Source organism: Gastrolobium bilobum, unplaced genomic scaffold, assembly GCF_033153095.1.
Source record: "Gastrolobium bilobum isolate Gb01-03AN ecotype WA unplaced genomic scaffold, APGP_CSIRO_Gbil_v1 utg16078, whole genome shotgun sequence".
Taxonomy (NCBI): Eukaryota; Viridiplantae; Streptophyta; class Magnoliopsida; order Fabales; family Fabaceae; genus Gastrolobium; species Gastrolobium bilobum.
The window spans coordinates 116,695-188,783 of record NW_026896197.1 but is presented as its reverse complement, the minus strand read 5'-3'; the positions used below and the strand labels follow the sequence as shown (position 1 = coordinate 188,783).

At 36.1% G+C, this 72,089-nt stretch overlaps 1 protein-coding gene across 1 annotated transcript; it reads right to left on the bottom strand.

Annotated features, from left to right (window-relative positions):
• Positions 1-28,185: 28,185 nt before the first annotated feature.
• Positions 28,186-66,196, bottom strand: LOC133298197 (GDSL esterase/lipase EXL3-like; the record flags this gene model as incomplete). The annotated part of the gene is made up of 9 exons (XM_061497455.1): positions 28,186-28,716; positions 28,834-29,141; positions 54,681-54,764; positions 60,833-61,015; positions 61,932-62,187; positions 63,040-63,273; positions 63,390-63,520; positions 64,140-64,393; positions 66,171-66,196. Coding segments are annotated over 9 exons (2,007 nt in total), but the record flags the coding sequence as incomplete, so codon positions are not given.
• Positions 66,197-72,089: the final 5,893 nt, after the last annotated feature.

The following is a 72,089-nucleotide window of genomic DNA, read 5'->3' as shown; positions in this document are numbered from 1 at the left end:
TGCTGTTTGTATTGAGACTTGATGAGTATGTTGTTTATTTGGTGAGCATGGGGATTGTCCATGCCACGTTGATTTGATGATATTAAGTTTATTCGAGTTGTATAATTGTATCAGGATTATGTCCGGACTACGTGTTGTAGATCCGTGACTTAGATACTCACTTATCTATTTATGAGGTATTTCAGTTAGCTGCCTTTTGCAATTTACATACAGGCGATGTTTTTATGAAAATGATTAAGTAATCAACTTGGATAAGTATAATGACGTCATAATTGAAAAGAAAAAGATATTCTGCATTTTTAATTAAGCGTTGCTTAATACGATGACATGTTAACAAACCGGGTATACACGGGGTGTTATATTTTATGGTATCAGAGCACTTTCTAGGAAAAGCCTGTATGTATTGCAATAACTTAGGATGTTTTGTTGTGAGTCTTATTTGTGTGTTCTCTCTATTGGGTTTTGCTATGATGATGCATATGTGACCACATTGCGTGGGCCTGATCAACTCATTCTTTGTGTAACTTGTGCAGAGTCATGGTGCAACCTTGGAGGAACCGAGACATTAGCGAGGATCAACCTGTACCTATCCTGACTGCATTGGCTGATATGCAGGCGGCTCGACTAGCTGACCAGGAGGCTATGAGAATGGCAAACCAAGCTATGCTGGACGTCGTCAGAGAGGCGAACTAGAAAGCCACTGGGGATGTATTGGAGGCAAACTGCCTGACGAACATGACTATGATGAGGGTCATGTTGGAGGAGATGAGGGATGATCTTGCTGTTGGTCAGTTCCCTTCGCCACCACCTCCACCGCCTCCGCCTCCACCTCCACCTAGTCTGCAGGACGAGAGCCGAAGCCATGTTGAGGGCACTGGTCATACTACTGGGGTGATGGAACCCTATGTGGAGCCTGCTGAGGATCGCGATGTGTTAGACTGCTGGCTTAATGCTTTCCACAAGCATAGGCCACCTTCCTTGATGGGTCGTATGATCCTATTGCTGCGGCAAAATGGCTACAGGCGTTGGACAAGATCTTCCGGGTTATGCAGTGTATTGATCCACAGAAGCTAATGTTTGCGACGTATATGCTAGAGGGCGGTGCCCATGAGTGGTGGATGAACACCTCTCATGCTTTTGAGATGCAGGGTCGTGTGATGACATGGCCATTCTTCGAGGATTGCTTTTTGGGCAGATACTTCCTGTAAGAACCCGCACCGTTAATTAAGGAAAATAATTAATTAAATGCGTGAAATTAGGAAATAATTCCATAATTGACCTTAATAATTATGAGAAGGCTTAAATAAATATAGAAAGTGATTAAGAATGCTGAAAGTCGCTTTTCGGACGAAAAGTGCAGATACTGGTTCTGCTACTCGGTATAAATGCGTACCGATGAAGTATCCCAGAAATTTATAATAAGTGCATGAATATTCATAGAATAATATGTAGGACTTTTAAAATGAGTTTCAAGTTAAAATAATGAGAACTAGTGCCAGAATCTGATACTGGCTATGGAAAGCGCGTACCGGAAAGGTGCTGCGAAAAATAAAATAAAAATATGATAAATCTTAGAAAAATGAGTAGGTTCAGAATCCTAAGTTTGGGATTAAAATTCTAAGCGTAGCAATTAGCGCTAATATTGTGCGATTAAAACTAATTAGACTATATATAGGTGTGCACAAGTTTCTAGGTCAGAAACTTAACATTCTTTACGTGAGAATTTGCTGAGTGTGAGCTGCCACCTTCTTCCTTTGGCCTTCTTGCATGAAAAGTCTCCCAACTCACCTTAATTACCATGGATTCTTCTCTTTAAACCTTGTAAACACTTAGAGGTGTGTGTTTGGAGGGTGAAAGCCTTCACCTTTCTGAGTTTGAGGTCTGTCTTGGTGAGACTTAGGGGCTGTGTTGCTGAGTTGTGAGGGTGGAGCCTTTGTGAAGGCATTTTGAGCTTCAAGGAGTGATCTTTGAAGGAAAGGAACCATTGTTGTGTGCCATTTTCGTGCATCTTCAAAGTCAGAACCTTGGAGGTTGTTGGTGAGCTCCAAGAGCACTCATTTCTCTGTTTTAAAGCTTGGGTAAGTGTTAACAACCATTGGTCATGAGTTTTAATTGATAAAAGAGGTGTCTTGACATGCTTAATGGGTTAACCAAGTATCCAACCTGAACATGAACATAAAAGCCTTTAAAAATGCATGCTTTAACGTTGGAATGAGTTAAAAACCCAACCTTTGGAGTGATATCTCACGAAATGCAGAAACTGCATTTTGTCGCGAAATATCCGGATATAGATATCCAAATATGATATCCGGATATTGATATCCGGATATGGGGTCTTGTGATATCCGGATATAATATCCGGATATGATATCCGGATATGGCCCCGACATATATCCTGATATTCTGGGTTTTCGAAGAATAGTAGCTGCACTGTTCATTCAGAATGATGTTTGGGATTTGTGGACCCTAGATTGGCTAAGTTGAACCTCTGTAATAATTAAACTAAGTCAGAATCTAAGTGATTAAGGGCTTGTGGCTTTGTGAGAAGCCTAAAGATATGAAACGTAAAGAAAATGCGTTGTCTTTATGTCATGTGCGTGTAGAGTATGTATATTGATGTGATTATTGGTCCAAACAGATTGTGATCTTGCTGTTTGTGGACTTTGAGCTTGTGTGGACTCCCGGTTTGGATAGCTAGCTTGCAAGGTAAGCTTTCGTGTCCTCGGATTGATCTGTTGTTTGTTCCACCGACCTCCAAGGGAGGGTGGTTTATATGCATGGTATGCTTTTATGAAAATGTTATATGCATTGATATATGCCTGAGATATGTGAATATGTCTGTTGATTACTTACACAATCAGACTGCGACTCTGGTGTGTAAGGCATGTACTGTATGAAAGTGATGTTGTTTACTTACACAATCAGACAGCGACTCTGGTGTGTAAGGCATAAGACTGCGACTCTTATGTTTAGATGGGTCGCAGACGTGCATAATCCCTATCATGTTTCATGGCCAGTCGAACCGCATCTATATACATCACATGATTAATAAGTTATAGTATTTAGCTTGTTGAGCAAGAGATTATACTGTCATGATATATATGCCTTAACATGAACATGCATTGAAATTATTGCTTTTGAACTTATATTATACTTGTAAGTGAGCTTGGGGCGGAAGAGTCCTTGAGGACCCCTTGTCTTACTGAGATTTCTTGTTTAGAGATCTCACCCCACGTTTGGGGGCGCTTATTTCAGGTTCAGGTAATTTGGGGGTGATGCCTCTGGCGGCAGGAGGCCGGAGCTTAGTTGATGATTATTGTTATATTTATGCTGACATGACTAGATTGGATGTTGTTTATGTTTTCTGTCTTATTATTATGTTGTTGATGTTGAGACTTATGTTGGGTTTGATGCCTTATTTGGGTGAGCATGGGGTTTGTCAATACCACTTTGATTTCTGTTATGTTTAAGTTTAACTGGGTTGTATAAACTATCAGGGTTATCCAGTCTACGTGTTGTAGTTCCGTGACTAGAGACATATTTATGTTATTTATGTTATGAGATATTCCAGTTAGCTGTCTTTTGCAATTTACATACAGGCAATGTTTTGAAAATGAATTAAGTATTCAACGTGGCTAAGTATAATGACGTCATAATTGAAAAGAAAAAGATATTCCACAATTTTAATTAAGCGCAGCTTAATACGATGATATGATAACATTACCGAATGTATACGGGGTGTTACACTTCCCGTATGATGCACAGGAGAGGAAGCAGGGGGAGTTCGATAGATTGGTGCAGGGCTCGTTGTCTGTTGAAAAGTACCTGGCAAAGTTTAACGAGCTGGTGAAGTTTGCACACTTTCGGATGGCTATGCCTACTCCGACCTTTTTGGCTGCTAAGTTCCGTAGGGGACTTAGCGAGGAGATAGTTGTTCCCCTTGCTGGAGCGGCTTCGAGAGATTTTGGGACACTGGTGCAGCAGTGTCGGGACATCGAGGATGTCTGTATTACGAGTAAGGTCAAGAGGGCCAAGATTGTTGAGTCGAAGTGAACGGTTAGTTCCACTTCCTGGAAAGACAGGAAGTTTTCTGGGAAGGGCAAAGGGAAGTAGTTTGCGGCGAGGCAAGTGCCTGGCCAGTTCAAGAGGACTTATTCGCAATAGGAAGGTTTTACTAGGCCTCCTTCCACTCCTAGGTGTTCGGGGTGCGAAAAGAAGCATGCAGAACGTTGTGCTACGGGACAACTGATCTGTTTTTACTGTGGCAAGGAGGGCCACTACTCTAGAGATTTTCCATCGTCGACGGCGAGAGCTGTAGCAGTTCAGGCAGTTCCATTACAGATGGTTCCCCTTCCACCTACTTCGGCACCTGCAGTGCCATCTACTACTGGGTGTGTGTATACTTTGGATCGCCAGCAGTCGGACCACGGGGCTTAATCAACTTGGATAAGTATAATGACGTCATAATTGAAAAGAAAAAGATATTCCGCATTTTTAATTAAGTGTGGTTTAATACGATGACATGTTAACAAACCGGGTATACACGGGGTGTTACACCACCGCTACTATCACTTCCATTAGCTATCGACACCTGAGTTGCCACCACTGCACCAACCACGTCCGCCACCTTTGCTATCGTCGCCATTGGCCACTACCGTCACTGCCACCTCACCACAACAACCAACCACCATTGTTGCCACAAAACCCGATAACCTCCTCCACCACAACTTCAATCGCCACCCATCACACCAGCCACCGCCACCACCAACCACTATCATTAGCAATCAATCACTAATATTGAGAATTAATTTTAAAAAATGTATAAACTTTAGTTGGTGAGTATATAATTAATTTATTTTAAAGCATTTTATAAATTTTTTATGTATTTTAATATATTTTATTTAAAATTTTGAGTTTCAAATTTTTAGATAATTTAAAATATGAATTATTGCCTAAATAAATTAAAAAGTGGTTTAAAAATTATTTTTAAAAAATCATATGAAACTATATTTAAAAAATGTATTTTTATCTATTTATATCACGGAATAGGATAACATTATCCTATCAAAATACTTATATAGACTTTTCCCTCTTGAATTAAATCTTGATCATTTCTCTTGATTTCAATCTTCTCCGGATGCTTTCTGATATAAGACTTAAAACTATCACGTGCTTCCCGCGCTACTAGCGCCAGGGTGGCGCTGATAGCGTGGGAGTGTTGTCTGGAGTCAGTAGCTTCGCTCTTCTAGTGGGAATCTCGCGCTGATAGCACGGTTGGCAGAAATTGTTGGCGCTGATGGCGCCAGTGCCACGCTAGTAGCGTGGTGGCACTGTGTTGAAAAGTGATGCTGGCGCTGATAGCGTCAGCTCCGCGCTAGTAGCACGGTGGCTTCAGACTTGTGTCTTTCTGTGGCTATTAATTGGGCTTCTTTCTCGTCCTTTTTCTTACAAAAATATAAGAAAATCAGTGACGAGATATCTGATTAGGATTTATCAGTTTAATGGTAATTATAGCTCTTTTTATTCATGATTGATCAAGATTTTTGCTCTTTTTGACTTAAAATCATATATATGCTGGAGGCATATCAATAGTACACATCAAATATATGATAGGATATGAGTTTAACATGCCCATATCGTTTTCTACTTTTACCTAACCCTCCTATCTTATCGATTCTTATCATATTCTATCCACCAAACGAACCTTAAAGTTAAAGATGTTCAAATACTATAAAATTTGAATTTGACTTTGAAGTATTTGTAATTTATTTTTTTTGCAAAACAAGTGTTAACTTTATTAAAATTTATTGTAAGCGATGCATGTGAAAATGACCCTTCTTTTTTTCATATAACAGGCACTACAAAAAAAAGGAGGATTACTGGAGGTTTTTTAATGGAGGTTAAAAACACCTCCACTAAATAATCTAATTTTTGGCGGGTTTTAACTTTTAAACGTCCATAATTTAGTTTCCATTCTGATTTGCTAAATTAGAAGGGCTTAAATCGAATAAAGAAAAACCAAACGTGCCCAATCTCAATCCCCAATGTCAAGTGTGGGTGAAAACAGAAGGCTACAACGATAACTTTTTGTCTCTCGCGCCCATTTTCTGCTCTTCATCTTCTTTCCTCAGCGTTAGGTTTTTCTCTCTCCCTTCTTAATTTCTCTCTCTGCAATGGTTCCTAATTTTTCAATTTTTATTTGATTCTTCTCCTAGAAATGCTCACAAAACCTAATTGAAAGTTTTCTCTTCTCTAATTTTCAAATTTGTGGTCATCGTTCCCTCTTCCTTCCATTATCGATATAGATTAGATTCATAGTGACCTTCACTTCCGCTCGTGAGGTTCAGGGTTTTTGCTTTGATATATAATCCGGGAATCCAACGGGGGTTTTAAGCTTTGCTGCTTAATTTGATGCTTCTAACTATATTCATGTGTCTTTGTTTGTTCTCTCTCAGATTTGGAGTATAACATTCTCTTGCTGATCTAGATTTCTTAACCCTGGCAACGTTTTAGTGGAGCCTGTTGTAGTTTCTCTTCAGGATTTCATCATCAACAATTGGTGATTGTTGAGATGGGCTTGGTTTGGACTTTTTTTTATGTGATTCTTAACAATCAGCAAAGGCGTTCGGGGTGTTCATGAGGTAGGTATACCACATGTATTCTTTCTTTATCTATTCGGTATGAGTGAAAAATCATTTTATCTAGTTTTTCGAGAAAATTTTCTATGAATTTCATTTTCTCATTGTTTCTACAATTCTGAAATACTATCCTGGAGGTGTTGATATAGATTGATTCAACTCCTTAATATAATTTTTAATAGATGACATAATTGTTTTGGAAATAGAAACATTTTGCAATTTAGAGTTGTATTGAAAGATCTATATGTCATATTACCAAATAATTAGTGGTAAATAAATGTTTGGGTACTCATTTTCGATATTAGGATTCATTTAAAAAAACAAGACATTATCTGACTAATCTTTAAGATTTAAATTAAATTTAATCCTTCTTTAAGTACGGTTTGTTTATTATCATAAACACTTGTGTGTACTTTTTAGCAATGAGCTGTCCTTCCATTAAAGTTTAATATCTTGGAGTGACATGATAGGCTCCATCTCCATAAACATCTAATGTATTGGATATTTAGTCTTTCTGCAGTCAGAACCAGCAGAGTTGATTTCTCAAATTATGTCTCTACAGCAGGCACTGGGCAAGCTGCTTACTGGTAACAATGCTGGTCATGGTGGATTATGCTCATCTGAGGAGGAACTTAATGATATAGTAAGTTCATTTTAATGCAGACTTCATCACTTTGTCTATATTGTAGGTAATCCCGTCTATCCTTGATTCACCTACTACTCCCATATATGCTTTGATGGATGCAGATATACAGTTTGCATTACCGCATACAGGAGAGCATTCCATTGTCTGAGGAAAGATAAATCCTTCGAGAAATCAAACAGTTTGAGGATATCCAGTCTTTAAAGGAAGAACTGGTAGCAGCTACTCAGAAGAGGGATAAAGCTTTTGAGAGCATTCTGCAGCTAAGAAAATAACGTGATGAGGTGGATATATATATATATATATATATATATATATATATATATATATATATACATTATTAATCTTTTTGTTTCTGTGTTTTCTAAGATCCAACCATTTAGTGCACTTCCTGTCATGCCAGTTCAGGCCATGACTCAACTGGTAAAAAAGGCTTCAGTTGGATGAGGGTTACCTTTCCCCTATAACGTTACTTATTCCTAACTTTGGCCTTTCTTTGAGGTACCAAATATTCAGGCTATATATGGTGGTACTTGCTTTTAATGAGCTTCATCCTATATATTATTATTTTAATGCTAACGTTTAATATGAAATAATTATTAAATTATAGAACAAAAAGGAATGTGCATAAACCCCAATTTAATTATAATATTCACATGTGACTTACACAGTGAGTAAATTCCATTCTTTTGTAATCATCCCAAGTCAATTCAACCTCCCCTGCTTGCTTCTTCAATCTGACTATTTCTCTATGTTCTTCCTATTATTTTCCACCAAAAAAATGAAAAAAAAATTATTAGGAGTAAATTTTCTCTATTAAAGTTTCCTACTATTTTCCACGTAGCATCGTGGTACTTGCTTGCCCTTAATTATTGTATAGCTCGAGGACAACTAGGTAAGAAGTAAATAGCTAGAGCTATCGCTACAGATGAAGTTTCATGGCCAGCAAAAAGCAAACTCAGAATAAAGTCAAGAATTTGCTCGGCTGAAAGATTTGATGCATCAAAACCCAGTTTAGAAGATCATCTCCCTCCAAACTTTCCATTCCCTCTTGGTTTCTCTTGACTCTTTCTTCCATTTTCCTCTCTATGAAATTCAGTGTAGTGGACCTAGACTGTAAACATAGTAATAGAATTGTTACAACACTATAATATTGAAATTCAGTATCACTAATTAGAAAAAAAATGGGGTTCTCTTCATCACTAATTATTAATTGATTATAATTACCTTTAATGCTTTCCAGTATGCAGTTCCGGGAAAATTCAAAGGAGCAGAAACCACACCCTTCATGAAAGAGATATACTCTTTCTTTAATTGTTCTGTCTCTAGCTTCCCTGGATCCAAGCTCATGATATCGGGTAATGTGACAAATAGAGGTGTACAAAAGAATAAAAAAATTGAATTTACATAGACATGTCCTGGCATCACTCCCTTCTGAACGAGCAATTTTTATTAACATATGTTGTTATTAGTTCACTCTCCATCAGCTTGAACGATTTGGGCTTAAAGTTCATACTGAAGTAAAGTATGTAATAACAAGTTTGACTCTCATGTAAGACTAATGATATAATTTTATGTTAACAAAGTTTAATTTTGTATCCACTAATAGTAACTTCTTCCCTTGTGCTTGTTATTATTTGATATCATGCTTACCCATAGGTTCTGGCAGATAAACTACCAAAAGTTTTAGACTTCTCCAAGGATCTTGCTAACCTCGAGCTAGCTGCAAAGGTTCTGTACTCCTCCAAGGCTCTTCACTTCATTATGGTGATGGAAATAGTATATTTGTTAGAACTGACATCTATGATTACGATCCAGGTCCAGTTGAAGTTTGTGGCAGAGGAGATGCAAGGTATAAATAAAGGATTAGAGAAAGTTGACCATGAACTATCAAACTATAAAAATGATGGTCCTATATCATAAACTTCCTACAAGGTATAAGCCCAAGAGGGAAAATATAGTGGCCTGATTATAGTTTATTTTTATTATTATGTTATGGTTCAATTGACGTATTTGAATAATTTGAAACATGTTGCAGTCTTGATCCCTTTACTCAAGTACCAGCAAAAGCATCCTCATAATTATATCTTGCTTGGACTCTTCACCATCTCAATTAGCTTCACTGTTGGAGTGACATGTGCTAACACTGATGGTTCGTATCATTCATTCATTTTGTGATTGATTATATATAGGATTCAAAATTAGGGGATTCTGTTTGTGGTTGATCTGATTATATGTCCATTGGAATGAATGAATGCTTGCAGGAAAATTTTTTCTTGAGGCATTGATTTTGACCTCGACAGTTGTTTCTTCTCTCACTGGCTATGCCTTTTGGGCTTCCAAGAAGGGCAAGGATTTTATCTACCTTGGTCCAATATTGTTCACCTACCTCGTTACCCTCTTCCTCACTGGCATGATGCAGGTTAGGTTTCACTCTCTTATTTCATCATCATTATGATTATGATATCTCTAGTTGAGTGCACTGCACCATATATGTTGTATATATGTGTATATATTGATGCTTGCAAGTTGCAACTTTTCTCTTGCTTAAGACTTGTTGTCCTTTGGTGCAGATGTTCTTCCTTCTTGGACCAACAGCCCATGCTATATATGGTGGAATCGGTGCTATGATTTTCAGTGGTTATATTGTCTATGACATGTTTATGATATGAATAGTTTATGATATAGGACCTTATATCATTGTAGGATATGAGGCTACTTGTAAAACAGGATAACTTTCAAATTTTGGCCTGCATGAATAGTTATCAATTTTTAATAACTTTTAGTTTTTAATTTCATTTATACATCTTTTTGATTTTTTTATCTTTGAAAACCAAATTCTATTTAGATATGTATTCAAATATTTGGAATGATTTTTTTTTTTTTATCCTTTTGAATCTACCTGATTTTTTAAAAGAAAAGTAAAATTTTAAATGATTTTTTCTTTAAAATTTTCAACAAATTTGTGGGGGTTTTAAACCTCCAGAAACTGAAACATTTGTGGGAGTCTGAAACCTCCGGAAAATATTTCAACAAATTGTGACGTTGCACATAAAGACCCCACAAAATATGTTGTGACGTAGGTAAAACTGGGGGTCAATGAAGATGCCACAAATGTATTTTGTGTAGGTCAAAAACCCCCACAATATGAAAATATGACCCCCACAAAATGCTTGAAATTTTGTAGTGAGGTTGTCCATCGGCATACCTTGAAAGAAAGACGTTAATTTTATGACAATCTTCTACACAAGTGCACATGTATTTTTTCAGTGCCAGGTAGGGGTGTCAATATGGGTTTTGACACGCGGGTCAACCCGCGACACGACACGAAAATTCGTGTTCGGGTTGACCCGTAAAAAAATTCGTGTCGTGTTCGTGTTGGAAAAAATGACACGCAAAAAATTCGTGTCGTGTTCGTGTTTATGAATTCGTGTTCGTGTCGACCCGTATTATTTTTAATTATTATTTTTTTATTATTATTTTTTTATTTTTTATTTATTTTCGATCTATTTTTTTAAATTTTTTTGTCAATTACCGTTTTGTCCCCTATTTTGCGTGTTATTCGTGTCGTGTCGTGTCAACCCGCAAAAAATTCGTGTCGTGTCAGTGTTGAAGATTTTGACACGAATGAAAATTCGTGTCGTGTTCGTGTTGATGTATTCGTGTCGTGTCGAATTCGTGTCGTGTCAACCCATATTGACACCTCTAGTGCCAGGTCACATACAATAAAGCTAATTGTAAACCAACGTATTGAATCACAGCTAATAACGCAACCAGACAAGTGGACAACGCACCCAATTCATACGAATAATCAATTATTTTTAATTAAATAACAAACGAGGCAATTAAAACCTACTTGCTTCATCAAGATGTTAATATGTATCTTTGTTAACCCTAAAAATCTCATTTATGCTTGTTCATTCCAATTTTTGTCATAATGTTAAAAGGAGAAGAGTTTTTAAAGCCAACATTTACTTTCTTGATTCTAGTGGTAGCTTTAGAAAAATTATCTTTGGGAACTTAATTTTGCATATAATTATGTTTGCCTATATATACTCCTTGCATGAAAGGTGATTTGTCTTGTGATTTGCTTCTCTACTATGATATCAATTATTAAATTGTCATTATGTAAAAGGAAAATTTTATTAGGTGATACACTTTGTCTAATTTTGATTGAAAAAAAATGAGTTCATGCCATCTACCTTATTATATTTAAGTTTTTGAAAATGTGTTGCAGATCAAGATTGTCATGAAGAGTCAATATATAAATAATAGAATTCTTGTAAAGGGGAGATTAGATAAGTGTTTGACAGTGCCTTGATTAATTTGATTCACTTAGAAAGTAAGATAAATATAAGAATATCAGACAATTTAAAAATAAACATCGAGGGGTGACACAATTAGTAAGCGGTTTGTGGCTAAGGAGCGGATTATTGGAGCTAAAAGGTCTCCAATTTGATAATTAGTCGAAGCAACTTGGGGCAGGTGACAAAAACCTCCACCTAGGGCCGGCAAAATGGGCTGAGCCCGCCGGGCTGGCCCGCCCCGCCTGCTAAATGGGGTGGGCTGGGTTGAGTCTTTCAACCCACCAGCCCGCCCAACCCGCCCCGCCAAACCCGCCAGCCCATATGGGTCAGCCCGCCACGGGGCGGGCTAGCCCGCCAAGTCATTTTTTTTTTTTTTTAGGTTACCCAATTGTTATGTAGCTCCGTATCTTAGATTTCTCTGCTTGCAAGTGGCTTTTTTGAATTGTTTTGGACTGCTCATACAACACTTTGTTACTTGTTTTGTTATTCTATTTTATCCTGATATGATTTTATTTTTTTATTATTATTTTTGGATTGAAAGATGCATATTTATATGCAGATTATTAAACACTGATCTTCTTGGTTTCATAAGCACATTAGGATTTTATACAGATTTTTGTATGCTTTTATGCAGATTTTTTTATGTGATTTTATGCAGAATTTAATTTTTTGTATTTTATTTTTATATTTTTTTTATTTTAGGCGGGCTGGCCCGTAGCCCGCCAGCCCACTCATAAAACGGGCTGGGTTACTCAATTCAACCCATTTTGTCAAAACGGGCCGGGGCGGGCCAGCCCATTTTGGGCGGGCTAGTGGCGGGCCGGGGCGGGCCGGGGCGGGCTGGCCCATATTGCCAGCCCTACCTCCACCCTCTATTTCATAAAAAGGATTAGACGCATCCAAATCGGTGAGGATATCTCAAGAAAACCAAAAAATAAAAATAAAAACAAAAAGAATTTTTTTTTTAAAAAATAATATGTTTTAGAAGATGCAATTTATTTTTGAATCAAAGGAAATCTTATTTCCACTTCACAAATCCTTGTTTTGGCTTAGTACTGATTTTTATTTTTATTTTGTAATATTAGAATCGTTTATTTTTTTATTAATATTTTTTGTACAACTTGAAAGTATCCTCATTCAACATTTTCCGATTACCTTATCTTAAGAGTACGGCTCCGAAAGCTACCCTTTCATTGGAACACTAGGTGCATTGGGCTTCACTAGAGATGTAAATAGGCCAGACTGGCCTGGCCTAGCCTACAACCCAACCTACGTTAAGCCTGGCCTAGCCCGGCCTACGCTGAAAAGTGGAGTAGGCTTAGGCTTATAAGGAAGCCTTTTTAACAAGTAGGCCGTAGGCCAATTTTGTCAAGCCTGGCCTAAACCCTTGTAGGCTGGCCTATTTAATTTTTAAAAATTAAATTAAATATTTATTTTAGGTGGCAATTAGTACCAACCCTTGTCTTGATGGTGGTTTAAAGATATTTCAAAAAATGATATTCTCTTGTAAACTTTATTTCAGCTTTGGTTGACCTAGTAATTGTATTTTTTATTTTCCCAATTTCTTTGACTCTATTCCTCTCTGATATACATTATAGAGCTAGGGTATTATGTTGACTCTTTCTTGTATATCATTTTTTATTTCTTATGAGAAGTACTAGTGTATGCATGAATGAAACTTTGCTCAGTATATTTTTTTAGTTATTTTTTTTACTATTGTAAAATTTTTAATGCTCACTAGTGAAATTTATATCTCGTGTAAAAAAATCTAGCAATTTATGAACACGTTAATGACTTGTAATGTCAAGCGAATATTTTAAAAATTGTTAAAAATTTTTTTTTAAAAATATATCACGATGGAGGCCTAGAAAGCTTGTAGGCCATATCAGGCTCTCTAATTTTTAAAAATAGGCCAGACTTGGCCTATAAATAAAGCCTTTAGTAGGCCAGATAGGCGGAATATTTTTTTACGTAGGCTTAGTCCAGGAAGGCCAAAGCCCAGCCCATTTACACCCCTAGACTTCACCACCGGAGGACCGATGAAACCAATCCTCCATCGATGAGAGAGACATCCTCTGTCCCCCAGACTTTTTCCAAAAATTTGCTTGATGCAGGGTTTGAACCCAAGACCCCAAACAAACCCTTGAGCTCAATTTTCAACTAAGCTACTCTTCGGGTTAGAATCCTTTATTTTAAAACATGCATAGAACTCTGCTTATTCTCAAAAAGCATATCAGGTAACTTTTTATGTTTTGATTGAGGTTTAGAGTTAAGCTAAAATAGAGTGTTTTGCCTTTGTATGAGTCGAAAATAGGTGTGCAATTTACTATGTGTTAGGTTCTTGATGAACTTAAGGACAAGAACAGGGAACCAAAAGAGGAACAGAGAAGAATGAAGTAGTTTTTTATTGATGATCCTTTCAATGCTATTACAATGTATACTTATAGTATTCTCACTTCTATACATCAAATACCTCTGGTTACACGTGTAACCTAACAAACTAACTAACTGCTATTAACATGCAATACTAACACATGTTATTCAACTAACTTGCCACATCATAATCCACTACAAGACTTGCTTAACACCGATAGACTTCAGGATATGAAATCAGTGAGTCTAGAAGAGTACTTCCTGTCCCTAGTTGATCTCCTTAGTGTAACATTCCCCACTCCTTCAAGCACGACCTTGTCCTCAAGGTCAAGAGTTGGATAACAGCTACACAATTCGTCTTCCTTTTCCCAAGATGCATCTTCAAGGACTGAGTTAGACCATTGAACAAGAAATTCACGCAAGTGTGAAGCAGAAGAAGAAGAGGGACGCATACCCAATATAGCCACAGGCTCTTGTACTGGTCTGTTGTCTACAACAATAAAGGGAAGTGGATTGGAAACAATGGGTGCCGAACCAAGACACAGCTTGAGTTGAGAGACATGGAACACTGGGTGAATCTGACTTCCAATAGGTAATTGCAATTCATAATCAGTAGCTCCCAATTTGCGCAATACTTCAAAGGGGCCAAAAAAACGCTTAGCTAGCTTGTGATTAGCTCTCCTCTCCACAGTAACCTGTCTATAAGGCTGTAAACGAGCCCAAACTTTTTCCCCCACTTGAAAGGAACGTTCCTTGTGATGTTTATCAAATTGGATCTTCATACGGTTCTGAGCGCGTTGTAAATGAAGTTTAAGTTGAGCAAGGACTTCATTACGCTGTTGAAGCAGTGTGTCAATTGCTTCTACCTTGACTAAACCCCGTGGATAAAATGGTATCATAATTGGAGGCCTCCCAAACACAGCCTGGTATGGGGACATGGCAATAGCAGAATGAATGGCAGAATTATAATGGTATTGAGCCCAGCACAAAAATTTGCTCCACTGATTCGGTTGTTCATAACAGAAGGAATGCAAGTATTGCTCCAAGTATCGGTTAGTGACCTCGGTTTGGCCCATCAGATTATAGGTGATAAGAAGAAGTTGTACGTAATGTAGTACCACTCAATTTGAACAAATGAGTCCAGAATTTGCTTAAAAAAATGTGGTCTCTGTCCGTTAAAATTGAACAAGGAAACCCATGAATTTTAACAATCAATTCACAAAATAATGAGGCCACTGTGAATGTTGTATAAGAAGTAGGTAATGATCCAAAATAAGCAAATTTGGATAGTCTATCAACTACCACCAAGATGGTTGTGAATCCCTTGGATAATGGTAACCCAGTTATGAAGTCTATGGACAACTCCTCAAAAATTCCTTCAGGAATTGGAAGAGGTTGTAACAACCCAACAGTCTTGGAGGTTTCATATTTAATCTGTTGACAGATTTGACAATTCTACACAAACTATTTGACATCATTTCTCGTGGATGACCAATGAAAGGTAGCTGATAATCTCAAAAAAGTTCGCAAGACTCCAGCATGTCCACCAATTAATGAAGAGTGAGACTCTTGTAAGAGTAAGGGAATTAAGGTGGAGGAAGAACTAAGAAGGTATTTACCTTTGTACATAAGCACTCCATCCCGAATTGACAGGTAGGGATCACCATTGGGTTGAACTTGGAGCTTCTGATGAAGTTGTAACAGCTGAGGGTCATTCCCATTGTGATTTTTAATCCCACTAAGCAAATCAAACTTGGGTTCAGAAAAATAGACTCTCAAAGCACCCTCTTCATCAAAGACACGTGACAAAGCATCAGCTACTTGATTAGAATGACCTGGTTTGTATTCAATAGTAAAGGAATACCCCATTAGCTTGCATAAGTATTTTTGCTGCTCTGTTGTATGAATGGTCTGAGTGAGTAATTCTTTGATGCTTCTATGATCAGTTCGAATAATGAACTTGGATCCTAACAGACATTGGCGCCAACGTTTAACCGCTGAAGTTATGACATATAACTCTCTGATATAAGTGGAGGAATTAGCTAATCGTGGACCCAATTTCTTGCTGAAGTAAGCAAGGGGATGATCACTTTGAAGTAAGACAGCACCCACTCCATGGTTTGATGCATCCGTTTCCACCACAAACAGCTCCTCGAATTTAGGTAACCTTAAGACAGGTGTATGAGACATGACAGCCTTAAGTTGAATGAAGGCATTCTCAGCATCTGGTGACCAACTGAATAAAGGATGTAAGCCCTTACTTCGGTTAGATCTTTCACGTATTAAGGATTACACTACAAGGAAAAACGTTAATTAGTTATGGCAATTTAGCTACGCCTATTTATATTGGAAAAATCTCAAATTTGCTTTCAAATTAGGGCACGTGTTAAACCTTCTTCTCCTCATGTATTTATCCTCCCTGAACCCACATAGCTGCAAGCAATGCCAAACTCATTTCCGAATTTTTTATTTTCTTTTATTTTTTCTTTCTCCCGCCTAATTCATCTTATATTTTTCAATTTTCCCTCTTTTTCTTTACTTTCTCTTTTTAAACTTTCTCGTCCATTTTCTCTCTCACTTCCTTGGAACTGGCTTGGAACGAAAGACATAGAAACATCATCATTGAAAGTGACTCTTCTAGTGTGATCACTGTGCTTTCCAAGGAAGGGAAAGCAGTCCGTGAGTGTCATTTGTTAACTCGTATACGGACATGGATTAATAAAGAGTGGAATGTGATTTTCAAGCATATTCACAGGGAAGGAGATGTATGCGCAGACTGGATGGCTAATTCTATTTTGGAGACAGATGTTAATATTTTGTATCAAATTTGGAGGGATCCTCCTCCTGGTATTCAGCTTTTACTTCTTGGTGACATATCTGCTGTCAGTAGGACTAGGACAGTGGTGTGTAGGGTTTAGTTTGTTTTCACTGATTGTTTGGACTTAGGCCTTTTGTTTATAAAAAAAAAAAACAGATGGAATGAACGACGCATACATGCCTAAATTGTTTGCTAACAATTATTATTATTATTAGTTTAGGATAAAATAATAGAATATTATTTCTTTTAAGAAACGTTACTTAATCTTCCACAAACAAGAAAGTATAAAGATATCGAAGAAAAAAATTCCTTGCACTAAATCATTGATCTCCAAAGTTAAAAATAAATAAATAAACGAGAACTGAGTGAGGTTGTGACTCGTGAAGAAATCTATAGAAGTGTAATTGATACCGTAAAGTGGGTGGCCCGTGGGCTACCTCGTTGATACGCCAATCAAGGAAAGTGCTTCTTATACTTCATTTCATCCTTTGTTTAGATTGCAAAATCAGTAAAATAAATATATAGAAAATTAGATTAAAATGATTATAATTAAATAAAATTAGCTGCAATAAGAAAAAGAATTTTTCATTCAAAATAAAATAAAATAAAATTATTTCCAAAAATCTCAAAGCGAAATTATTTTAAGTTTTGGGAGATAATTTTATATTGAATGCAATTTTCCTTGTTTTTATATTTTTTATAAGAGAAAGGTTATACTTACAACTTTTTTTTTACAACCTCTCACAACCATATCTTAACACCGTTGATTTTCGTCAATCAACGGTTATGATTTTCGCAAATTAAACTTATTAATTAATTATTAATTCAGAATAAATGATAATCGTTGATTGATAGAAATCAACGGTGTTAAGATATGGTTGTAAGAGGTTGTAAAAAACAGGTTGTAAGTATAACCTTCCTTTTTTTATAAATATATTAAAGTGTAAGGAGATAAAATTATCTCACGTGACTCAAAAATAATATCGTTTTAGAATTTAAAAAAGCGTACAGAACATTTTGGAATATCCCATAATTCAAGAGAGAAATAAATTTTCTAAAACGTCTTGTATTTTTTTTTTAAATCTAAAAACAATACTATTTTGAAATTACAAAAGATAATTATATCTCTTTTTAACAAGAAAAATATTCTTTTTACTTTTATGTTATAAATATTAAATAAATATATTAGATTTTAATATTATTTCTTTCAAAGAAAATAAAGTAATTGAGAAAAAAATACATAATATTTAAAAGCTTTCATATTACAAGAGATAAATAATTTTTTTAAAATATTCGATATTTATTTTTCAAACCCAGAACTATGTTTTTTGGGTTTAGAAAATAACTTTATCCAAATGTTTTTCGCATAAATTGAAGTACTACTATTGCCAATTAAATATATGAAACTTAGGGCATGTTTGAATACTATTTTTTAAAATAATTTTTTATTTTCAGAAAAAAAAAACTTTTTAAATTAGAGTTATTTTTTAAAAATAATTTTAAAAATTATAACTGTGTTTTTATTTTTAGAATCAAATTTAGAAAATATGGATATATTTGAAATTTTGAATACTGTTTTTAAATAGTTTTTTATTTTCGAAAAAAAAAATCTATTTGATAAGGCTTGTTTTATAAATGTAATTCTAAAATTATAACTATTTTTTTACTTTTAGAATCAAATTTACATAACATGTATGAATATCAGTATAAAAAAAAAAGAACATGTCTGAATTATTTTTGTTTTAATTTTTAATTTTTAACTTTTAAAATAAAAAAAATACATATATCATTAACTATTTTACAAAACAGTTTGAAGAACAAAAAACACAAAACAATCAATCAGACTATAGGTCTAAGTTGTTTTTGTTTAGTATTTTTTAATTTTAACTTTCAAAATAAAAAAATACAGAAAACACTTATTTCATTAAATTTTCTATCAAATAATTAAAAAAGAAAAAAAAGAACACCATCAAACGTACCCTTAATAATTGGTAATTCAAATCGAACCGCAAATAGTGCAGATCATGTGGCCACTGCCCACTGTGGCGCTTCCTGAGTTAGTTCGAACAACTACCACATTTAAAAGAAAAGGGTTAGGTGTGTCATTTAAAAGGATATAAATTGTATTCTTTTAGTTACTTACATAAAGTATGTCTGGTTATATTGTGTGTAAATTTGAAAAAGTTACTTTTTTTTTCACTTTACACGTTAGCGATATGAATGGAAAAAGAGAAAAAAAGTAACTTTTTATATTTATACAAAATATGATCGGTCATATCTTGTGTAAACCACCTAAAAAGATATAAACTTATGTCATTTAGAAGGATACTTCTTTTTCCCTTATATGACGTTTCGTAGAGGAGAAATTTTTTTTATCTGAAAATCACGATTTCCAGGAATATGATGGAAAGATCAGTTTCCTCGGAATATTGGATTAATTTTTTGATGCTATCTTTAGTTGTATTAAATTTTTTCTTGTCATAGAAATCCTAGAATACCACCCCTAGATAGTATTCCTGAATGGTATTTTCAAAAAAAAAAAATTACAAACAAAATAAAATTTCGAAAAAATCAGATTCCCGAGAAAATTTAAAATTTCTTGTATGAATAAATACAATTACCACTTTCACTTTCTGAGAAATCCTAAAAAAACACCTTATATCAAACGCCTCCTAAATGTCATAATTAGATTGTAAATGCTAAACACCTTAAAGAAATGCAGAAAAATATCACATAGCGTATATTAGCTCGTAAATGCTAAAACATGAAACGTAACTGACTGACTGATTTTTTCCGTAGAGTAAACTTTTTGGTGTAACATCCTTCTATCTTGAAAGTTCAATGTCATAATTAGATTGAACTTTTAAAAAAAAAAACAATTTCTCTCCATTTAAAAATATCAATCTTTTCATTTATAAAATATATTTTGTCTCAATAATTTGTAATTTTGAAAAATACAAATTATTAATTATTTTTAAATTTATGCTCATATTTAAGTATCTTTACGCACTAAAATGAAAAAATGTTAATGATGTTATGATATTTTAACTATTTTAATGAAAGATAACTTAATTAAATTCGGGTATATTTTTGAAATTATAATTAATACATAACTTAATAAAAATTTTATAATTACTTTATAGGAAAAATATTAATAAGCACAAATACTACCAAGCAAGAAACTTTATATGTAGAAATAGATGCTTTAGATGATATGATAAATTTGCTAAAAAATCTCACACTACATTTTTCATAAGACCGAGTTACATTATCATTTAATTTTGCAAACAGCAACTAACAGCTGCTGCAATAAGGAAAGCAGCCATGTTAGTTTTCACACTTTTCTCTAGCACAGTTTAAAGCGAGGTCCACGGTGACTGGAAAAAATGTAGGAGAACCAAGCATTGTTTGAACAGCTTCCATACATTTATTTATCGATTATGTATCAAATGAAAATCGAGAACTCTGTAACTCTGAAGATTATAAATTGAATTAAGTATGTTGTGGGTTACAAATGCAGATGAACAGATATGAGATATCCATCTGCTATGGTATAGTCATCATGTCAGCAGTTAACGTAGTAAATGCAGCCCAAGTCGCATAATAATGAATTCGTCCGTACTTGTCAGTGGATGATGCAAACAACACAACTTAAATTTTGATGAAATTAAATATAAATCCGAAACTCTGGGGCAACGGCAATGCGATGAGTCTGGCAGGAAGTTCAATTCTAAGGGCTTGATCAAATTTGAGACCACTCTAAGTTGGTGCATGAAATTCTTTTACCTCGTAAGCAAGAAGATGTAATATTTGAATCAATTGCAAATCTCATGACAACAACTACAAACTTAAACGCAAATCCCTAAATGGTGTCTAATTTATTGGTCTGCATGCACAATAATTTCCCACATAAGAAAATTAGAAAAATGGAAAGGAAAATCAAATATTATCTTTTACGTCAAGGGAAATCGTCGAACTCATAATTCCATGTTTGTGACTAAATCTTGATACATTTGTAGGAACAATGCCTTCAAACTCACATTGATGGAGTCAGTGGTGGACCCAGAAAATATTGTTTATGTCCGCATATTTAGTGACGTTGGTTTGGGGGCAGTGCTCCCGAAAAAAAATTTAAAGAAAATTTCAAATGCATTAAGGGATAGGATATTGTAATAACCAAGTAGTGTTACTACCAATCAATTTCACCGTTAGATCGGTTATGCTGATCCAACTGTAATATTTATTTCCATCTTTGTATGGTTATGATTCTCCATATTTAATACTTTATATTTATTTCCATCTTTGTATGATTATAATTTCCTATATTTAATGCTTTCACTTTAAATATGGGGGATCATAACCATACAAAGATGAAAATAAATATAACCGTTGGATCCACATAATCGATCTAACGGTAAAATTGATTGGTATTAATATTGATAGTAACGATACTTGATTGTTACAATATCATTTTCCATACAGAGATTAAAAAACAAAAAATTATAAATAAGAAAAAAAAAACTTCACCTTAACATAAAATATTATTCCGAACACTTTTTTTTAACCAAGATGATTTGTTGTATGGCATCTTAAAATATACAATAAAACATACGACATCTCATCCCATCCTATCTTATTCCATTCATTTTCATTTCATCCCTCGTTGTATAACAAAACTTAATCTAACCAACATCATACTATACTACTATACTTAAAAAAAAAAAAAAATTTAGAACTTCCTGTCCGCAAGTGCGGACAGAAGTGACCATCTAGGTCTGCCATTGGATGGAGTCAATGGCCTCCAAAAACAAGAAGCTTGTAAAGGGATAGATTTTTTGCTATGCCACTTATTCTGGTCCTTAATGACTGTTTTTTCTGAGTGACAGAAGTGTCTAGCTGTAACACCACGTGTATACCCGATTTGTTATCATAGCATCGTATTAAGCAGAGCTTAATAAAAATGCGGAATAACTTTTTCTTTTCAATTATGACGTCATTATTAATTACCAAGTTGATTACTTAGTCATTTTCAAAATATTGCCTGTATGTAAATTGCAAATAAACAACTATCTACACTGAATAACCTCATATATAATACGTGAGTATCTAAATCACGGAACTACAACACGTAGTCCAGACCATAATCCTGATACATTATACAACGTTTATCTAAATCAACAAAGTCAATTCAATGTGGCATGGATAATCTTCATGCTCACCAAATAAAAAGCCCAACAGAGTCTCAACAACTACAACATGATAATAAATATAAAGCAGGTCAACATCCAAGCATATCATCATAAAAGCATAAATCCCAGCTCACTCTGGCTTCCTGCTGCCCGAGGTCTCAACCCCCCGAGTTACCTGAACCTGAAAATGTGTGTAACACCCCGTGTATACCCGGTTTGTTAACATGTCATCGTATTAAGCCACGCTTAATTAAAATGCAGAATAACTTTTTTTTTTCAATTATGACGTCATTATCAATTACCAAGTTGATTACTTAATTCCTTTCAAAATGATGCCTATATGAAATTGCGAATAGACAGCTATCTACACTGAATAACCTCAAGATATAAATATGTGAGTATCTAAGTCATGGATCTACAACACGTAGTCCGGACAATATTCATGATACATTAATACATCTCAAATCTAAAATAAGACATAGTCAAATCAATGTGGCATAGACAACCTCCATGCTCACCAAATAAGGCAACAAACCCAACAGAGTCTCAACAATAGAAACATAATCATAAAGATAGCAGAAAACATGCCAGCATCCAATCATAACAGTAAAAGCAGCAATGTCTAACTCAGCTCCGGCCTCCTGCCACCCGAGTTACTTGAACCTGAAATATGTGCCCCAAACGTGGGGTGAGATCTCTAAACAGAAATCTCAGCAAGGCAAAGGGTCCTCAAGGATTTCTCCACCCCAAGCTCACTTACATGTGCAATATAAGTTCAAAAGCAGTAATATAATATAAGTTCCAAAATCAGTGCAATGCAGCATATAATCATGTCATGTGTGTTAACTATTCTACTGGCCAGAGGAATGCAGGATGTACGTACGTCTACAACCCACAACAGTACACGCCCATGACGTACCTGCCCACAGGATCATCATCCCATCTAGGCGAAACATCATATACATATCATAGGACATTTGCACTTAACAACTCAAAAGCATTTCAATAAATCAATACATGAAAACACATCATGCATATAAACCATTCCACCATGGGGTATGGTGGAACCAACAATGGCTAAACCAAGGACACAAAAGATTACCTCGCAAGCTAACTATCCAAATAAGAGTCCAACCAAGCTCAAGGTCCACAAACAGCACTCTCACAGTCTGTTTATACCAACATTCATATCAACACTCTTAATCTATAAGCATAAAACATAAAGAAAATGCTTTCCATTTACGTTTTATGTCTTTAGGCTTCTCACAAAGCCCTAAGCCCTTAATCACTTAGATTTTGACTTAGATTAATTATTACAGTAGTCCACATTAACCAATCATGGGTCCACAAACCTAAAATATCATTCTGTATGAACAGTATCATTACTGTCTCAAAATTCCCATAATATGCATATTCGGATATCACAAGACCCAATATCCGGATATCCATATCCGGATACCATATCCGGATATTTCGCGACAGAATGCAGTTCTGCATTTCACGAGATATCCTTCCCAAAAGTTGCTCTTTTAACAATTCTAGAAGCTTAAACATGCATTTCTAGGTGTGTTTAACCTTACCTAACCTTAAGTTATGAACTTTGGCTTATTACGTGTATCAAGGCTTCATTTTTAACTAAGGAAACTCATGATCAAGGTTGGTGAAGCTTACCCAAGGTCCAAAACAGAAACAAGGTGGCTCTTGGAGCTCTCACTTCAGCCTCTAAGGTCTGCTACAAAAGGGAGCACGAAAATGACAAGCAAGCAAGATCCTTTCTCACCAAAGATAGCTTCTTGAACCTTCTTCACAACAGATAATGGCTCATACTCCACCAACAAGGAAGTCATCCCTCTCAACACCACAACTCAGAAGCTCACACAATATTATGGAGCACCCAACACCCTCACAAGACCAACTCTCACTCAACAAAGGTGCTTTGGTGAAGGTTTCATGGAGAAATGTGGCTCCTTGGTTCAAAATAAAGAAGAGAAGGAAATGGAACAGTGGAGGCTAATCAGCTGCAAGGGTTCTCACGTAGAAGGCACAATGAAAGACCTAGGATCATGTGCCAAGGCCTTATATAGGCCACTTAAGTTTTAATCGCACTGTATTAGAGCTAATAGGTACGCTTAACATTTTAATCTCAAATTTTAGAATTTGAACCTACTCATTTTTCTAAGATTTTTCATATTTTTATTTTATTTTTCGCAGCACCTTTCCAGTATGCGCTTTTACTTAGCCAGTATCAGTTCTGACACGAGTTCTCATTATTTTGACCTGAAACTTGTTATGCCAGTCCTATATATTTTTCTAGTGACATATACATATTTTTCATAATTTTCTGAGATTCTTCATCGGTACGCATTTATACCGTGAGGCAGATCCGGTATCTGCACTTTTCGTCAGAAAAACGACTTTCAGCATTCTTAATCACTTATCATAATTATTTAAGCTTTCTCATAATTATTAGGGTCAATTATGGAATTATCTCATTAATCTCATAATTAATTAATTAAATTTCTAAATTAACGGTGCGGGTTCTTACAATGTGCCCCAAACGTGGGGTGGGATCTCTAAACAGAAATCTTAGTAAGACAAGGGGTCCTCAAGGATTTCTCTGTTTGGCAAGTGGCTTCTTACACAGGATGCTTACGGAACACCCAGAGGGGGGTGCATAGGTGTTCTAAACTTTTCCAAAAACTTTTTAAATTCAGTAAACATTTACGCAACTTTTCTTCAGTCCCTATATGCCCAAAATAATTTTTCACAATGCTAAGAACAATGTAGTAACAGAACGCGTACCTTAGCAATTTATAGAGTATAAACGCAGCAATTTAATTTTCTTAAACAAAACAGAAAAATATTAATTTCCAAATACCAGGAAAAAAACACTTCAAGTGCTACAACAATTATATCATAACCTATAAGGTGCTACAGCACTTTCAAATCAGAATCAGTGTAACTGACAGTCACTAAACAAAATATTCAGAAATTAAATCAGAGAGACAAGGGAAGCACGATATATCCTGGTTCACACCCACTAAGCCTAAGTAGGGTGCTTCTAGACTGAAGTCGCTGCAGATATTTTATTTATCACAAGTGTACCTGTTTTACAAACACGCGTCACACATGCAATCAAACAAGATATAAAAAATCTTCCTAGTGCCTACACTGCTCCAAGCTCTGAGAATACTCTCAAGCCGAACCTACTGAGTTCACCAACTCCTCTCACACATGACCTTCACTTTCCCTAGTGATTCTTGAGGCTCCAGGCCTTGAGACACACTCTCAAGCCAAGGACAAGGTCGCCAACCCACACGGTTGCACCCACACACCTAGGACAGATTTACAGCACACAACTATTCCATTTTAACAGCCAATACAGAATTTTGCAGAACTGTAACAAGTGAAATAATCCAAAGATACAGTGTCCTATCATACCAAATATTTCATAGTAATATCAAACTAAGCTCCATATATTTCTGCCATATGCAGAAAATTAAACCAATGACATATGTATCAAAATCTCAAAAATTAATGCACTAAGGAGCTTGGATATTACACAATTAATTTTCTAAACAATAGACACCAAGAAATCTGATTTAAAAGAAAATATCACAATTTGAATAGAAAAATCAGATTCCAATTTTAAAAAAAAAATCTCTAAATCAATGAACAACTCAAAAGATTTAATATTCAGATTATACCACTCAAAATCCTTAAAGCATATGAATAATAGATCTGGAAATTTCAGATTAAATGCTTCAAATCAAAAATTCATAAAAGATTTGAGTTTCTTGAGTATACCGTAAAAAGCCCCATATATTTCAGTTCAAGAACCTGGAAATTTTCACTGAGAAGAGATGTACCAAAAGCCCCAAAATTTGATTCAGTTGGCTCCCGCAAGAAAGGACTGAAAAGGAACACTAAGAAAGAAAATTTGATCCAGTACGTTCTCGAATAACCAAGAAGGAGGCCTGATTTTCAGAATCAGCGTTTCAACCGATTACCATTTGCAAAGACATGAGTGTTTCAACCGATTTCAATTTGAGAAGATACAGTGTGCGCTTCAAGATTTCAGAGAGAGATAGTACGAGAACTTTTTCTTTTTGATTTGTAAAAATTAAATCTAACTTATTTGTTTTTGGTTTTCTTTTTATATTGCATTTTGATTTGAAAGCCACGTGAATACATATGATATCAATTTTCTTTACCTGATAGCTTTCCTTTTCTTTTTTTTAATATTTATTATTATTATATTATTATTTTTAAAGCAACTTTTACATCCACGTGAATGCAAATTGCTTTACCTGATTACTGATTTGCTTTCCTTATTAGTTTTTGAAAAGGTAACGTACTTTTTTTATTTTAGTTATATTGAATATCTAATTGATTTATTTTTTAATTCTAACCAAACCTATAATACTTATTTAATTGTTTTAAATTTTAAATCTTAACCATAACAAACGAAACTAATCAATATTATTTAATATGAAATTAAATGCATGAAATGTAATGTTATAAATTGGAGCTTAGGAAGATACTATATGATATAATATTGTGTGTAACAAAATATCTAAAAATACCTAACGACTTGTATCTTCAAACTCCCTCTTCAATTTGAGACTTTTTGTAAACCCTTTGTCATCATCAAAATATATACTCCATAATGCTTAGGAGGTCTTCAATCTCCCCCTTTTTGATAATGGCAATTTAAACTCAAATTCAAACAAGTAAGGGTTAGTAGCATAAGATATTAAAATCATGTAATCACATACTCCCCCTAAACATATGCATACTAAGAATTATTATGGTAATTAAAAGTAAGGCATACATATGTTCTCAAAACTTCTCAAAAACTCCCACTTACAATATGCATAAGCTCATAAGCTCAATTTGATGATATTTATATTTTCTCCCCCTTTGACATCATCAAAATCAATTATAGCATATAATAAGGATCAATATTGGATAAAGCATATAACAAGCATTTCATATATTAAAAGATTACCCATGTCTTGTACCAAGTTTTGATTCTTTGTAACTCTTTGGCTTAGTCTAAGAGGTTCTTCAATTTGCCAATATCTTCAATTGAATCTTCATCTTTTCATTCATTTCCATTTTCTTTCAAATACCTACAACATAATCTTCCACACTTGCCTTTCTAGGCACATTAGCAAGATCAAGCATTTATCATATAAAACATGTAATCTAATTTACACAACAATTTTATATTTCACCAAAATTGCTAATTGACATTGTATAAAGGAGGATGTTGCAAAAGAACTTGTTGTCATATTTGGATTATTCAACTTTATAGGCATGTAGTGCATGAAGTGAACTTTCTATCCACATATAGAACATTTATAACATAAGATGTGTTAAAAACAGTCTATGCATGTCATATTAAACACCAAACAACAACTAGACATTATGTGCAAAATGATTTATCAAATACAACAGTCCATGGCACATGATGCATACATGCTCACTAAGTTTTCTAAGGAACATATATCATGTTCTTAACCTTAGGGCTAAAGAACATGCTAGATGTGTTAGGTTGAGGTCCATAAGATGTTGAAGCAATGTTGCTCACATTTATAATCCTCTTAGGAACCCACTTAAGATTAGTTCCTTTTAGGACATATTTCTTAATATTGCATTGATATACAAGATGACCACTCATGCAACAATATGTACATTTCTTAAATGGTATTTTAGACATGAACCTAGGAGGATATTGGTTTGTCTTTCTTGGTTGAGCAAAGGGAGGTTTTTGAAAACCAAGTCCATGTTTAGTAGTCTCAACCCTTTGTCTACCAAGGAGGACATTCAAGTTATCTCTCCCACTAGTCATTCTATCAACCATTATTTTCAACCTATCCACTTCATTAGATAATTCAACACATTTAGTACATGAAATAGTGGAAGGGGGTTTCACATCATCATATGATCCAATAAGAAAATTCATGAAAAGATTTTCATTTTTAAGATCTTCATTGTCTTTCATTAAATCATTTACAATGGTTGTCAAACTATCAACTTTGTCTTGCAAGCAATTTTTCTCATTTTTAATTTTCTTAACCTTAGAGGTTAATTTTTCATTTTCAACTTGCAAACATTTATAAGCATACAACAAATCATCATATGATGGACCAACCATATAAGAGGTATCACAAGAGGAGATAGAACTACATATTGAATTAGAATCACATACCTAATCGGAATCCCACACAGAACTAGAAGAGTGGCTAGAATGTACCTCAATTTGATCTTTTTCAATTTGTGTCATGAAGCAAATGTTAGCTTGTTCACTTGATGAAGAGCTTGTAGTACTTGAAGTGTCATCTGAAAATGCCATGTAAGCTCTCTTCTTTTTGCTCTTACCTTTCTTGAACTTTCCATTGTCATATTTATTCTTTTTGTTCGGGCAATCCTTTTGGAAGTGACCTTCCTTTCCACACTCAAAACAAGCATTTTTTGAGTTGCTTTCTTTTCTACTTGGGTTGTCGGTCCTTCTTCTCCTTTTGTTGAACTTCTTGTTGAAGAACTTGGTGAACGACATGTTAAACTTTTTCACGAACATTGTCATTTCATCGTCTTCACCGGTGCTTGATTCACTTGAAGAAGTATCGGTAATTTTCTTACTTTGCTTGGATTTGGAAGAAGAAACTTTTAGAGTTATACTCTTTGAAATTTTCTTGTTAAACTCACGGTTAACCCTTCTGTTTAACTCCAACTCGTAATCCTAAAGCTCTCCAAATAAAGTAGCAATGGACAATGTGGAGAGATCTTTAGCTTCGTAGATTGCTGAAGCTTTTGCATCCCGTTCCTTAGTAAGACATCTCAAAAAAAAATTAACTACCAGTTCATCATCATGAAAAATATTTAAAGCATTCAGTGATGTAACTATATGCATGAAACACTTTTGCATGTCAAATATAGACTCGCGCTCATACATCTCAAAGATCTCAAACTCTCTAGATAACACATTTTGTCTAGAACGTTTTACTTCAGTAGTACCTTCATGGGTTGTTTCTAAGATAAGCCACATCTCACGTGCGGTCTTACATGAAGATACTCGGTAGTATTCATCCTTACCAAGTGCATTAACTATTAAGTTCTTTGCTTTTGAGTTGTATTGGGAACTCTCTAATTCTGCTCTAGTAAACTCTGTATATTTTTTAAGCACACTTTTACCATTGTCATCTAATCTAGTTGGAGGCTGATATCCTTCCTCTACACTACCAAATTTTAAGATCTACCGACTCAAGGAAAATCTGCATCCTTGTTTTCCAGTATGGATAATCAATCCCAATGAAAAACGGAGGGCGATAGGTGGAACCACCCTCAAGAGGAATATCCTGATGGAAAGAAGCCATAGGATCTTTAACTCTTTCGCAGTGACCAATCACTCAGATCACGAAGCTCTGATACCACTTATTGGGCAAGTGGCTTCTTACATAGGACGCTTACGGAACACCTAGAGGGGGTGCATAGGTGTTCTAAACTTTTCCAAAAACTTTTTAAATTCAGTAAACATTTACACAATTTTTCTTCAGTCCCTATATGCCCAAAATAATTTTTCACAATGCTAAGAACAATGTAGTAAGAGAATGCGTACCTTAGCAATTTATAGAGTATAAACGCAGCAATGTAATTTTCTTAAACAAAATAGAAAAATATTAATTTCCAAATACCAGGAAAAAAAAATTGTTCAAGTGCTACAACAATTATATCGTAACCTATAAGGTGCTACAACGCTTTCAAATCAGAATCAGTGTAACTGTCAGTCTCTAAACAAAATATTCAGAAATTAAATCAGAGAGACAAGGAACACACGATATATCCTGGTTCACACCCACTAAGTTTAAGTAGGGTGCTACGTCCAGACTGAAGTCGCTGCAGATATTTTATTTATCACAAGTGTACCTGTTTTACAAACACGCGTCACACATGCAATCAAACAAGATATCAAAAATCTTCCTAGTGCGTACACTGCTCCAAGCTCTGAGAATACTCTTAAGCCGAACCTACTGAGTTCACCAACTCCTCTCACACATGACCTTCACTTTCCCTAGTGATTCTTGAGGCTCCAGGCCTTGAGACACACTCTCAAGCCAAGGACAAGGTCGCCAACCCACACGGTTGCACCCACACACCTAGGACAGATTTACAGCACACAACTATTCCATTTTAACAACCAATACAGAATTTTTCAGAACTGTAACAAGTGAAATAATCCAAAAATACAGTGTCCTATCATACCAAATATTTCATAGTAATATCAAACTAAGCTCCATATATTTATGCCATATGCAGAAAATTAAACCAATGACATATGTATCAAAATCTCTAAAAGTAATGCACCAAGGAGCTTGGATATTACACAATTAATTTTCTAAACAATGGGCACCAAGAAATCTGATTTAAAAGAAAATATAACAATTTGAATAGAAAAATCAGATTCCAATTTTAACAAAAAATCTCTAAATCAATGAACAACTCAAGAGATTTAATATTCAGATTATACCACTCAAAATCCTTAAAGCATATGAATAATAGATCTGGAAATTTCAGATTAAATGCTTCAAATCAAAGATTCATAAAAATTTTGAGTTTCTTGAGTATACCGTAAAAAGCCCCATATATTTCAGTTAAAGAACCTGGAAATTTTCACTGAGAAGAGATGTACCAAAAGCCCCAAAATTTGATTCAGTTGGCTCCCGCAAGAAAGAACTGAAAAGGAACACTAAGAAAGAACATTTGATCCAGTACGTTCTCGAATAACCAAGAAGGAGGCGTGATTTTCAGAATCAGCGTTTCAACCGATTACCATTTGCAAAGACATGAGTGTTTCAACCGATTTCAATTTGAGAAGATACAGTGTGCGCTTCAAGATTTCAGAGAGAGATAGTACGAGAACTTTTACTTTATCATTCACTTTTTCTTTTTGATTTGTAAAAAGTAAAACTTACTTATTTGTTTTTGGTGTTCTTTTTATATTGCATTTTGATTTGAAAGCTGTAACACCCCGTGTATACCGGTAATGTTATCATACTATCGTATTAAGCTGCGCTTAATTAAATATGGGGAAAATCTTTTTCTTATCACTTATGACGTCATTATACTTAGCCAAGTTGATTACTTAATCAATTTCATAAAATATCGCCTGTATGTAAATTGCAATAAGACATCTACTGAAATACCTCAATATATAAATATAAAGTGAGTATCTAAGTCACGGCATTATATCATGTAATCCGGACAATAATCCTGATACATTATTACAACTCCAAGTAAAACAAGACATAACAAGTCTACGTGGCATGGACAATCCCCATGCTCACCAAATCAACAGCATAAACGACATAGTCTCAACAAGATAATCCAAAATCATAAAATGAAGCTAAAAGCATAAAAACAGCAAGCATATCCAGCATCCAACATATCAGCATATAATATCATCAATATCTAACTCAGCTCTGGCCTCTTGCCGCCTGGGGCCTCAACCCCCACATTACCTGATCCTGAAATAAGCATTCCCCAAACGTGGGGTGAGATCTCTAAACTATAAATCTCAGTAAGACAAGGGGTCCTCAAGGATCTTCAACCCCATGCTCACTTACATGTGCAATATAAGTTCTAAAAGCATTTATATCAATATAAGTTCCAAAACTATGCAGTGCAACAGATATTCATGCCATGTGTGTTTAAACTATTCTACTGGCCAGAGAAATGCAGGAATACGTCTATTACCTACATGTAGTACAAGGGACACCGCTTGCACCTCACCCACAGCCTCACCATATTGTATGTACTACATACTCAGGCTTACCGTATAGGTGGAACACCACATGCATATCATAAAGGCACTAGCTTATAACAGCTCAATAGCATTTCCAAAACATCAAAAGCATGTAACACAACATGCATATAACCATACCCCCATGGGACATGGTGGAACCACAACATGGCTAAACTGAGGACACGAAAGCTTACCTTGCAAGCTCACTATCCAATGCCAAGAGTCCACACAGCTCAAGTCCAACATACAGCAGATCACAATCTGATTAGGACCAGCAAGCATATCAACAAAAGTATAAACTTAAAGACTACGTTTTCCTCTTACGATTTATGTCTTAAGGCTTCACACAAAGCCATAAGCCCCTAACCACTTGATTCTGACTTAGTTCAGTTAAAACAGAAGTTCAACTTCATCAATCTAGGGTCCACAAACCCCCAATAGCCTACTGTACACGCAACACAGCTACTATTCTTCGAAATCCCAGAATATCCGAATATTCGTCGGGGGCATATCCGGATATCAATATCCGGATATCTCTCTTCCAATATCCAGATATCCATATCCGGATATTAAGATCCTCATATCCGGATATCAATATCCTGATATTATTCACAACAAAATATCTGTATATTTCGCGACAGAACCCAGATTCTGCATTTCGCGAATATACAAACCAAAGGTCCAACTTTTACCGATTACAGAAGCTTAAACATGCATTTCTAAGTGTGTTAAGCATTACCCAATGTTAGGTTATCATCTTTAGTCCATTACATGCATCAAGGTTCCATTTTTAACCAATTAGACTCATGATCAAAGGTGATGAAGCTTACCCAAGCTTAAACTCAGAAAAAGGAAGGGAAATAGAGCTTCCTACACCACTCCACTGAGTAGCAACCAAGAGTCACGAAAATGTACAACAAGATCACTCTTTTCTTCATCAAGGTGACACTTTGAAGCTCCAAATGTCAAGACCAAGGCTTTCACCACTCAACCTCCAAACTCGGCCCTCAAAACTGACTCATACAGTGGTAAGGACTCAGATAATGCACCCTCACACCCTCACAAGGATAACTCTCAAGTGTATACAAGCTCAAAGATGAAGAACCCAAGCAAAGGTGACAACTTGAGCTCAAAAATGGTGAAATGAGGCAATGGAACAGTGTTATAGGAACTGGTCAGAAACCCTTCACGTAAGAAAATGCTGAGTGTCTAGGGTTTTATGCCAAGTGTGCCTATTTATATCGGTTTAACACTAAAACACACAGTATTAACTTTAGATGCTACGCTTAGCATTTTAAACCCAAACTTTGAATTCTTAACCTACTCAATTTTACAAGAATTATTGTATTTTTATTATATTTTTCGGAGCACCTTTCCAGTACGCGTTTTTCATAGCCAATATCAGTTTCTGGCACCAGTTCTCATTATTTTAACTTGAAACTTGTTTTACAAGTCCTATATATTATTCTATGAATTATCATGCACTTATTATAATTTTCCGGGATACTTTTCGGTACGCATTTATACAGACTAGCAGAACCGGTATCTGCACTTTTCTTCCGAAAAGCGACTTTCAGCATTCTTAATCACTTATCATACTTAATTAAGCCTCATAATAATTATTAGGGTCAATTATGGAATTATTTCCTAATTTTGCATAATTAATCAGTTAAATTCCTTATTTAACGGTGCAGGTTCTTACATTCACCCCACCTTTTTAGGATTTTGTCCTCAAAATCAGAAAACATACTTGTCTCGAAACTCGGGGTACTGCTGGAGAAGCTCGTCCTCACGCTCCCAAGTACACTCCTCAAGAGTTCTTCCGGTCCATTACACTTTGACCATCGAAATGATCTTGCTCCTCAGCTGCTTCTCGCCACGATCGAGAATCTTGAGTGGTCCGACGGCAGTCTTTTCGTTCTCCCGAACCTCCACATCATCAGGTTGCACCACGTGCAATGGATCTGCTATGTACTTCCGAAGCTGAGACACGTGAAACACGTCGTGGATGTTGGCCAAGTTCGGAGACAAGGGAAGCCGGTAGGCAACAGGTCCTACTCTACCAATGATCTGGTATGGCCCAATATATCGCAGGCTCAACTTCCTCACTCCGAGTGCCCGACCAACACCGGTGACAGGTGAAAGTCTCACAAACACCTGCTCACCCTCACTGAACTCCAGTGGACGATGCTTGACATCATAGTAGCTCTTCTGGTGATTCTGCGCCTGCTTCAACTTTTCACGGATCAACTGGATCTGCTGGGTGGTATCTTGGACAAAGTCCAAGCCAAAAATCTCCTTGTCCCCAACCTCAGACCAACAAGTAGGAGTCTGACACCTCCTACCATACGTGCTTCGTAGGGCGACATGCCCAGGCTAGCATGAAAGCTGTTGTTGTAAGAAAACTCAACCAACGGAAGGTACCTATCCCATGCCGAGCCCTACTCCAACGTGCAAGCTCGCAACATGTCCTCCAAGGTCTGGATGGTCCTCTCAGTCTGTCCATCAGTCTGAGGGTGATAGGTGGTACTCAATCTCAATTGCGTACCAAAAGCCTCCTGCAGCGCCTCCCAGAACCGAGATGTGAACTTCGGGTCCCTATCACTGATGATACTCTCGGGCACCCTGTGAAGCCTCACAATCTCGCGAACATAAAGCTTGGCCAACTGCTCTGTAGTGAAGCTCACCTTCACTGGAAGAAAATGGGCAGACTTCGTCAGTCTGTCCACAATGACCCAGATAGAGTCACAACCTGCCTGAGTCTTCGGCAATCCCACCACGAAGTCCATGAAAATACCTTCCCACTTCCACTGTGGTTAATAACACATATTTTGTTACACTTATTTATTACTCTTGGATGGTATTTTTATAATTTATTTGAATTAAATAAAGGTCTTTTGGGTCGAATCAGAATTCTAGATTTTAATTGGGTTTAATTGATTTTCGTCATAATTTTCCAGATTTACACTACTTTCGTATTTTGACAATATCTCACTCTACAGATGTCCGATTGACTCCGTTCTTATTGATTTTTGCAGCTAATAGATAGGGCTACAATCCCTATTTCATCTACTAAAGCCCAATTCGGACGGAAATATGGTCGAAACCTGAGCCCAAGATGGATGTGTTTTGTTGGAAATTTATTTTGACGTTTGAACTTAAGTTATAATTTTGAACCCAATGTACATGAGGTCCAGAGCCATTATTTCTGTTTTCTTTTCTTTTATTTTGGGTTGGATTTGTAGAGCCCGAAGACCAGCTTGATTAGGGGTTAAAAGAGCGAGAGTAGGGACCTTGTGGAGAATCTTTCGTTTGAGTTTGAATTATACAGTTTTGAAATTAATATAATTTTCGTCTCTTTTCTCTCCTCTTTTCTTTAATCAACCCAAGGGTTGAGGATTCCAAGGATATCTATCATTGGACAAATAATTACCAAATCGAGATTGATCTCAATTGAATCAGAATCCTTATTTCCAATTGAGAACCCTCTCTAAGCGATCGCTTAGCGTTTGGTCGAATATGACACGTCTACTTGAGCAATCGCGGAGTATCAACTCGTTCGACTTGAGTTCATTGGGTTAATCAACCTAACCATTAAATCTAATGGTTAATCTTTTTCCTAAGAACGCAATCGCGTATCTCAGATTGAACACCCACAATCGCGCGACGCCAAACCGAGTTGGAAAGAAAAACGTATTTGGTTCAAAATGAGGTGCAGGTCCTCAAGATTCAACCATGGAATCCTAATTCTTGGGTTGGTTGCTTTTAATTTGATAATTCTTTCTTTTTATTTTATTTTTCATTTCCGTTTAAATTTACATCATATTAAAACCCCCCATTTTAGTTTCCGTTTTTCTTTAATTTTCGTTTCTCCTTATTTTCTCTTTTCATTTAGTTTCCATTTTCATTTGGTTTCTTTTTTTCTTTTTCTTTTTTTTTTATAACTGAGTGATTAAGTTCATTGCAAATTCCTTGAGAGACGACTTAGGTTGACGCTTTACTACAAAATTCTAATAAACCTGATTTAATTAATTTGCGCGAGTTCGACAGCTCGTGTCAAATTTGGCGCCGTTGCCGGGGAGTTTGCATCGTTCTCTATCGTTCTTTACCCTCTTCCTCCTTTTGTTTGAATTATGCAAAAAATTAATCATAGGGAGTGGTGTCATAAGCAGACTGAGAGGATCTTCACATGTGGATGGACACTGCTTCAAGCCTTTTTATGAGGGACTTCAGCAGCTTGTGGAGACACAAATCAGGCTCACTGATGCCACTTACCTTCCCTAAGGAGGATAAGGAGTCTTCTTTTCATTTTTCTTTATTTCCTTTTTCTTTGCATTTTTTTATTTCAACTTTAATTGTCAATAAGTGGATTTTCCTTTTCTTTCTGATAATTGTTAAGTTATACATGGAATGAACTTGGACATATTTCTTTTGATAGATTATTCTGATCAGGCTTAATTCTTGACTCTTGGATTATATTACTTGTTGACTGATATTGTTATGCTGATTGCGTAATTTGGTTTTACCCTTGTGAGATTTTGGGCCTTTATGAATGGATTACATCTTTTGTCATTCTCTCTTTCTTGTGTGTTTCTGCTCATGATCTTTATTCTCTAGAACTTGATCTTGTTCTTTTTGAAACTGCATTTTTCATTTACATGCATAAATATGAGAGAGACATTTTTTTTTATTTTTCCCTTTAGCCAGATAGCCATCCCTTACATTATTATCCCTTGGTGAGCCCCTTTGAGCCTTTATATCCTTTGTTTCTTAAGCCACATTACTTGCCTAAGTGAAAAAACCAATTAATTCCACACCCTGGAGATTTACTGAGCATTGGTTTTCACTATGATGTTGTGTTTAAGTGTGGGGGTTTGCCCGAGACGTACAAAAATTTAAGTGTGGGGGGTGACCATCTGATTCTTTTCTGCTATGTGTTTTACTGTATTGATTAAAAAAGAAGCAAAAAAAAAAAGAAGCAAAAATAAAAAGCAAAAAAAAAGAAGCAAAAAAAAAAAGAAAGAGAAAAAGTAATAAAAATAAAAAAATAAAAATGTTTATTTCTATCTTTGTTTTATTTTCTTAGTGTCGTTATTAACTTTTGCTCTTGTAGATTTCTGGGGTGTTGAACCTTCTTTTCCATATTTTATCCATACCTTCACCTCAGCCTCATTACAACTCTGCATAAAGCCCTCTTGATTTATGCATGCATGTGTTAGTAGCAGTGGAGAAATAGAATTTGAGCAAGCCTATGGTAGAATAATTTTCATGAGTAGATTTGAGTGATACACTGATTACCTGATACACTTGAGAGAAAAATATTGAGAGCATCTTGTAAAGAACCATTTTCAGTAATTGGCATGTACAGTTGAAATTAGCAGGTCTTGTGATTTGAGATTAGGGAATTTCTGTCCTGATTGGTTAATCTGTTGAAGACTTGTGATCTTTGTATATTTCATGTATGCTTGATAATTGTTATAAGGGATTGGTTGATCTTAGTCTTTGCTTTCTATTTTAGTTTTAGCCCAAGAGTGCAAAAAGATAAGTGTGGGAGAATTTGATAACACATATTTTGTTACACTTATTTATTACTCTTGGGTGGTATTTTTATGATTTATTTGAATTAAATAAAGGTCTTTTGGGTCAAATCAGAATTCTAGATTTTAATTGGGTTTAATTGATTTTCGTCATAATTTTCCAGATTTACACTACTTTCGTATTTTGACCATATCTCACTCTACAGATGTCTGATTGACTCCGTTCTTATAGAGTTTTGCAGCTAATAGATAGGGCTATAATCGCTATTGCATCTACTAAAGCCCAATTCGGACGGAAAGATGGTCGAAACCTGAGCCCAAGATGGACGTGTTTTGCTGGAAATTTATTTTGACGTTTGGACTTAAGTTATAATTTTGAACCCAGTGTACATAAGGCCTAGAGCCATTATTTCTGTTTTGTTTCCTTTTATTTTGGGTTGGATTTGTAGAATCCGAAGCCCAGCTTGATTAGGGGTTAAAAGGGCAAGAGTAAGGACCTTGTGGATAATCTTTCGTTTGAGTTTGAATTATATAGTTTTGAAATTAATATAATTTTCGTCTCTTTTCTCTCCTCTTTTCTTTAATCAACCCAAGGGTTGAGGACAAATTTGACACGAGCTGTCGAACTCGTGCAAATTAATTAAATCAGGTTTATTAAAGCGTCAACCTGAGTCGTCTCTCAAGGAGTTTGCAATGAACTTAATCGCTCAGTTATAAAAATAAAAATAAAAAATAAAAATAAAATAGAAACCAAATGAAAATGGAAACTAAATGAAAAGAGAAAATAAGGAGAAACGGAAATTAAAGAAAAACGAAAACTAAAATGGGGGTTGTTAATATGATTGTAAATTTAAATGGAAATGAAAAATAAAATAAAAAGAAAGAAAGAATAATCAAATTAAAAGCAACCAACCCAAGAATTAGGATTCCAAGGATATCTTGAGGACCTGCGCCTCATTTTGAACCAAATACGTTTCTCTTTCCAACTCGGTTTGGCATCGCGTGATTGAGGGTGTTCAATCTGAGATACGCGATTGCGTTCTTAGGAAAGAGATTAACCATTAGATTTAATGGTTAGGTTGATTAACCCAATGAACTCAAGTCGAACGGGTTGATACTCCGCGATTGCTCGAGTAGACGCGCCGTATTCGACCAAACGCTAAGCGATCGCTTAGAGAGGGTTCTCAATTAGAAATAAGGATTCTGATTCAATTGAGATCAATCACGATTTGGTAATTATTTGTCCAATGATAGATATCCTTGGAATCCTCAACCCTTTGGTTGATTAAAGAAAAGAGGAGAGAAAAGAGTCGAAAATTATATTAATTTCAAAACTGTATAATTCAAACTCAAACGAAAGATTCTCCACAAGGTCCCTACTCTCGCCCTTTTAACCCCTAATCAAGCTGGGTTTCGGGCTCTACAAATCCAACCCAAAATAAAAGGAAACAAAACAGAAATAATGGCTTTGGGCCTCATGTACATTGCGTTCAAAATTATAACTTAAGTCCAAACGTCAAAATAAATTTCCAGCAAAACACGTCCATCTTGGGCTCAGGTTTCGACCATATTTCCGTCCGAATTGGGCTTTAGTAGATGAAATAGAGATTGTATCCCTATCTATTAGCTGCATAACGCAATAAGAATGAAGTCAATCGGACATCTGTAGAGTGAGATATGGTCAAAATACGAAAGTAGTGTAAATTTGGAAAATTATGACGAAAATCAATTACACCCAATTAAAATCTAGAATTCTGATTTGACCCAAAAGACCTTTATTTAATTCAAATAAATCATAAAAATACCACCCCAAGAGTAATAAATAAGTGTAACAAAATATGTGTTATCAAATTCTCCAAACTTATCTTTTTGCACTCTTGGGCTAAAACTAAAATAGAAAGCAAAGACTAAGATCAACCAATCCCTTATAACAATTATCAAGCATACAGGAAATATTCAAAGATACAAGTCTTCAACAGATTAACCAATCAGGACAGAAATTCTCTAATCTCAAATCACAAGACCTGCTAATTTCAACTGTACATGTCACTTACTGAAAATGGTTCCTTACAAGATGCTCTCAATATTTTTCTCTCAAGTGTATCAGGTAATCAGTGTATCACTCAAATCTACTCAAGAAAATCATTCTACCATAGGCTTGCTCAAATACTACTTCTCCACTGCAACTAACACATGCATGCATAAATCAAGAGGGCTTTATGCAGAGTTGTAATGGGGTTGAGGTGAAGGTATGGATAAAATATGGAAAAGAAGGTTCAACACCCCAGAAATCTGCAAGAGCAAAAGTTAAGAATGACACTAAGAAAATAAAACAAAGATAATGAAAAGATAGAAATAAACATTTTATTTTTTTTTGCTTTTTCTCTTTCTTTTTTTTTGCTTCTTTTTTTTTTGCTTTTTTTTTTTGAATCAATATAGTAAAACACATAGGAGAAAAGAATCAGATGGTCAGTGGTACTTCAAGAGGTTGAAGTTCACCAGACGGTCTCTGATGTTCAATCTTCACCTTCTGGCAAACCAAACACTTGGACACAAAGACATTAACATCTTTTTTCATGCCCGGCCACCAAAAGTTCTTCTTCAGGTCATGATACATCTTAGTAGCACCAAAGTGGATAGAAAATTGGCCCTTATGGGCCTCTGCCATAACCTCTTCGGGCAACGGACCTCGAGGAACCACGTTCCTCTGCTGAAACAAAAGAAGTCCATCATCATTCCAAGACACACCGTCTTGGTTCTTCACATAATCCAGACACTCTCTCTGAACTTGTGTCTCTTTGATCTTTTCTAACAGCTCATTCACAACGTCTGTTGCTTTCAGCTCGAGAAGTACACCCTCACATTGAGCAGTCACTGCCAGGTTTCGGAATTTCTCAACCACGTCAAAGTTACCAAGTAACAAACTGGATGAGCTCCCGGGTTTCCGACTCAAAGCATCAGCTACCACATTGGCCTTGCCAGGATGGTACTTCAACTCAAAGTCGTAATCCTTTATGAACTCCATCCATCTTCTCTGCCTCATGTTCAGCTCTTTCTGGTCGAAAAGATACTTCAAACTTTTGTGGTCACTGAACACCACAAACTTTAAACCAAAAAGATAATGCCTCCAAATCTTGAAAGCAAACACAATAGCAGCTAACTCCAAGTCATGAGTCGGGTAGTTCTCCTCATGAGGTTTCAGCTGCCTCGAAGCATAGGTAATCACCTTGCCCAACTACATCAACACACACCCTAGCCCCTTCTCGGAGGCGTCAGTGTAAAGCTCAATCTCAAGCGCAAGATCAGGAAGGACCAATACAGGAGCAGTAGTTAGTCTCTCCTTCAACTCCTGAAAGCATTCCTCACACTCGTGAGTCCAGACAAATGGAGTCTCCTTCCGGGTAAGACGAGTCAATAGGGAGAACCATCATGGAGAAACCCTTGATGAACCTCCGATAGTAACCTGCCAAACCCAGAAGCTCCTCACTTCCGTAACTGTCTTGGGCCTCTCCCAATCCAGTACGGCCTCGATCTTGCTCGGATCCACTGCAACTCCTTCAGCAGAAATAACATGCCCAAGAAACTTCACAGACTTGAGCCAAAACTCACATTTGGAAGGCTTCGCATACAACTTCTTCTCCTTCAGCACTTGCAGAACAATCCTCAGATGCTCCACATGATCCTCCTCCGTCTTGGAGTAAATCAAAATATCGTCAATGAAGACGATCACAAACTGATCCAGGTACGGCTGGAAATTCGGTTCATGTAATCCATGAACACAGCAGGTGCATTGGTGAGTCCAAACGGAATCACCAAATACTCAAAGTGACCGTATCTCGAACGAAATGCGGTCTTAGGGACATCCTCCAGCTTCACCCGAATCTGATGGTATCCGGACAGGAGATCAATCTTAGAATACACGCAATCACCCCTAAGCTGATCCAACAGATCATCAATCCGAGGAAAGGGATACTTGTTCTTGATCGTCACCTTGTTCAGCTGCCTGTAGTCGGTGCACAATCGCATTGTCCCGTCCTTCTTCTTCACAAAGAAGACTGGTGCTCCCCAAGGAGACACACTCGGTCGAATGAAGTCTTTTGCTGAAAGATCCTCAATATGCTTCTTCAGCTCTGCCAGCTCCGGTGGCGACATCCGGTATGGCGCTAATGAAATAGGCCCCACACCAGGCAACTGATCAATAGAGAACTCTATCTCCCTCTGTGGCGGAAACTCAGGAACCTCCTCCAGAAACACCTCGAGGAATTCCCTCACCACAGGAATGCCAGTGATATCCTTATGTGTCCCACTCACCAGACCTCCCAACATGACATATGCAAATGCCCCAGCTCTCAAGGCTCCCCTAGCCTGCAGCAAAGAAATGTACGGCGAGGAACTAGTTGTGGAATCACACGAAGACATCACCACACGCTTGGCACAACAGTCAATCAATGCACAGTTCCTGGACAACCAATCCATGACCAGAATAACCTCCAAGTTGGCCATCGGCAATCCTATCAGATCTACCGAGAACTCAGGGCCCTCCCACTGAAACACGACATCTCGATGTACAGTGGTAGAATAACACTTCTCTCCGGTGGCGGAGGTCACCCGCAACGGTGGAGAAAGCACAGATATGGGCAACTCAAGCCCCACAACAATCGGGGTAGCAACAAAAGAATGGGTAGCCCCAGAGTCAAACAAGGCATCAACAGATGATGCGCCAATGGTAACAGTACCTCTAACAAGGTTCGGAGCTCGATCCGACTGCTGACGATCCAGGGTATAACCACGTCCTGTAGACGGTGGCACTGCCGGTGCTGAAGTAGGTGGAAGAGGAACCATCTGTAGCGGCACTTCCTGAACTGCAGCCGCTCTCGCCGTCGACGACAGACAATCTCTGGAGAAGTGGCCCTCCTTGCCACACTGAAAACAAATCAACTGACCGGTAGAACACGGTCCAAAATGAGTCTTCCCGCATCCCGAACACTTGGGAGCAGGAGGTCTCACTGCACTCCCCTGAGCAGAAGTCCTCTTGAACTGATTCGGCGCTTGCCGAGTTGCCATATGCTTTCCCATGCCCTTGTTCCCAAACTTCCTGTCTCTCCAAGAAGTGGAACTACCAGCTACCTTCGTCGTCGTCTCAGCTATCTTGGCCCTCTTGGCCTTACTCATGCTGTAGAAATCTTCAATATCATGACACTGCTGAACCAGTGTCCCAAAGTCTCTCGAAGCAGAACTAGCAAGGTAACCAGCAATATCCTCACTAAGTCCCCTGCGGAACTTAGCAGCCAAGAATGTAGGAGTAGGCCTCACCATCCTGAAGTGTGAAAACTTCACCAGCTCGTTGAACTTGGCCAGGTACTCGTCAACAGACAACGAGCCTTGAACCAACCTGTCAAACTCCCCTTGCTTCCTCTCCTGTGCATCGTACGGGAAGTACTGACCCAGAAGAAATCCTCAAAGAATGGCCACGTCATCGCACGGCCCTGCATCTCGTAGACATGAGAAATGTTCGTCCACCACTCATGGGCATCGCCCTCTAGCATATAAGTAGCGAACATCAACTTCTGCGGATCTGAACACTGCATGACCCGAAAGATCTTGTCTAGCGCCTGAAGCCATCTTGCAACAGCAATGGGATCATAAGACCCATCAAAAGTAGGTGGCTTATGCTTACAGAAAGCATTCAGCCGGCGATCAATCGCATCTCTGTCCTCAGCGGGCTCCACAAAGGGTTCCATCACCCCCAACATCATGCGTAGCTCTACCAATGTGACTCAGGGTCTCATCCTGAACACTAGGTGGAAGCAGCGGTGGAGGTGGTGGCGTTGGGAACTGACCAACAGCTGGACCAGCTCTCATCTCCTCCAACATGACCCTCATCATAGTCATGTTCGCCAACCTGTTCGCCACAAGAGCATCCTCTGTGGCCTTCTAGTTCGCTTCTCTAACAGCGTCCATCATTGCCACGTGAGCCAATCTAGCGGCCTCCTGCATCTCAGCCAATGCAGTCAGGATTGGGTCCAATTGACCCTCAGCAGTCTCACGTGTTCTCCTGGATCCTACCATGACTCTGCACAAGCTACACAAATTATGAGTGATCAGGCCCACGCAATGTGATCACGTATGCATCATCATAATAACAACCAACGTAGCAAACACACAAGACAGACACAACCAAACATCTTATTCATTGCAATACATACAGGCTTTTCCCTTGAACCGTTGCTCTGATACCATAAAATGTAACACCCCGTGTATACCCGGTAATGTTATCATACTATCGTATTAAGTTGCGCTTAATTAAATATGCGAAAAATATTTTTCTTATCACTTATGACGTCATTATACTTAGCCAAGTTGATTACTTAATCAATTTCATAAAATATCGCCTGTATGTAAATTGCAATAAGACATCTACTGAAATACCTCAATATATAAATATAAAGTGAGTATCTAAGTCACGGCATTACATCACGTAATCCGGACAATAATCCTGATACATTATTACAACTCCAACTAAAACAAGACATAACAAGTACTCTTTGAATTTTTCTTGTTAAACTCACGGTTAACCCTTCTGTTTAACTCCAACTCGTACTCCTAAAGCTCTCCAAATAAAGTAGCAATGGACAATGTGGAGAGATCTTTAGCTTAGTAGATTGCTGAAGCTTTTGCATCCCGTTCCTTATTAAGACATCTCAAAAAAAATTAACTACCAGTTCATCATCATGAAAAATATTTAAAGCATTCAGTGATGTAACTATATGCATGAAACACTTTTGCATGTCAAATATAGACTCGCGCTCATACATCTCAAAGATCTCAAACTCTCTAGATAACACATTTTGTCTACAACGTTTTACTTCACTAGTACCTTCATGGGTTGTTTCTAAGATAAGCCACATCTCACGTGCGGTCTTACATGAAGATACTCGGTAGTATTCATCCTTACCAAGTGCATTAACTATTAAGTTCTTTGCTTTTGAGTTGTATTGGGAACTCTCTAATTCTGCTCTAGTAAACTCTGTATATTTTTTAAGCACACTTTTACCATTGTCATCTAATCTAGTTGGAGGCTGATATCCTTCCTCTACACTACCAAATTTTAAGATCTACCGACTCAAGGAAAATCTGCATCCTTGTTTTCCAGTATGGATAATCAATCCCAATGAAAAACGGAGGGCGATAGGTGGAACCACCCTCAAGAGGAATATCCTGATGGAAAGAAGCCATAGGATCTTTAACTCTTTCGCAATGACCAATCACTCAGATCACGAAGCTCTGATACCACTTGTTGGGCAAGTGGCTTCTTACATAGGACGCTTACGGAACACCTAGAGGGGGGGTGCATAGGTGTTCTAAACTTTTCAAAAAACTTTTTAAATTCAGTAAACATTTACACAATTTTTCTTCAGTCCCTATATGCCCAAAATAATTTTTCACAATGCTAAGAACAATGTAGTAACAGAATGCGTACCTTAGCAATTTATAGAGTATAAACGCAGCAATGTAATTTTCTTAAACAAAACAGAAAAATATTAATTTCCAAATACCAGAAAAAAAAACTGTTCAAGTGCTACAACAATTATATCGTAACCTATAAGGTGCTACAACGCTTTCAAATCAGAATCAGTGTAACTGTTAGTCTCTAAACAAAATATTCAGAAATTAAATCAGAGAGACAAGGAACACACGATATATCCTGGTTCACACCCACTAAGTTTAAGTAGGATGCTACGTCCAGACTGAAGTCGCTGCAGATATTTTATTTATCACAAGTGTACCTGTTTTACAAACACGCGTCACACATGCAATCAAACAAGATATCAAAAATCTTCCTAGTGCGTACACTGCTCCAAGCTCTGAGAATACTCTTAAGCCGAACCTACTGAGTTCACCAACTCTTCTCACACATGACCTTCACTTTCCCTAGTGATTCTTGAGGCTCCAGGCCTTGAGACACACTCTCAAGCCAAGGACAAGGTCGCCAACCCACACGGTTGCACCCACACACCTAGGACAGATTTACAGCACACAACTATTCCATTTTAACAACCAATACAGAATTTTTCAGAACTGTAACAAGTGAAATAATCCAAAAATACAGTGTCCTATCATACCAAATATTTCATAGTAATATCAAACTAAGCTCCATATATTTATGCCATATGCAGAAAATTAAAATAATGACATATGTATCAAAATCTCTAAAATTAATGCACCAAGGAGCTTGGATATTACACAATTAATTTTCTAAACAATGGGCACCAAGAAATCTGATTTAAAAGAAAATATAACAATTTGAATAGAAAAATCAGATTCCAATTTTAACAAAAAATCTCTAAATCAATGAACAACTCAAGAGATTTAATATTCAGATTATACCACTCAAAATCCTTAAAGCATATAAATAATAGATCTGGAAATTTCAGATTAAATGCTTCAAATCAAAGATTCATAAAAATTTTGAGTTTCTTGAGTATACCGTAAAAAGCCCCATATATTTCAGTTAAAGAACCTGGAAATTTTCACTGAGAAGAGATGTACCAAAAGCCCCAAAATTTGATTCAGTTGGCTCCCGCAAGAAAGAACTGAAAAGGAACACTAAGAAAGAACATTTGATCCAGTACGTTCTCGAATAACCAAGAAGGAGGCGTGATTTTCAGAATCAGCGTTTCAACTGATTTCAATTTGAGAAGATACAGTGTGCGCTTCAAGATTTCAGAGAGAGATAGTACGAGAACTTTTACTTTATCATTCACTTTTTCTTTTTGATTTGTAAAAAGTAAAACTTACTTATTTGTTTTTGGTGTTCTTTTTATATTGCATTTTGATTTGAAAGCTGTAACACCCCGTGTATACCGATAATATTATCATACTATCGTATTAAGCTGCGCTTAATTAAATATGGGGAAAATCTTTTTCTTATCACTTATGACATCATTATACTTAGCCAAGTTGATTACTTAATCAATTTCATAAAATATCGCCTGTATGTAAATTGCAATAAGACATCTACTGAAATACCTCAATATATAAATATAAAGTGAGTATCTAAGTCACGGCATTACATCATGTAATCCGGACAATAATCCTGATACATTATTACAACTCCAAGTAAAACAAGACATAACAAGTCTACGTGGCATGGACAATCCTCATGCTCATCAAATCAACAGCATAAACGACAGAGTCTCAACAAGATAATCCAAAATCATAAAATGAAGCTAAAAGCATAAAAACAGCAAGCATATCCAGCATCCAACATATCAGCATATAATATCATCAATATCTAACTCAGCTCTGGCCTCTTGCCGCCTGGGGCCTCAACCCCCACATTACCTGATCCTGAAATAAGCATTCCCCAAACGTGGGGTGAGATCTCTAAACTATAAATCTCAGTAAGACAAGGGGTCCTCAAGGATCTTCAACCCCATGCTCACTTACATGTGAAATATAAGTTCTAAAAGCATTTATATCAATATAAGTTCCAAAACTATGCAGTGCAACAGATATTCATGCCATGTGTGTTTAAACTATTCTACTGGCCAGAGAAATGCAGGAATACGTCTATTACCTACATGTAGTACAAGGAACACCGCTTGCACCTCACCCACAGCCTCACCATATTGTATGTACTACATACTCAGGCTTACCATATAGGTGGAACACCACATGCATATCATAAAGGCACTAGCATATAACAGCTCAATAGCATTTCCAAAACATCAAAAGCATGTAACACAGCATGCATATAACCATACCCTCATGGGACATGGTGGAACCATAACATGGCTAAACCAAGGACACGAAAGCTTACCTTGCAAGCTCACTATCCAATGCCAAGAGTCCACACAGCTCAAGTCCAACACACAACAGATTACAATCTGATTAGGACCAGCAAGCATATCAACAACAAAGCTTAGAAGCATAAACATAAAGACTACGTTTTCCTCTTACGATTTATGTCTTAAGGCTTCACACAAAGCCATAAGCCTCTAACCACTTGATTCTGACTTAGTTCATTTAAAACAGAAGTTCAACTTCATTAATCTAGGGTCCACAAACCCCCAATAGCCTACTGTACACACAACACAGCTACTGTTCTTCGAAATCCCAGAATATCCGGATATTCGTCGGGGGCATATCCGGATATCAATATCCGGATACCCATATCCGGATATCAATATCTGGATATTCACAACAAAATATCCGGATATTTCGCGACAGAACCCAGATTCGGCGTTTCGCAAAAATCCAAACCAAAGGTCCAACTTTTACCGATTATAGAAGCTTAAACATGCATTTCTAAGTGTGTTAAGCATTACCCAACGTTAGGTTATCATCTTTAGTCCATTACATGCATCAAGGTTCCATTTTTAACCAATTAGACTCATGATCAAAGGTGATGAAGCTTACCCAAGCTTAAACTCAGAAAAAGGAAGGGAAATGGAGCTTCCTACACCACTCCACTGAGCAGCAACCAAGAGTCACAAAAATGTACAACAAGATCACTCTTTTCTTCATAAAGGTGACACTTTGAAGCTCAAAATGTCAAGACCAAGGCTTTCACCACTCAACCTCCAAACTCAGCCCTCAAAACTGACTCATACAGTGGCAAGGACTCAGATAATGCACCCTCACACCCTCACAAGGATAACTCTCAAGTGTATACAAGCTCAAAGATGAAGAACCCAAGCAAAGGTGACAACTTGAGCTCAAAAATGGTGAAAGGAGGCAATGGAACAGTGTTAGAGGAACTGGTCAGCAACCCTTCACGTAAGAAAATGCTGAGTGTCTAGGGTTTTGGGCCAAGTGTGCCTATTTATATCGGTTTAACACTAAAACACACAGTATTAACTTTAATTGCTATGCTTAGCATTTTAAACCCAAACTTTGGATTCTTAAACTACACAATTTTACAAGAATTATCATATTTTTATTATATTTTTTGGAGCACCTTTTCGGTACTCGCTTTTCATAGCCAGTATCAGTCTCTGGCACCAGTTCTCATTATTTTAACTTGAAACTTGTTTTACAAGTCCTATATATTATTCTAGGAATTATCATGCACTTATTATAATTTTCCGAGATACTTTTTTGGTACGCATTTATACCGACTAGCATAACCGGTATCTGCACTTTTCTTCCGAAAAGCGACTTTCAGCATTCTTAATCACTTATCATACTTAATTAAGCCTCATAATAATTATTAGGGTCAATTATGGAATTATTTTCTAATTTTGCAAAATTAATCAGTTAAATTCCATATTTAACGGTGCGGGTTCTTGCAAAAGTCACGTGAATACATATGATATCAATTTGCTTTACCTCATAGTTTTCCTTTTTTCTTTAATATTTATTATTATTTTTAAAGCAACTTTTACATCCACGTGAATGCAAATTGCTTTACCTGATTACTGATTTGCTTTCCTTATTATTTTTTGAAAAGGTAACGTACTTTTTTATTTTAGTTATATTGAATATCTAATTGATTTAGTTTTTAATTCTAACCAAACCTATAATACTTTTTTAATTGTTTTAAATTTTAAATCTTAACCATAACAAACAAAACTAATCATTATTATTTAATATGAAATTATATGCATGAAATCTAATGTTATATATTGGAGCTTAGGAAGATACTATATGATATAATATTGTGTGTAACAAAATTTCTAAAAATACCTAACCACTTGTATCTTCAAACTCCCTCTTCAATTTGAGACTTTTTACAAACCTTTTGTCATCATCAAAATATATATTCTGTAATGCTTAGGAGGTCTTCATTCTCCACCCCAAGCTCACTTACATGTGCAATATAAGTTCTAAAAGAAGTAAAACAGTATAAGTTCCAAAATCAGTGCAATGCAGCAGAATAATCATGTCATGTGTATCAACTATTCTACTGGCCAGAGAAATGCAGGATTTACATACGTCTATTACCTACAATCAGTGCAAGATACCACTTGCACCCACACACACAGTCACCATATTGTATGTCTCCTACATACTCAGGTTTACCGTCTAGGTGGAACAACACATGCATATCATAAGGCACTTGCACATACAACTCAACAGCATTTCAAAATCAATATATGAAAACACATCATGCATATAAATCATTCCCACATGGGGTATGGTGGAACGAAAAATGGCTAAACAGAGGACACGAAAGCTTACCTCGCAAGCTAACTTTCCAACCAAGTCCAAGGTCCACAGACAGCACTCTCACAGTCTGTTTATACCAACAATTATATCAACAATCATAATCTACAAGCATATAACATAAAGTCAACGCTTTCCTTTTACGTTTCATGTCTCTAGGCTTCTCACAAAGCCATAAGCCCTTAATCACTTTGATTCTGACTTAGTTAATTATTACAGAAGTTCAACATAACCAATCATGGGTCCATAAACCCATATACAGTTCTGTCGTGGGCATATCCGGATATCATATCCGGATATTCATATCCAGATATCCTAAACCCCATATCCAGATATCAATATCCGGATATCATATCCAGATATCAATATCCGGATATCATATCCGGATATTTCGCGATAGAATGTTGTTCTGCATTTTCGCGAAGATATCACCCAAAGGTTGTTCTTTTAACGATTTCAGAAGCTTAAACATGCATTTCTAGGTGTGTTTAACCTTACCCACCCTTAAGTTATTAACTTTAACTTGTTACATGCATCAAGGTCCATTCTTTCCAAGGAAAACTCAAAGACAAGGTGGTGATGCATACCAACGGTTCAAAACAAAAAAAGGTTGGAGCTCTCTAGGCAGCTCCCTAGGTTCTGACTTCAACATGCATGGAAATGGCACACCAAGAATGTTCATTTCTCTTCAAAGATCATTCCTTCAAGCTCCAAACACCAAGGAAAAAGGTTTCCACTCCACACAACTCGGAGACAGCACTCTAAACCTCCCCAAACAATACCCACAACCAGCAAAAGCTGACCTTCAACCTCACAAAGCACTCTACTAAGTGTTTACAATGATTTAGAGGGAAGAATCATGGAGAAAGATAATCTCTTGGTGGTTTTCAAGAGAGGAGAGGGTGATGGCAAATTAGGACACCAAAGGCTAAAAAATGGAGGCACACAAGACACGTAGAGCTGATCAAATCAGCCTAGGGTTGTGTGGAACTTGTGTATTTATAGTCGGTTTAAGTTTAATCACACTGTATTAGCCCTAATATCTACGCTTATCATTTTAATCCCAAACTTTGGATTCTGAACCTAGCCATTTTTCTAAGATTTGTCATATTTTTATTTTATTGTTCGCAGCACTTAGCCAGTATCAGTTCTGACACCAGTTCTCATTATTTTGACTTCAAACTTATTATACTAGTCATATCTTTTATTCTAGTAATATATACACACTTTTCATAATTTTTCGGAATACTTCATCGGTACGCCTTTATACCGTGAGGCAGAACCGGTATCTGCACTTTTCGAGAGGAGAGCGATTTTCAACATTATTAATCACTTACCATAAATATTTAAGCCTTCTCATAATTATTAGGGTCAATTATAGAATTATCTCATTAATCTCATAACTAATTAGTTAAATTCCTAATTTAACGGTGCAGATTCTTACATTCACCCCCTTTTTAAAGAATTTTGTCCCCAAAATTAGAAACATACTTGTCCCGAAACTTGGGCTATTGCCGGAGAAGCTCGTCCTCTCGCTCCCAAGTACACTCCTTAGGAGTTCTTCCCATCCATTGCACTTTGACCATCAGAATGATCTTGCTCCTCTACTTCTTCTCGCCACGATCGAGAATCTTGAGTGGTCCGACGGGAGTTTTCAAGTTCTCCCGAACTTCCACATCATCTGGTTGCACCTCGTGCTATGTATCTCCGAAGCTATGTATCTCCGAAGCTGAGACACGTGAAACACGTCGTGGATGTTGGCCAAGTTCGGAGGCAAGGCAAGCCGGTAGGCAACAAGCCCTACCCTACCAAGAATCTGGTATGGCCCTATGAATCTCGGGCTAAGCTTCCTCACTCTGAGGGCCCGACCAACACCGGTGACAGGTGAAAGTCTCACAAATACGTGCTCACCTTCACTGAACTCCATTGGTCGATGCTTGATATTGTAATAACTCTTCTGGCGATTCTGCGCCTGCTTCAGCTTCTCTCTGATCATCTGGATCTGCTGGGTGGTATCTTCGACGAAATCCAAGCCAAACAACTCCTTATCTCCAACCTCCAACCAACAAGTAGGAGTCCAACACCTCCAACCATACAGCGCCTCGTAGGGTGCCATGCCCAGACTAGCATGGAAACTGTTGTTGTACGAAAACTCAACCAATGGCAGGTACCTATCCTATGCTGAACCCTGCTCTAATGTGCAAGCCCTCAACACGTCCTCCAATGTCTGGATGGTCCGCTCAATCTATCCGTTAGTCTGAGGGTGATAGGTGTTACTCAATCTCAACTGAGTACCAAAAGCTCCCTGCAGCGCCTCCCAGAACCGAGATGTGAACTTCAGGTCTCTATCACTGATGATACTCTCGGGAACCCCGTGAAGCCTCACAATCTCGCGAACATAAAGTCTAGCCAACTGCTCCGTAGTGAAGCTCACCTTTACCGGAAGAAAGTGGGCAGACTTGGTCAATCTGTCCATATTGACCCAGATAGAGTCACAACCAGCCTGAGTCTTCGGCAATCCCACCACGAAGTCCATGGAAACGCTCTCCCATTTCCATTCTGGAATCTCAAGAGGTTGAAGCTTACCAGACGACTTCTGGTATTCTATCTTCACCTTCTGGCAATTCAAACATTTGGACACGTAAACAAAAATATCCTTCTTCACGCCCGGCCACCAGAAATTTCTCTTCAAGTCCTTATACATCTTTGTAGCACCAGGGTGGACAGTGAATTGGCCTTTATGGGCCTCTGCCATTACCTCCTCAATCAAAGGACCTCGAGGAATCACAATCCTCTTCTGGAAAGTCAACAGTCCATCCTCATTCCAAGACACACCGTCTTCGTTCTTCACGTAATCCAGGCACTCTTTTTGTACATGCGCCTCTTTAATCTCATCCATGAGCTCATTCTCAACCCTAACGATCTCCATTTCGAGAAGTGCACCCCCCAAGCAAAGAGGTCACCGTCATATCTCGAAACTGCTCTATAATATCATAGTCACCCATCGTCAAACTGGATAGACTCACAGATTTTTGACTCAAAGCATCAGCTACCACATTGGCCTTGCCAGGATGGTACTTCAACTCATAGTCGTAGTCCTTCAGAAACTCCATTCATCTCCTCTGCCTTATGTTCAGCTCCTTCTGATCAAACAGATACTTCAAACTCTTATGGTCACTGAACACGGCAAACTTCATACCAAAAAAGGTAATGCCTCCAAATCTTGAAAGCAAAAATAATAACAGCTAACTCCAAAGCATGAGTCGGATAGTTCTCCTCATGAAGCTTCAACTGTCTCAAAGCATAAGCAATCACTTTGCCCAACTGCATCAACACACAGCTCAGCCCCTTTCCGGAGGCATCACTGTAAAGCTCAATCTCCTCAGCAGGATCAGGAAGGACCAACACAAGTGCAGTAGTCAGTCTCTCCTCAACTCCAGAAAACACTCCTTACACTCGTGAGTCCACACAAACAGAGTCTCCTTCCGGGTAAGACGAGTCAATGGAAGAACCATCATGAAAAATCCCTTAATGAACCTCCGATAGTAACCTACCAAACCCAAGAAACTCCTCACTTTTGTAACCGTCTTGGGCCTCTCCCAATCCAACACAGCCTCTATCTTGTTGGCCTCCACTACAACTCCCTCTGCAGAAATCACATGCCCAAGGAACTTCAAAGACTAGAGCCAAAACTCACATTTTGAAGGCTTAGCATAAAGTTTTTTCTCCTTCAGCACTTGTAACACAATTCTCAAGTGCTCCACATGCTCCTCCTCTGTCTTGGAGTAAATCAAAATAGCGTCAATGAAGACGATCACGAACTGATCCAGATACGGCTGGAAAATCCGGTTCATGTAATCCATGAACACTGCGAGTGCATTGGTGAGTCCGAACGAGATCACCAAATACTCATAATGACCGTATCTCGAATGAAACGCGAACTTAGGGACATCTTCCGGCTTAACCCGAATCTGATTGTATCCGAACCGGAGATCAATCTTCGAGTACACGCAAGCACCCCTGAGCTGATCCAACAAATCATCAATACGCGGGAGGGGATACTTGTTCTTGATTGTCATATTGTTCAACTGCCTGTGATCGGTGCACAACTGCATAGTCCCATCTTTCTTTTTCACAAAAATGACCGGTGCTCCCGATGGAGACACGCTCGGTCGAATGAAGTCTTTCGCCGAAAGATCCTCAATATGCTTCTTCAGCTCTGCCAACTCTGGTGGCGACATCCGATATGGAGCTAATGAAATAGGCCCTACACCAGACAACAAATCTATGGAGAACTCTATATCCCGCTGTGGCAGAAACTCAGGAAACACCTCGAGGAATTCTTTCACCACAGGAATGTCAGTGATATCCTCTTGTGTCCCACTCACCAAACCTCCCAACGTGACATATCAGAATGCCCCTGCTCTCAAGGCTCTCCTAGCCTGCAGCACTGAAATATAAGGCGAGGAACTGGCTGTGGAATCACACAAAGACATCACCACTCGCTTGGCACAACAATCAATCTTCACATAATTCTTGAACAACTAATCCATTCCAAGGATGATTTACAAATTAGCGATCGGCAATCCTATCAGATCCACCGAAAACTCACGGCCATCCACTGAAACACGACATCTCGATGTACAGTGGAGGTATCACACTTTTCTCCGGTGGCGGTAGTCACCCGCAACGGTGGAGAGAGCACAGCACTGGACAACTCAAGCCCCGCAACAATCGGGGTGGCAATGAAAGAATGCGTAGCCCCGGAATCAAACAAGACATCAACAGCCGAATCACCAATGGAAACAGTACCTCTGACAAGGTTCGGAGCTCAGTCCGACTGCTGTCGATCCAAGGTGTAAACACGACCAGTGGCAGGTCGCACCGCAAGTGCCGCTGTAGGTGGAAGGGAAACCATCTGAAGTGGAACTTCCTGAACCGCTGCAGCTCTCGCGGTCGACGACGGACAATCTCTGAAGTAGTGGCTCGCCTGGCCACACTGAAAACAGATCAACTGGCCGGTAGCACACGACCCAACATGAAATTTCCTACATCCCGAGCATCTAGGAGTATGAGGCCTAGATGAACTCCCCTGAGTAGAAGTCCTCTTGAACTGGCTAGGCGCCTTCCTAGCAACCAACTGCTTCCCTTTTCCCTTACCAGCAAACTTCCTATCCTTCCAAGAAGTGGAACTACCAGTTCCCTTAACCTCCGCAACTTTGGCTCTCTTAGCCTTGCTCACGATACAGACATCCTCAATGTCCCTACACTGTTGTACCAGTGTACCAAAGTCTCTCGATGCAGCACCAGCAATACGATCAGCTATCTCCTCATTAAGTCCCCTACGGAACTTAGCAGCCAAGAACGTCGGAGTAGGCATAGCGATCTTGAAATGTGAAAACTTGACCGGTTCATTGAACTTAGCCAAGTACATGTCCACAGAAAACGAGCCCTGCACCAGACGGTCATGTAATCACATGACCCTACATCTCATAGATGTGAGAGGTGTTTATCCACCACTCATGTGCATCGCCCTCCAGCATGTAGGTGGCAAACATCAGCTTCAGCGGGTCAGTGCACTGCATAACTCTAAAGATCTTTTTCAATGCCTGAAGCCATCTCGAAGCAACAATAGGATCATAAGATCCATCAAAAGAAGGTGGCTTATGCTTGCGAAAAGCATTCAGCCGGCGGTCAATAACATCACGATCCTCAGCTGGCTCCAAGTAGGGTAGCATCACCCCAGTAAGCTGACTGGCACCCTCAACGTGACTCTGGCTATCGTCCTGAAGACTGGGTGGAGGCGGTGGTGGTGGCGGCGGTCGAGGTGGTGGAGGATGGAATTGACCCTCATTGCGGCCAGCCCTCATCTCCTCCAACATGACCCTCATCATGGTCATGTTCGCCAGCCGGTTCGCCTCAAGAACATCTTCTGTGGCCTTCTGGTTCTCCTCTCGAACGACGTCCATCATCGCCAGGTTGGCCAATCTAGCAGCCTCATGATCGGCTAGTCTAGCCGCCTGCATCTCAGCTAATACAGTCAGGACTGTGTCGGGCTGACCCTCATTCGTCTTACAGTTTCTCCTTGGCATTACCATGACTCTGCACAAGATACAAAAAGAATGAGTTGATAGGCCCACGCAATGTGGTAACACATGCATCATCATAGCAAAACCCAACAGAAACAACACACAAGACAAGGCACACAACAAAATATCCTAAGTTATTGCAATACATACAGGCTTTTTTCCTAGAAAGTGCTCTGATACCATAAAATGTAACACCCCGTGTATACCCAGTTTGTTATCATATCATCGTATTAAGCAGCGCTTAATAAAAATGCGGAATAACTTTTTCTTTTCAATTATGACGTCATTATTAATTACCAAGTTGATTACTTAGTCCTTTTCAAAATATTGGTTGTATGTAAATAGCAAATAAACAACTATCTACACTGAATAACCTCAAATATAATACGCGAGTATCTAAATCACGGAACTACAACACGTAGTCCGGACCATAATCCTGATATATTATACAACGCTAATCTAAATCAACAAAGTCAATTCAATGTGGCATGGACAACCTCCATGCTCATCAAATAAGGCAACAAAGTCTAACAAAGTCTCAAAAACAACAACATGATAATAAATATAAAGCAGGTCAGCATCCAAGCATATCATCATAAAAGCATAAATCTCAGCTCTCTCCGGCCTCCCGCCGCCCAAGGTCTCAACCCCCGAGTTACCTGAACCTGAAAATGTGCCCCAAACGTAGGGTGAGATCTCTAAATAGAAATCTCAGTAAGACAAGGGGTCCTCAAGGATTTCTCCACCCCAAGCTCATTTACATGTGCAATATAAGTTCTAAAAGCAGTAAAACAATAGAAGTTCTAAAATCAGTGCAATGCAGCAGAATAATCATGTCATGTGTGTCAACTATTCTACTGGCCAGAGAAATGCAGGATTTACATACGTCTATTACCTACAATCACTGCAAGACACCACTTTCACACACCCACGAGTCACCCTATTGCATGTCTCCTACATACTCAGTCTTACCATCTATATGGAACAACATATGCATATCACAAGGCACTTGCACATACAGCTCAATAGCATTTCAAATTCAATACATGAAAACACATCATGCATATAAATCATTCCCCCATGGGGTATGGTGGAACCAACAATGGCTAAACCGAGGACACAAAAGCTTACCTCATAAGCTAAGAGTCCAACCAAGTCCAAGGTCCACAAACAGCACTCTCACAGTCTATTTATACCAATAATCATATCAACAATCATAATCTACAAGCATATGACATAAAGACAACGCTTTCCTTTTACGTTTCATGTCTTTAGGCTTCTCACAAAGCCATAAGCCCTTAATCACTTTGATTCTGAATTAGTTAATTATTACAGAGGTTCAACATAACCAATCATGGGTCCATAAACCCATAATACAGTTCTGTCTGCACAGAACCGTCACTATCTCAAAATTCCCAAATATCCGGATATTTGTCGGGGGAATATCCGGATATCCATATCCGAATATCCAAAATCCCATATCTAGATATCCATATCCGTATATCATATCCGAATATTTCGCGACAGGATGTAGTTCTTCATTTTCGCAAAGATATCACCCAAAGGTTGTTCTTTTAACGATTTCAGAAGCTTAAACATGCATTTCTAGGTGTGTTTAACCTTACCCACCCTTAAGTTATTAACTTTAACTTGTTACATACATCAAGGTCCATTCTTTCCAAGGAACACTCAAAGACAAAGGTGGTGATGCATACCAATGGTTCAAAACAGAAAAAGGAATGCTCTTGGAGCTCTTTAGGCAGCTCCCTAGGTTGTGACTTCAACATGCACGAAAATGGCACACCAAGAAGGGTCATTTCTCTTCAAAGATCACTCCTTGAAGCTTCAAACACCAAGGAAAAAGTTTTCCACTCCACATAACTCGAGTTAACACTCTAAACCTCCCCAAACAGTACCCACAACCAGCAAAAGCTGACCTTCAACCTCACGAAGCACTCTACTAAGTGTTTACAATGATTTAGAGGGAAGAATCATGGAGAAATGTGATCTCTTGGTGGTTTTCAAGAGAAAAGAGGGTGGTGGCAAGTGAGGACACCAAAGGCTCAGAAATGGAGGCACACAAGACACGTAGAGCTGATCAAATCAGCCTAGGGTTGTGTGTAACTTGTATATTTATAGTCGGTTTAAGTTTAATCACATTGTATTAGCCCTAATAGCTACGCTTAGTATTTTAATCTCAAACATTGGATTTTGAACCTAGCTATTTTTCTAAGATTTGTCATATTTTTATTTTATTTTTCGCAGTACTTTGTCGGTATGAACTTTTACTTAGCCAGTATCAGTTCTGACACCAATTCTCATTATTTTTACTTCAAACTTGTTATACTAGTCCTATATATTATTCTGGTAATATATACACTCTTTTCATCATTTTCCGGAATACTTCATCAGTACTTATTTGGACCGTGAGGTAAAACCGGTATCTGCACTTTTCGTGAGGAAAGCGACTTTCAACATTATTAATCACTTACCATAAATATTTAAGTCTTCTTATAATTATTAGGGTCAATTATGGAATTATCTCATTAATCTCATAATTAGTTAGTTAAATTCCTAATTTATTGGTGCAGGTTCTTACATTAGCCGAGGGCTAGTAAATCAATACAAGAGATCGAGTACTCTCTTTCGATATTTTTAAAATACATAGCTTGAGATAACAGATCATTGTACACAATTTGTAACGACATTAGCCAAAGGAATGGTGAGTGCTCATTTCATATCTGTAGGTTTTTTTTTTTTTGTAAACTAATGGCTCCCATCACTTTACTATTCCCCATCCTGGAGTGGGCTGAGGCTTTTTTCTTTGCCCTGATCTGACCAAGCACAATCAATATTGTCTCAGAATGGGAGAAGACATTACAATTAATTGGTGCATTTGGCCTCAGTTTGGTATATGTATTTTTCTTTTTGCAAGTGATTCTAGTAATTTTTTCCTTCTAACATAATATAGTTCCTATATCCACGTATGTTGGGAATCCCATGGTGGGCTCATAATATTCGTGTTCTGGGAAATTCCCTGTCTTTATGTTCTGGAACTATTGCCTATATTATATATTATGAATTGTGTTGTAATTTCCCATTGCATAGACACAGAAGTGATGATTCCTATCATGTAAAAGGATAAAAAAATGTGTTTTATTTTCCCCCGTAGAAAGATATACGTGAACATAGAGAATGTGACACAAATCCACAAGTAGTTTTCATTTGGGATTTCATGGAGGCAAAACGTTTGTCTTTTATATTTTCTTCTTGATACTTACAAATACCATAACTTCCTGATACCTAAATTTTTTTATTGAAACTTGGAGCACATTATTGCAATTTATATTGTACACTGATAAATAAGATATCAAAAGTGACTTCATGTGCATTAAGTATGAATAATACATATTAGGAGTTGTGACTAGGACAGGCATACATTTTGGGTGTTGTTTGTTCAACTTGCTTCTAAAATGCTATATGCTTGCGCAGAAGCTGTTAAAAAATTATGGGAGAAGAGTTTCAACCTGAAATTATGACATCTAGAATGTGGTTTTACCTGTAACTTTTCAAAAAATATTACAGGTAACAAATCAGTGAAGTTTGTTGGGAATTTCGTCTAAAAGTCATTGCGTATGTTCTTGATTGGTCTTTCATTTGTTAATTTTCCAAGATGCTTGCATTATCCAAGGGCTAGGTCTTATTATTCCATTTGGTGCCTAACCTGTGTGCCTTGGACACACCTTTTGATTATTTTGACTACTTTGCTAGAGTTTAACTATATTATTGAGTATAGTTAAAAATATTTCTTAATATTTAGGCAGGAATTATCCATTATATATGTGATAGATGGAATCACATCAAATGACAATTTTTTTATCATCAGAAGGAGCATGTTCTCATTTATGCCTTTAATTAGACAAATGTTTCATTTACATCTGAATCTAAGGCAAAGTTATATAATTTTACTTTTGTTTTTTGTTTTAGAAATGAGGTTTTTTATTTTGTTAATATTGGTATTTATAAACATGAAGTTACGACAGAGGTACAAATAGAAACTATATGTGAGAATAACCAAATACTTTGGAATGTAATTGACACTTTTGTTGTCTGAAATGATATATTAGATGTCTTTATTTGCCCTAATCCAATGGCAGCAAAAAAAAAAAAATAGCCACAATAGGTTGTGGCTGTTCTTTTTTTTAAAAAAAACACATCATTACATTAGCCACGGTTATCTGTGGCTAAATAAATGTTACCACATTCAACAAAATGTGGCCAAGTAAGATAATGAATGTGGATAAAATATTGCAACGCTATAATTAGCAACGTTCATAGAAAGTGCGGTTGTTTGTGTTAGCCACGTTTTTAAGATAATTTAGCCACGTTAGGCTGAAATTTTTGTTTTTAGTGCAAATGGATAAAAATAAAATATGATCATCCATCCTATCAGTTAGTATCAGTGTTATGAGCCGGGTAGAACCGAGATTCGACGAACAATTTTTTAAAAATCGGTTATCGGATAAGTTCGAGTCAAATATCGGACCGGTTATGCATCAAATCCGGTGACCCGGTCGGGTCATATATTTTATAAAATAAAAAAAATCAAAATTATTTTATCTTGTCAAGAAAAAATGTAGAAATCATTTTTAAAAATTTCGTAATTTTATTTGCTAGTAGTATACTTTTTTACAATAATCTTAAATTTTAGCTTCCAATATTGAAGTAATTTGCATAACAATAAATTAAGAGAATGTGACATATGTCATTTCAATGTAGATGAATTTGAAAAAAATATGAATTCACAACATCTGGACTTTTGAATGTCATTGAGAGATATGTTTATGGAGATTCTGAGTTGCAATTTAAATTGACATAGTAATATCGTATATTTCCATTTATTTGTGCTTTATGAACTTGCAAAAATGTGATTAGATAATTTTTGAACTTATTTAGTGAACCTTATTTAACTCATTTTAAATATAAAAAATATAATTAAATTTATATATTTATATTTATATATATTTATATATCTGAATCAACCAATCCAACCAATAACATAATATCTCAATCAGGTCAGATTTAATAACATGGTTTAGAACTTACAGTTACCTTGTTCCATCAATACATGCTTTAACTTTTTAGCAAGAAAAAACTTATATTAAATAGACATCACATAAGCTATTTTATTATGTTTTAAGTCTATCATGATATGCAAATATACATTTATAAAGACTGAAACAAGTTATTATGCTCATATGAAATAGTATAGATATTTTCGAAGAAGAGGAGGTATGAGCTTTTTGTAAACGCTTTCTGTAGGATGAAAACCGTCCCAAAACACATACTCCGAAACATTTGGACACGTGGGAACCAAATGGCATAAGAACACTACCTCTACTGTGCCCGTGCCACAGCACCCTCTATTTCCGACTTTATAGCCTGCAATGACAAGGAAACATTTTATAAGTTTATATAAGGAATTTTTTGAAAAATCCAACTGTTGAAGTGAAGAATATGACAAAGCGTCAAAACATTTATGACATGCTTGGAACCAACGGAAAGTATTAGAAATGGTAATTCACTCGTAAGTTTGACCTAGTAACTTTGTCAAAACTAATTTTTTAACAAATGCTCGAGAATAAATGGTAAATATTAGGTCAAAATACATTTTCAATTTTTATATTGATACTTATTTTTAATTTAAATGTTATGTACTATTTTTTTTAATTTAATCTTTATATGTACAATTGTTTTTAATTTAATTTTCGCCATCTAGCTAGTGCTATCACTGTATTATTCATTAAAGTTATAATACAATAAATTATAAAAACTAAATAAAAAATGAGTATACAGAAAAAAAAATACTAGTGACTTATAATTTTAAATTAGTTCCTATATTTTATAATACTTTTATGCTTATGAACAGTGGCGAACCCAGGATTTTATATAATAGAGAGCAAAAATAAAATATTTGAAATAATAAATTTTATAAAAATTAATGGAAGATACTAATTATTATAAATTTTTTTAGGGAGGGGTAATTATTTGTTCTATCAATCTATTATTATTAAAAATTATTATATTATACATAAAATAAAAAAATAAAAATTTAGAAAGAAACGACCTGCCTATGACACAATATTATATAAGAGTAATAAATACTAGAGATGACATTGACAATATTTACACATATAAAAATTAAATTAAAAAATTTATAAAGACTAAATAAAAAACAAATGTACTTTATTAAACATTTAATATATATATATATATATATATATATATATATATATATATATATATATATATGTTAACCTGATTGCTTTCGGCAAAGAGAATTGAAACTTGGAATTACCATATTTTTGGTAGTTTACGATGATATCAAGGAGAGGGTTGAAAACATCCATGTAAACAATCCTGCTATTGGGAAAATTTTGGTTAAGAGAACCCAGCTCCTTTGACAATTTGCTGTTAAATAACTCTATTGCGTCGTTGTACTTTGCTATGCATTTTCTTTCTATTCCTCCAGCCGCCGTTCTCTGAAATGGCACACACCCAATTGATGGAGCACTGAATACTCCAATCCTTCGTGCCCCTAATTGATAAATTTCCTTTCAATTGCATTGAGAAGGAAAAAAATACATGTATGTAAGGTAATTAATTAATCATAAAAACAATTAAAAAACGTGAATTTGCGTGTTTTGTGATAAGGAAAATATAGTTGCACAAATAAGATTTTACACAGACTTCGAGCCTATTTGTCACCTTTTTTTTTAAGCTAAAATTTATTTTTAAGCTGATGATTATATAAATTTATCTTAAAATTATTTTTAAGATGTTCATTTCAAAAGAGCTGACACAACTTAAAAAAACTCCCTTCATAAGAATTTTCAATTATGGACTTTTTTCTTCATTATATTTTTTTTATTATAAGAGTTTTTGTAAGAACTTATTTAGTTAAGCTTCTTCTTATAAGAAGAATATAAGCTGAAAAAAAAGACATCCTGAACATGCACTTCAATATAATGTAGTTAACCAATTATAAAATAGATCTAAGTATTGAACTATTTATTGTAATTAATTACGAATTTAAACTGTAAATTCATGAATGTCACAATGTAAAGGTTAAATCAAGGCTAAAGGTTAAGATTTATGAAAATATATTTAGTACTCCGTAATACTAAATATTAATACTAAAGGCTCGATATATCACTTATTAAAATTAAAAAAAAAATCCATCTATTAATATTTATTTTATCATTTCCTTTATGATTAATATCACCTGAATCCTATCTATTTTCTATTTTTTTTTTTGGTAAAAATCTATTTTCTATTTTAAGTAATAGAATACCATATTAATTATAGGAATACTGAAAATATAAAAATATGCTCGTGATCTATATATATAAATGTGCTTGACTTGAGGCTTCAACTATCTTTATTGAAATGAAGCTTAACCATACCTTCACGAAATTAGAAGCTGAGCTGACCATAAGGTCAGTGTAAGCAGGAACATCGTATTGCAGTTGTCTAACACGAGACAAGAAGTAACTGTTGGAAATATCATTGCTGCCTAATACCACAAAATAAATACTGTTGGCTAAGATGAAGTTTGTTCTGTCCTCTCCAACGAGTCCTTTTAACTTCCCTATGTATTCTTTGAACATGTCTAGTTGACCAGATAAAGGTATAGCCGACTGGTTATAACAATGTGACAAAGTTACAATAAAGACATACTAAAATGAAAAAAGTAAAATAAAAAATATTACCATACTTTTGGAGAGAAATTAAATTTGGAGTTAAAAATATGTACCGCTAATTGTGATGTCAAAGGATCGTATCCGGCCCCACCTGATGCAAAGCACACACCAGTGGCCAAATCACTAGATTGAAGATTTGGATCCAAATATGCTGGTAGAAGCTCCTTAATGCCTAATTCTTCAACTGATACAACACAAAAATTAAGATATACTAATTAAAGCTAATAGATGACCGCCATTTGATATGGCTTTAATATTACTTTAGCCAGAGAAAAAAAAAACTTCAAATCACATTATTTCTTTTGGCAACATAAACGGGCCAAGGCCCATTAAATTACATTAGTTGTACCTACATACAAATAAAAGAAAAGACTAATTACATGTATAAAAGTAAAAAACCGAAGCTTAAAATATCCAATTAAACTATTTTTTGTTAACATGAAAAGACACTTTATGTAAAACTAGTTAATAGCAGACCCCAAAGATTTAGTGAAATAACTGTAGAAAGGGGGAAAAGTGTATTTAAAAGTTAATAATAAAAATATAAATAAAAACTTATCCCTTTTGTTATGACAAAAAGTAACACCTTTGTAAGATTCAATTGGATGAAATTTTTTTCATAGTACTTAGCACTCACCTATTAACATTAGAAAAATATTACTCATATAACTTCATTTATTTCACTATTATTTTATTAGTATTGCCATGAGCCCCATTTTTTTTAAATTGTAGACCCGCTTAGTTCCACACTTCCTTGGGTAGCATATTAGGACACGGGTAAGTAAGAGAAGAAAGAGCAAAACCTATAAGGTCTGATGGAACCTTTCCGTTTCCAAATCGACCAGTTGGGATCCCTCCTTCAAAATCTTGACCGTATGGTGAGAAGTTGCACCGAGCAGTTGTTAGCAAGTTGTTGTTGTTGTTGCCCGTATCCATGATCGAATCTCCAAACACTAACACTGCTGGGACTGAAACATTTGGTGGCAATTTCAACACAGCCTTTGTTTTGCACGAAACAAATAGTAATAATAATATGAAACGAAGCAATATAGAAGGAAGAAAATGAGGAGAAGAAAAAGAAGGGAGCTTCCTAAAAGGGTTGTGATTCATAATATCTAAACTGCTCTAGTTTGTTTAGCTTTTTGGTTGTGTTTTTTCCTTTTCTGAAAAGTGAACGATATGCGATTCATTCAGATCTTATATGTAATCAGCTCGGCAGCCGAGAGCTATACCAAAATACGAGTGTACGAATCTTTGTTGGATATATTAATATAGGGATTTTAGTTTGTCCTTTAACATGATCAGAAAAACTTTTCTACACACACAACATTTTGTGGGGCCCACACTTTTTAAAGAAAAAAAAAATTATAGCACGCAAAACGAATCTCTATAACATTACACAATCACTTTTCCTACAACGTAACTCTTATAAAACCCATTAATATATTATATAGGTGAAAGTTTGATTATTTGGATTCATATAGACGGGAGCTCAATAGCTTGTATTATCTTTATGGTTTCCTATAAGTTGGAAATAATATTGTCGAGCATTCCAATCTTTATTTTATTTTTGGATAAACCACGGGCATATCCTCCACGGGAAGCAATCTTATTCGGGCCGAAGACATTCACATCATGATGAGGCTATCTCTCCCAAAGAGAATTTTTTAGCATTCTAAAATTTTGTTGCCTCTTTGTATAACACTTCGAGTACCTATAAGCCCTTCTCTCTCAAACCAATAATCTCCAACAATCTTCAAGTATTAGGTTCGTGTGTCGGATTTGAGTGAATAAGGTGTTTATTTGAAGATTTCATCGAGAGGAACTCGTATGTGTGATTACTTTCGCAATTCGATGAAAGGATTTTCTTCGATCTGAGTTTGAAAATACTACAGCCTCAAGTTTTTGATACAGATCCCAGAAATTTCAGCCACTTTTAGGAAGTGAAACCTGTTGAGCTTTGTTCTACTTGTCGAGACAATCATTTTAACTGATCATTCACCTCAAACGGAGGTTGCGTGAAGGAGATATGACCATTTGAAGTTTCAGGTACATTTTTCTGTGAAACAGAATATTCTGCAGGAATATTCTATCCTTAGAGGAATATTCCAATAACCAGAGAATATTTCGATGAGTTTCCGGCAACAAAATCTTAAGGTTTTTGTGAGCTTCGAATCCATTTTTGGGAACTGTTTTGGCAAGTTCCAACTCTATGGAGCAATTTGAAGAAAGTTAAAGCCTTTGCTCTAATTTGTGAAGTCCATGGACTACAAGCTGTATTTTTTTAACTCTTAGCTCTGATTTAAAATGGTTAAATCTAGTTCTTATGATATTATATACCTGCAATCATTTGATGTTACTAAATTTCATGGTTGAAAATTACCTGTTCAATTTGGCATGAAAGAACGTGAAATATTTTATAATGTATTTAATGATTTTGCATCTCTACCATTGAAAATGTGGATGAATATCAATGGAACAAAGATGAAGATTTTTGTAGGATTAGTTACTAAATTCTCTAAATCATCGTCTAACTAAGGCTTATAGTGAGTATAAGATAGCAAAAAAAAAATGAGATCACTTGAATGCTCAGTTCCAAAAAATATGAGGGTCTCTCCAAAACTCTTCTAGTAGAGAAGTTATTTGGATTCAAATTTAATATGAATTCAAGTATCACTTCTCAGTTAAGTGAATTTGAGAACATTAGGAACAAACTAAAATATGATAAATCTGATATGTCTAACAATCTTTTTGTCAATCTTGTGTTGAGTAAGCTACATGTTGAATGGAGTTTTTTCAAGACTGAAATGCACAGACTGAAAGAACATATTGGACTAGATGTATTAAAGAGTTTAATATATATTGAGGATTAAAACTATTCTAAGAAGAGTTTGGAACAAGTAGGACAACAAAAGTCTGTTGCCAACTTAGTTTCACATTTCAATAAAACTCAGAAGGAGTTCAAGTCACCAAAAAGTGAATTTTCTTCACAATTAGAGGCCAAAAAGACTATTTTCAAAAAGAAGAAGGGCAAGTGTCATAACTGTGAAAAATGGGGTCACTAGGCAGCAGAGTGTAAGCTACCAAATAAGTTAAGGAATAACACACCACAAATGAGGCTAATATGTTAACTAATGAACCTGAGCCTCAAGCTTTTATTGGAATGATGAAGAATGGAAAGGTTATTGTCTCTTCGTAGTGGTGGTTGGATAGCAGAGCTACTTGTCGTGCTTCAAATGACAAGAATCTACTCACTGAGGTCATAAAAGTGAAAGACACCATGTAAAATTGCAGTGATGGTGAGACAGATATGACTCATCCTGGAACTGGAAATTTGATGTTCTCTTCAGGTAAATTACTAACTCTGTAACACGTTAAAGTAGTATCTTTACTTAAAAAGAATCTGATATCTATGAGTTTTCTTGATAAAGCTGGTATGTCTTTCTCAACTATGAATGGTATAACAGCTTTATCAGTTAACTCGTTTTATTTTAGCCGTGCATTTACACTTAATTACATGTATAGGTTGAGCTTAGATACTGAAAGCATAAACCATGTGAGTTTGACTTCGATTGATCCAAAGTTGTTACATAATAGACTTGGACATGTGAACTACAGGAAAATGCAACATCTAGCTAAAACTCATGATATTCCATTGAATGGCTCTATTCGATTTAACAAATGTGAAGTATGTGCACAGACTAAGATCTTTGTAAGACCCTTTAAGTCGGTTTCTAAAAGCACACAACTTCTTGAGTTGATAAATTTTGACCATTGTGACTTTAGAAATTATGTTACTAGAGATGGTCAGAAGTATTTAATAACATTCATAGATGATTTTTCAAGACATTGTCATGTCTATTTGTTGAAATAGAAAGATGAAGTGTTTGAAAGGTTCAAGATTTTCAAGTCAAGAGTAGAAAATCAACTCAACTTGAAAATTAAGAGGTTTGGGAGTGACAAATGAGGAGAATACACAATGATAGGGTTCAAGAAACTTTTCCCTTCCTCACTCACCCCAATCAAATGGTGTTCCTGAGCGAAAGAATATGACATTAACTAAAATATTAAAATCTATGTTACTTATAGTTGGCATGCCTTCCTCCTATTGGGGAGAAATGATTTTGATTGTTAATCACATCCTGAATAGGTTGTCGCATTCTAAGTTGTCAATGACACCTTATGAGATATGACATTAGCGTTCTTGTAGATATTATACTCTTAAGACCTGGGGTTGTATTGCTTATGTTAGAATACACAATCCTAAGAGACCTAAGGTATGACCTAGAATCATTACTTGTGTATATCTAAGAAATGCATAAGACCATATTGCAAATAGGTTTTTAGATATATCTATAAACACGATGATAGAATCCAGAGATGCATAATTCTTTAAGAATAAGTTTCTCAAAAATTATGGCTTAACTGTTTCTGGATCTACATATATGATTTTAAAATCTCTGATAAAATATTGAGCGAGTATGTCTAACACTAACCCTACACAATTAGCTATTGAATCAGTTTCAGTTAGAGTATCTACGAGAGAGTTCCCAAAGACTTTGGCGAAGACTTTTTCACTTATCATCTAAAGGATGATCCATTCTCCTATCAAGAAGCAATGAGATCTAGCGAATCTCTACTGTGGGCACAAGCCATAAATGATGAAATGAGTTCTCTGCTGCAAAATTATATTTGGTAGCTAGTCAGTTTGCAGAAATAAAATAAGGCTATAGGTTGTAAGTAGGTACTAAAGAATAAATATTGCCATAACAAGGTATCTTTAAGAAACAATCGCTAAAATATATTGAAATAAAATAAACCATGTGTAAGCAAGGTATATATATAGAGAATATGGTTATATTGACACTTTTTTTTTACAAACTTACAAACTACTACACTATGTCTCACCGGTAATACTCTACTCAAAAGTGTATTACCGGTCAGACATAGTGTAGTTTGTAAGAGTTTGTAAACAAAAAATTTATAAATATAACATTTCCCATATATATATATATATATATATATATATATATATATATACATATATGGAAAACTTTTTGTGCTTTAAAAGGATGTAAGTTGTGTTTTTTTAGTTTTTTACTCTATGTACTCCCATAGTATATAGTTATAATATAAAAAGTTTTTTTTCTCTCCTCAGTCACATCAACTGACGTAAAAAGTGAAAAAAAATAATTTTTCATGTTATAACTATGTACTACCTGGAGTACATAGAGTAAAAAATTAAAAGGACACAACTTATATACTTTAAAAGGACACACACTAAATTATATATATATAGAGAGAGAGAGAGAGAAAATATTTCTCAAGCTACTTGAGATATATTTATCTTCGGTTATCTCAAAACTACATCATTTTATTTATTTATTTCCTTATATTAATTGATTCACCTTTGAATGATTATGATTCTCTTTTTCTCTCTTTTCCTTTATCACCATTGATCCATCATTGTACGATTGTGATTTAGTGGCCGGAGATAAAGTTATTTCAAGCAGCTTGAGAAACGATAAGCCTATATATATATATATATATATATATATATATATATATATATATATATATATATATATATATGAAAAAAATCAACTACCAATTATAAAGTATAACTTACCTTAAGATTTAAATCATGATGTAATTATGAAATTGTGAAGTCCAATTAGGTTAAAAAATTATTAAAAAATATATCACATAACATTGAAATTATATCTTAAACTGTTATATAAAAAATTTATAATTAATTTCTTATTCTCTTATATTTAATGTCATTGATTTTTTTTCTTAATTTAGATACTTATCTAATATATCATAAAGGAAAAATGTATATCCTTTTAAAGGAATAAAAGATTATTCTTTTAAGAAAGAAAAAAAAATAGATCATATGATAGAGAAAGAAAAAAAAAAATCATACTCTCTTTTTCCTATAATTTATTTCTTTTTTTTAAAAAAAAAATATAACTTTATATACTTTAAAAGATTATACACTTTTCTTATATAATAATTATTTTTTTTTAATATCCCATCATATAACATTATAATGTATTTTTATTTGTTAACCAAATTACATATATTTTGAATAAGAAATTAGTAGCATCACGTTAGGTGGCACATTATGTATGGTTATGAATATTATCAGTACGGTTTTTCTTACAGCTGCCCTACTCATCACACAATTAGGTAAAAGGTCAAGAGTTTGAGGATACTAACCAAAATGGTACCGTTTATCAATTTTTTTACTTAAATGCCACGCGAATAATGTTATTTCTCAATCTGTTACGGGGGCAAGTTCGCTTCCCGGTGTAGCATCTCGGTTTCCTGACGTGTCACATTTTTAGTGGATAACAAGTATCAAATTTAAAAAAAAAAAAAAAAAATGAAGGTCGCCTACCATGCAGGCGAACCTGGTTAAAATTAAGTTAATGTCCATTAGAAACGTGACACGTCAGCAAACCGAGTTCGCTACACCGGAAAGCGAACTTGCTCCCGTAGCAGATTGAGAAATAACACTGTTCGTGTAACATTTAGGTAAAAAAATTGATAAACAGTGACATTTTAAACACTGTTCCAAGAGTTTGATTTTCACTTTTCAACAGCTGGGTCAATTACTAGATTACTGATGTGGGTGTATAAATGTTAATAACGTGCCGTACTGTAAACAAAACTGACATGCAGACATACAGAACTTAAAAGACCTGCTCGATTACTTTACAGTCAAATCCAGCACAATTTTGAAAAAATTGTTTGGGTATAAGTTATGCTTTTGCATTTAGATGATTATTCTTGCTGACGAGATATGTGGAGAAAATTAATGGGCGGCTTTGTATTTTTGTGGGACTCAAATTTTTTAATTTTTTTTCTAATAGTTTGGTTTTGAACACTCATATTTATTATTTTTTTTAAAAGTTAATTTAGATAAATTTATCTAATATTTAGTAAAATGACATCATTTTAGGATTGAAAGCATCGTCAAATTAAATACTTTTCCTCGTTATTATTTAGGCTTTTTAAGTTTATTTTTCTTGTAAACAAAGTATTCTATAATAAGTGCGGTAAAAAATATATACTGAAATATTGCTGGACTTAGCCTAGTATTTTTATTATTTCTTCTCTTTTCTCTTTTTATTTTATAACACTCTGTGATTGTTCACTGCCCACAAAAATAAGAAATGAAAATGATGAAGAAAAGATGTTGAGAACAGCATTTGCTGTCTTCAGTTTGTCTGTGTCTGAAGTCTGAACCATATACATAATCAAATCTACCTAAGCTAGCTACTTCATGCAAGGGCAGGCCAAGCCCGTAAAAGCATACAGACAAAGATAAGAGAAGGACCCTGACAAATGGAGTTAAATCTAATAATTTTGTAATGTATTCGCTTCTACCTCTCTGAGCTCATTTTCAGTACATCCAGAATACTCTCTTATTAAAGATAAGAGTTAATATCTTTTTTTATCATTAATAAATTTTAAGATGTTCGCTTTAATTCCTATCAAATAAAAAAGTTATTCGTGGTTTCTAAAAAATTCAAAGTGAACTTATTTTAGTCCTTTTGAGGGATTAATGTGGGTCTTTTTTGAATTTATGAAGTATCACAATCTTAACTAAATGAGTCCATTTTAAATTTCTTAGGAACCACGAATAGCCTTTTTATTTGCTAGATAGTAAGGAGAGCATCATAAAATTTGTCGAGGACCAAAAATTATATTTGCTCTAAAAATAAAAATATATAAAATATAAATGAAAATAAATATAAAAGTAAGAACAGTATGAAAATATTATTTTTTATTATATTGGTAAAAAATATACCAAGTAATCGGTACAGGTACAACGAGAGCACAGGAAATATTTTCATAGCTGTATATGACTTGAAATGCTATCTTGGTCTATTAAAAGTTTATTAAAACTTTGGGTTTGATTTTCTCGTATAATTGAATTATCATGTTATGACTTAAGTAGTGATGGACTCCAGGTAGAGGTGGCAAAGCGGGCTGTCCGCCCCTGCCCGCCAAAAAGCGGGCTGGCCCGTCCCGCCCCGCCATTGAAGGTGGGCTAGATATCTCTGCCCGCCAAGCCCGTCACATTTTACACTAAAAATAATAATAAAAAAAAATCAGCCCGACCGGGCTGGCGGGCTTGGCGGGGCGGGCTTGGCGAGCAGCGGGTTTAGAAAACTCAGCCCGCCCCGCCCCGTTTGGCGGGCGGAGCGGGCCGGCCCGGCGGGCTCGGCCCATTTTGCCAGCTCTAGCTCCAGGTTTATTAAAAAGAGAAAAAGAAAAGAAAAATTTTATACGAAAATCGAAGAATCACAACATAAGATTAAATTGAATTCTCATCCAACACGAGAAAATGTTTTTCAGGGCCAATACTGAAATTCTCGGTAAATAAAAAATAGATTTAAAATAAAAATTTGAATTTTTATTTTAGACAAATAATAAATAGTGCACTAAAAAAAAAACATTCGTTTATTATGAATAAGAAAAAATTCATATGATATTTATACAATAAAATAAGAATTTTTATTAAGAAACGTAAGTTTATTTTTGAAAGAATTGATTATTTTCCATTACAATAAAAAGATATCCATGTTGAGGAAATATTTTGCGATGTCATGATGCGCCCATTCCTATGGCCATTCCTTTAATACTTCTGGCTCTCGGGAGTCTCTTTGTAAGATACTTGGCCAAAGTGTGACCCGTTAGCCCATAAGTAAGTACTGTGACGAAGCGGCTGTTGCTCACCC